The 72,089-nt window shown below is 34.0% G+C and overlaps 6 protein-coding genes across 9 annotated transcripts in view; 1 reads left to right on the top strand and 5 right to left on the bottom strand.

Annotated features, from left to right (window-relative positions):
* LOC106759482 (V-type proton ATPase subunit C) overlaps positions 1-6,291 on the top strand; it is an 8,295-nt gene extending 2,004 nt beyond the window's left edge. Inside the window, exons 5-11 of the mRNA XM_014642668.2 lie at positions 3,275-3,342; positions 3,628-3,769; positions 3,966-4,082; positions 4,286-4,411; positions 4,761-4,844; positions 4,935-5,014; positions 5,821-6,291. Of these exons, the coding sequence (XP_014498154.1) occupies positions 3,275-3,342; positions 3,628-3,769; positions 3,966-4,082; positions 4,286-4,411; positions 4,761-4,844; positions 4,935-5,014; positions 5,821-5,923 (720 nt within the window). The 3' untranslated portion in view covers positions 5,924-6,291. The remainder of the gene's footprint in view (positions 1-3,274; positions 3,343-3,627; positions 3,770-3,965; positions 4,083-4,285; positions 4,412-4,760; positions 4,845-4,934; positions 5,015-5,820) is intronic.
* A 19,731-nt stretch (positions 6,292-26,022) lies between these two features.
* On the bottom strand, positions 26,023-29,074 carry LOC106759472 (mitochondrial phosphate carrier protein 3, mitochondrial). Its single transcript, XM_014642658.2, has 6 exons — positions 28,604-29,074; positions 27,451-27,812; positions 27,281-27,324; positions 26,765-26,979; positions 26,539-26,663; positions 26,023-26,438 (listed from the first exon to the last, which is right to left on the bottom strand). The coding sequence occupies exons 1-6, from the start codon at positions 28,919-28,921 to the stop codon at positions 26,384-26,386; spliced, it is 1,119 nt and encodes a 372-aa protein (XP_014498144.1). The 5' UTR covers positions 28,922-29,074; the 3' UTR covers positions 26,023-26,383.
* A 10,037-nt stretch (positions 29,075-39,111) lies between these two features.
* Positions 39,112-43,200, bottom strand: LOC106758205 (pentatricopeptide repeat-containing protein At3g26782, mitochondrial). Of its 3 annotated transcripts, none has more exons than XR_002667540.1 (3): positions 42,148-43,200; positions 39,586-41,262; positions 39,112-39,243 (listed from the first exon to the last, which is right to left on the bottom strand). XR_002667540.1 is itself a non-coding variant. In XM_022779798.1 (3 exons), exons 1-2 carry the CDS (start codon positions 43,108-43,110, stop codon positions 40,219-40,221), a joined length of 2,007 nt encoding a protein of 668 aa, XP_022635519.1. In that variant the 5' UTR covers positions 43,111-43,200; the 3' UTR covers positions 39,114-39,243; positions 40,202-40,218. The 3 variants fall into 3 exon arrangements, 2 of the variants coding, with proteins under 2 accessions (XP_022635519.1, XP_014496639.1); XM_022779798.1 differs by having other exon boundaries at positions 39,114-39,243; positions 40,202-41,262; XM_014641153.2 differs by lacking the exon at positions 39,112-39,243 and having other exon boundaries at positions 39,257-41,262.
* A 6,257-nt stretch (positions 43,201-49,457) lies between these two features.
* On the bottom strand, positions 49,458-50,051 carry LOC106758980. The gene has a single exon (XM_014641995.2). It carries the CDS (start codon positions 49,823-49,825, stop codon positions 49,490-49,492), a length of 336 nt encoding a protein of 111 aa, XP_014497481.1. The 5' UTR covers positions 49,826-50,051; the 3' UTR covers positions 49,458-49,489.
* Positions 50,052-61,018: 10,967 nt separating this feature from the next.
* LOC106759337 (nuclear cap-binding protein subunit 1-like) lies at positions 61,019-63,063 on the bottom strand. The gene is made up of 5 exons (XM_022779797.1): positions 62,728-63,063; positions 62,149-62,448; positions 61,782-61,954; positions 61,562-61,673; positions 61,019-61,404 (listed from the first exon to the last, which is right to left on the bottom strand). Exons 1-5 carry the CDS (start codon positions 62,893-62,895, stop codon positions 61,294-61,296), a joined length of 864 nt encoding a protein of 287 aa, XP_022635518.1. The 5' UTR covers positions 62,896-63,063; the 3' UTR covers positions 61,019-61,293.
* A 51-nt stretch (positions 63,064-63,114) lies between these two features.
* Positions 63,115-71,519, bottom strand: LOC106759336 (pentatricopeptide repeat-containing protein At2g15630, mitochondrial). Of its 2 annotated transcripts, XM_022779795.1 has the most exons (3): positions 69,478-71,519; positions 67,052-67,190; positions 63,115-63,225 (listed from the first exon to the last, which is right to left on the bottom strand). In XM_022779795.1, the coding sequence occupies exons 1-2, from the start codon at positions 71,230-71,232 to the stop codon at positions 67,056-67,058; spliced, it is 1,890 nt and encodes a 629-aa protein (XP_022635516.1). In that variant the 5' UTR covers positions 71,233-71,519; the 3' UTR covers positions 63,115-63,225; positions 67,052-67,055. The 2 variants fall into 2 exon arrangements, with proteins under 2 accessions (XP_022635516.1, XP_022635517.1); XM_022779796.1 differs by lacking the exon at positions 63,115-63,225 and having other exon boundaries at positions 67,079-67,190; positions 69,279-71,519.
* Positions 71,520-72,089: the final 570 nt, after the last annotated feature.

Here is a 72,089-nt window from a genome sequence, read left to right as displayed (position 1 = left end):
TAGCCTATTAGCACTCTTGTGTGAAACCCATATCCGATGCACAATGATATACTGGAGGTCATGCTTAATTCTTCTCAGACACTATCTTTGTACTAAACCTAGTCTCCTCATTTGAAAATAATTAGTCTATTGCAATTTCAAAAGGTATAGATTCTATTGACAACCTTTTTCTGCACCATATTAACCTTAGTTATAATTGATATTCCACCACACATTATACATTTTTGTCCTTATTATCTTTTTTTCCTATTCTTACATTTCCATTTGGAGCTTTATCTCACCCCTTGTTACAACTATGGCAATCAAAATTGCAATCCAGAGTGTAAGATTGTACAAGTCTACAATCTTCTTCTCCCTCTTTGATCTTGTGTTGCCTCAAAGTCACAATTTTGGTGGATTGCATTGAATCGCCGTTGTAAATTGCAACGCTCGTCGGAGCGGTGATTCTCACGTTGTTGTCCCCCCAATGGTGCCTCTTGTGAGCTTGACACTCCCCATGATGATGCCTCTTGCAGCCTTGATGTTTGGAAGATGGAGACATCATCACTACGTTTGTTAGCTCTAGTGAACAATTCATTGACATATTCACCAAATTACTTAGGGACCAATGATCAATCATATTTGTAGCAAGTTAAGCACATACAAGTTATATGTTCCAACTTGAACAGGAGTTTTATAATAATATAAATAAGGTGTAAATCCTCTATGATTAGGAATATCTAGATTATATTTGTATTATTAGGAACAGTTTTATTCATTGGCGTATCATATTTTTATTATTAAAGAATATCAAATCTTCTCCTTTTATTGTAATGATCCATTTTCTCAATATAGATGAAACACCTGTGTTGTCTAAGAAATGTATGGTTTCACCTAAATGTCTCGTATAGTTTAACAGTGTTCAATTAAGAAGGAAAAGTGACGGACTCAACCATTCATATATCAATATTTAGATTCCTCACATTTCCTCCCAACGTGAACCATATTTTAGATGGTTGAATCCACGAGGAACATGCAATTTAATTAATTGTATGTTTTTGTTTACATCAGTATGCTGTGTGCTTTTGTCTTACCTGGACTTTAATTAAAAGTTCAAACTTGACATCTGAGTGGGCAACCTTTTCTATGATGCTGCTATCAAACTATCAACTATGGTGAGTGTTAGATCCTAGAAATTTCAATAATTAGAAACATATTAAAAAATGGTTAAATATTTTAAGTAAAAAGATGAAACTATTTATTAGTTATAATTTAAAGGATTTATTTTACTTTAAAGATATTTTTCTAAGAGATAGGGCTTGGTGAATAATTATTCAATTAGAAATAAATATTATTAGATATTAGTTTATATTCTTGGATATTGTTATATTCTTACGGTTAGAAAATAATAAGGGAGAATGAAATATAGTATTTTCCTTAGATATATTAGGCTTATAAATATATGGTAGAACAAGGTTTAGGAGAAAAGTTTTAATAGAAAAAGTTTTAAAGATTGGTTTTTGAAGGGGCTGAAGCAAGAAGTGAAGAGTAAGCGATAGGGGGGAGCTTACATTCTTATTTTTCTGTTTTCTTTCTTGTCTTCTTGTTTGTATGTGATGTAGTATTTTATGAGTCTAAATTGTGGAGTAGATGTTATTTAGTATGATTGTGATGATATGTTAATATTTGCTTGTTTGAAAACATAAATGTATGCTTGTGTGTGGTGGCTCAACAAAGGGTAGGTGACTTACCGTAAGACTTATAGGAGAGCGGTGGAAAGTGGAACTTGAGGACTCCGCCTTGGGAGAGAGGGGGAAGTGGATTCCGTCCATAAGCCTCTTAGTGAGCAGGAGGGGTTTTAGATCCACCAGAGCAAATGACTGGTAACTCTCTGTGGTGGTACAACTAGTGAACTTTGTCTTTAAGTCTCTTCGAGAGAGCAGTGAGAAGTGAACTCCATTTGTAAGACTTTGAGAGTATTGAGGTGTTCTAGTTCTTGTGGTGAGTGAATGGCTAGTTCGCTACGTTTGTGAGTTGTAGTTGAGAACTTGATATTTGCTTAGTTCTAAAAGGCTGAAAACTCTGAGAGGGTGTAACAGCTGTGAAAGTAGTTTATTAAGTGACTTTGTATTAGTCGATGGCTTGCGTTGAGACCATTTGTGGGTTGAACTGGTGTGTGAGATCACGAGTGGTTGCATTGTTGTTTTGATAACATGTTTTGAGTCAAGATATGATCATGGGTCAGGTTAGAATGTTGGTTGAGGGATATGATGTGATTTGCTTTATATTGTTTAGTTGTGAATTGTGATTGTAAGGTTGGTTGTTTGTATGTAAGTTCATCTTTTTATATTGGTGGTTGTGGTTTTTATCCACGAAGATCGTATTTTATATAATTGCATATGATAGTCAAGTGTTAATGAAGATGCACGATGCCAGATAGAAGGTGGTTAATATTGGGAGACATTTGGAAAAATCTTTTAGTCTTATATTTTTCCTTTTCAATAGAGTTTGTCTGTAAAACAATATATTAAAAAAAAATTGTTTATTGAGATTTCAAACAAGAGAGGAATAAAGTTGTATTTTAAATTATGTAAGTTGTGTTAATTGTAGATTTTAGTAAGTGAAAAAATGGGGTGTTACAGTGAGTTTCTCAATTGTGTAATTCGATAGGTTGGTTTTGTAGTCATGCAAGGAAAAGGAAAAAGACTTAACCTGTCAATCACACTTGTGATGATGGTTCATCATAATATAAATGACTAAGTATTCACCTATGTCTGTTTTAGCTTGAGTCACAGATGGATAATCATTGTTCTCATGTCTATCACCTTCCTTGTTGACCTCTATCAGAGTTATAGACCCTTCATACTTTATGTGACTTGTATTTTGAGGACCTTAGTTTGTCCAGTATCATACGGTAGGCTCATTGCTAAATTATTGCATGAGGTAAGCAGGATACGCTTTTGTTGTGTCTAATTCTCAAATACCGTCTGGCCACTTTATGTTCTGTATTTTACTTTGATACTGTCCTGGTCATCATTTGTGATATTGATTAGAGCTTGGTCTGTCACTTATAAATAACTTCATTATAGATCCTCAAGTCCCAGGCAATTTATTTTGATCCATGCCCACCTTGGCCATTAATTACAAGAAACACCACTAAAGTTTTTTCTGTCGAACCAACTGTTAGTTTGGTTCTTATCTGAATAATAGTTCATTAAAGAAAAATATCCCTGCTTATGTTGCGTGTTGTAGATTTTATTTTATTTGGCCCTTAAAATTTTGTCTTTCATTCCAGGTTCGTGTTTCTGAGTATAACAATATTCGTAGTCAGCTTAATGCTATCAACCGAAAGCAAACTGGAAGGTATGTGGATGTTGTTACGACTGATGTTGCTTTCAAATGTAGTACTGTCTTTGGTGCTTAATATAAGACACTTTAGACTAAATCACAAATAAAATTTTAGTTGACTTTGTCCATTTCTTAAAATAATGCTTCAAATGCACCACATTTACCCTTGTTTTTAGTGATTTCAAAATCCTCTTCTCACTTTTTATTAATAAAATAACACACTAATGATAAAATGTCTTTTATTAAGGACTGGAGGGGGAGTGTGTTCTATTTCTTTACTGACCTATTTGACTCTTTCAGCTTAGCAGTCCGTGATCTTTCCAACTTGGTTAAGCCAGAGGACATTATTACTTCAGAAAATTTAACTACCCTCCTTGCAATTGTTTCCAAGTATTCACAGAAGGACTGGCTTTCAAGCTACGAAACATTGACAAATTATGTGGTAAGCAGTACTGTATTCTCTCACAAATTTGAATTTCTTTTGCTATTTCCCTTGAATTATTGTTAATGGATCTTAGGTGCAAAATGCCTGTAATTAATCTAAGTACTCCAATTATGTTTTTGACACTGTTAATAATTTTGAGCTTCTTTCTTTTCATTATTCCTTATTCTGATTCTGTTTAGGATAAATATTTTAGGTCCCCAGGTCTTCTAAGAAGTTGTACGAGGACAACGAATATGCTCTGTATACTGTAACACTCTTTAGTCGAGTTGCAGATAATTTTAGAACTAGTGCACGGGAAAAAGGGTTCCAAGTAAGTATTTTTCTTGCCATAGATATACTGTCTTAAATTTGTTAAAATTGACAATATCTGTGTCCTCTCTTGGATTTTAATCCTGCCATTTTCTAATGGAAATTTGTGGTATGAAAGAATGAATGATACCTAATGCCAAGTGTTAGGATCAATTCATGAGTTGATGAAAGGTGCGTAATTTAACTTCATGCCACTGTATTTAGATTCGTGACTTTGAATACAGTCAAGAAACACACGAGAACCGAAAGCAAGAGTTAGATAAATTGGTACAAGATCAGGAAAGACTGAAGGCTTCTCTGTTGCAATGGTGCTTTACCAGTTATGGAGAGGTATTAATTTCTTTTACCTCATTTAATTTGTGGAAACATCTTAGAATATCATACGACAGGATTTACTGGTAGTGTTACAAAATAGAGGATGCTATAGAAACATGCTTAGTTAAAGTACTATTTTCAAGGTGGACTTCTTATACTTTGGTGTATCTTTTTCTGTACTAGACTATCTGGGACTGGCATTTGCAGTATGGTCCTAAGTTTCTCCTGATTTAGTAGAGCATTTGTTGACCTTAATTTTTTTATCTTGTTTTAGCTTTTTTCCACTAAACAGTTATTCTTTCCTTTTAATTCTTAAATTGTCATGGTTCTTTCTCACTACCTTTTACCATATATTTTCCCAAAGGTTTTCAGTTCCTGGATGCACTTTTGTGCTGTGCGTTTATTTGCCGAGAGCATTCTGAGATATGGTCTGCCACCATCTTTCTTGGTAATATATACTCTATTGAAATCAAAGTTCCATCTAATAACCCCTCCTCCCTATTTTCAAATACTGGTCACTAAGCATTGGGTATTCCAGGCATGCGTTTTGGCTCCGTCTGTGAAATCTGAGAAGAAAGTGCGCTCTATCCTTGAAGCGTTATGTGATAGTACAAACAGGCAAGTGGCTTATCAATGGCTATGGTGTATTACCATTTTAGAATTTACAGCCCTTGGTAAATTTACACACTGCCAGAGCTAATTTACAGAGGCACACAGGAGATGGATTCAAGATCTATGCTCTTTTTTTGGTTTTGCTATGGGTCATCTCAATCCTGAAGTAAACAAAACATATTGTTTGTGTTTTGTTCAATATATATTATACTTGTTCAAATAGACAAAAAATATGGTACTGATCTGTTTGCAGTTTCCAATGAACAACAGCTGTTTAAAACATAGGAAGTTGTTGATAGTAGCTTGTTATTTGAAATATTGAAGCTTTTATATTCTCTCTTGAGATTCTCTAAATAAAAATAAGAAAAAAAGTAGATTGAGATGGTAGAAAATGTTAGGAATGCGAATTAAATATCTGATCTTTTATTGTGAGTGGTGACAGTCAATCGTGCGTGTGAAATGAAAGGAGTGGATTTCTATCGTTGTTAGTACGAATGATTAAGATTCAAATGTCGAGTCAAATTAAGCAGATGGTTTCATTAACATGGTATGTGGCATGTCTATAACAGAGTCTCCCAAGTTGAAAACTTTTACACTATTCTTTCGGATCTTACCTTGAAGATTCATTCCTTGTATATGTGCATATTCTGATGTCTCAATTTGAGTGCTTCTGTTCCTGTACTTTGATGAACTTGCCTTCCTCTCATTTTTATACATACAATATTTATTTGTTTAATTTAATGCACACTATTGCCTCTTAATTTGTTTGACAGCTTTAGATGCTGATATTCTATCTTTGAAATTGTGTGCAGTGCATACTGGAAGATTGAGGATGACGTAGGTACTGGGATGGTTGGCCTTGCAGGTGATTCCGATGCTCACCCTTATGTTTCTTTCACTATCAATCTTGCTTGAACACTCAGAAACCTGCCCTGGCTCATAATTTAAAGCTCGCTAAGGTCTCCTTTGGTCAGCAATAATGCCAATGCAGAAAGGATTTGAAGATATTGTACATTACGATCATATTGCATTCTTTGTTATTTATCTATACTATAACTGAAGCAATCAAAATTTGAAGAGGGTCTGATGAATTATAAGGGTGGCGTCTGGTGCCAGAATTGACCATTAGCAATTTGTATTGTTTGGTGTAAGTTTTATTGTATGCGATTATGTGAACTTGGATAGGTGACACTCTTGCTCATCCCTTTAGAGAATAATACAGCCCTTCGGAGTGTAATAATAAACTGTTGTTCCTACGCAATAATGGTGCTGTACTTCTCAAATTTAAACGTCTTTTACTCATCCCTTTAGATTAGCATTTACATTATTTTATTTTTAAAAATGACATTTTATGTTCCGTTTTGACATTTACAAAAAAAAAAAATCCCTATTTATGGCAGCAGAATGCTGCAGTTTTCTTAATTAAGTATAGACGTATATTTTCCAATCAATTATTCTAGCGTGACAGTGGATGTTTAGTACTAGGGAGAGTATGAAATTACGTTTGCTGTAATAATTTATGATATAGGAAATTAACAAAAAGACACGTGGCTTCACGTGGCAGTGAATAGGTTGATATTTTGTTGTGATTGTTAGAAGTTGTAGCAAATGTTATGTTTTTTTGGTTTTGAAATAATAAATATCCTTCTTCGGGGAAGTAGGAAGAATTGATATTTTATCTCAGCAAAACTATTTTCTTCTCAATTTATTTGACATTATTTCGGATTCAGGTTTGAATCCCTAACTCTCTCGAACTTCTTTGAATATTTTATATTCCTAAACTTTCTTGATTAGTGGTATCAGTTTGAACCTTTCATCGACAATCATGGCAGACTCCACTTGTCTTCAAGCAGTAATGCGTAAACAAGAGGAGCGTTTAGAGAATAAAATCATTTCGAAATTCAACAAACGTTTAATGGAGATGACAGCTTCAATTAGGCAAGCAATCGAAGCATCTCTTGATCGGTGCATCTTGGAGACCTTACATCGGACCTCCGAATCCGCGAATGACGCTTTGCAGTTCTAATTCTAGAGGTGCTCACAACTCCAACTCCACCTATTCTTGTGGCACCTGTTTGGCTAGAATCGATTTCCTGCGCTTTGGTAGTTATGTAATCCAACAATGGATTTATCAGTGTGAAACGTATTTTGTGATTAATGACACTTCGGAAGATTTTAGGGTGAAATTAGCAGTAATCCATTTTGAAGGAAAGGTACTGTAGTGGCATGCCTCTTTTGTTAAGACTCTTCCAAGAGGTAACCTTCTAAATTGGACTGAATTTACAAGTATATTGGTCGATTGTTTTGGTGCAATCGATGATGATCCGATGTCGGACCTTATGAAATTGCGGCAAACCGGCTCTGTGGTGGAATATCATGATCAGTTTGATCCTATAATTTCTCGGCTGGATCTCAGTGACACTCATTTGTTAAGTTGTTTCTTAGGGGATTTAAAAAGGATATTCAAATGACAGTCAAAATGTTTCAGCCCCAAGATTTAAGGAAGGCATTCCATTTGACTAAATTGTATGAGTCTGCTTCTTCTTCCAATGCTCCTACCAAATTTTCTCTTAAATCCCCGAGTACATATACAAAGGCCATTTTGCCTACACCTAAACCTCTGAACAAACCAATTGACACACAGATTACCCTAATAAGAAACTCACTCCTGCTTTTATGATTGAGAGGAGATCAAAGGGCCTTTGTTATTTCTGTGATGAACCTTATAGCCCTGCACATGCTTTGACACATAAGAAATTGGAGATTCATGTTCTAGAGGTGAGTGACAATGAGGATGAAATTGTAGATCAGCTTGTTGACACACAGGAAGATGATAATCCTTTTTTGGACCCTCACATATCAGTTAATGCCTTGACTGGTATAGCGATCTTCAGAACTATGAGAGTGACTGGTTACTTTAAGAAGAAACTCCTACATATACTCATTGATAGTGGCAGTACCCATAACTTCTTGGATGAGTCAATAGCAAAAAACTTGGGTTATTCGCTAACTGTTTTTCCTCCTTTAAGTGTAGCAGTGGCTGATGGGGCCCGGGTAAACATCACCGCCACTGCTAAGCAGTTTCCTTGGACAATGCATAACATTGGATTTACCTCAGATATGCTTCTAATTCCATTAAGATATTGTGATATGGTGCTAGGAATTGAGTGGTTGGTTACCCTCGGGGACATTACATGGAATTTTGATAAGTTGACTATGCAATTTTCTGTCCAAGGCAAGAGGATGGTTTTAAGAGGTACTATAGACCCTGGGCTGAAAACTGCTAGGAAAAGACAAATGCATAAAACAATTACTACTGGTGTCCATTTGTCTCTATTGCAACTGTGTGACTAGGATACTAATTTCCTATTGCACTCCTTGACTACACATGTGGATTGCTAACCCATTCTTGACTCTATAGAGGCATTATTGTTGCAGTTTGATGATATTTTGCAAGAACCTACCACTCTGCCTCCTACACGACCTGGTCATGATCATAAAATTCCCTTGGTTGTAGGTGGCAATCCTATCAACAAGCGGCCCTATAGGTATGCTAAACAGTAGAAGGACATTATTGACAAATTGGTGCAATATTCTCTTAAATCTTGTATCATACAGCAAAGTAGCAGTCCCTTTGCTAGCCCTGTTGTTTTGGTTGGGAAAAAAGATGGTTTTTGGAGACTTTGTGTGGATTACCGAGACCTTAATAAACAAACCATTAAGGACAGATTTCATATTCCTTTAGTGGATGATCTGTTAGACGAGTTACATGGTTCTATGGTGTTTTATAAAATTGATTTACGGTCCGGATATAATCAAGTACGAATGGAGGAAGGTGATATCCATAAGATTGCATTTAAGACACACGACAATCACTTTCTGTATTTAGTTATGCTATTTGGCTTAACTAATGCCTCAGCCACCTTCCAAGGTCTTATGAATGAAGTTTTCAAGGATCATCTGTGACGCTTTCTTTTGGTGTTTTTTGATGATATCTTAATATACACCAAGGATCTTCCACATCATCTTTCGCATTTGCACAGGGTATTGTTGACTATGTGCCAAAATTCCTTGTATGCAAAGAAATCTAAATGCTACTTTGTTGTAGAACGAGTTGAGTATTTAAGCCATTTTATCACAAAGGAGGGGGTATCCACTGACCCTGCAAAAATCTTGGCTGTCAAGAATTACCCTATCCCAACGTCCTGAAAGCAGTTGAGGGGAATTTTGGGACCTGTCGGGTACTATAGACGCTTTGTTCGGGGGCATGGTGGTATTGCACGACCTTTGGCTAATATATTGAAGAAAGATAGTTTCGATTGGTCTGAGGAGGCAAAGGCTGCATTTCAGTCCCTCAAGGATTGTTTGACCCAATCTCCAGTATTAGCATTACCTAATTTTTTAAGGTGTTTGTGGTTGGGGTGGATGCTTCAAGTTCTGGAATTGGTGCTATCCTGATGCATGATCATCACCTAATAGCTTTTATTAGTCGGGTTCTCAATATACAAAAACAATTACTTTCCACATATGAAAACCAATTGCTAGCAGTGGTTTTTGCAGTACAAAAATGGAGGCATTATTTGTTGAATACACACTTTGATATACGCACAAACCATAGAAGCTTGCAGTATATATTGAGTCAAAGATTGACTACAACCTTCCAACAGAAACGGTTGGTGAAATTAATGGAATTTGATTTTACAATTGAGTTCAAACAAGGTAGGGAAAATTTAGCATTCGATGCTTTATCTAGACAAGAATCTGTGGACTGCCAAACTCTCACAACTCTCATCCCTGAAAGCAACATGTTGACTAGAATCAGAGATTCTTTGCAGACTGATGTTAGCATTCAAAAATTGCTCCAAGAATTACAAGCAGCTACTTCCTCACACAAACATTATACTTGGAATCAGAATGAACTTAGAAGAAAGGGCATATTAGTTGTGGGAAAGGATGGTGCCTTGAGGAATAAGTTATTACATTGGGTACATGTAGGTTTTACTAGTGGCCACTCTGGTAGGGATGCTACATTAAAAAGGTTGAAATTCGTAGTATATTGGTGGGGTATGACCAAGGATGTTCGCCGGTTTGTACTAACATGTGAGATCTGTCAAAAATGTAAATACGACACATCTACTTCTCTGGGTTTGCTGCAACCCTTTCCAATTCCAAAGAGGATATGGCAACATATCACCATGGATTTTATTGAAGGTTTACCAGCTTCCAAGGGTAAACAAGTTATATATGTCGTGGTGGACAGATTAAGCAAGGTTGCTCACTTCATGTCCTTAATACATCCATATAGTGCTATTGAAGTTGCTAAATCCTTCTTGGACAATGTGTTCAAATTCCATGGTTTTCCAGATTCTATAACTAATGACCGAGACGCCATCTTTGTTAGTCAATTCTGGAAGGACTTGATGTCACTTCAGGGAGTTCAATTGCAACTTTCATCAGCTTATCATCCTCAAACTGATGGCCAATCCGAAGTCGTGAATAAATGTTTGGAGACGTTCTTGCGCTGTATGTGTTGTGATACTCTCCACTAGTTGGCTTAATGGGTTCCTCTAGTCAAATGGTGGTACAATACCAACCATCATATTGCCATAAAGTGTAGTCCTTATGAGGTGATGTTTAGACAACCTCCTCCACTTTACCTTCCTTATTTACCAAGGGAGTCAAAGTGGAAATCATTGACAGAAGTTTGCAAAAAAGAGAGGAGGCCTTAAAGCTAGTCAAATTCCACATGAAAAGGGCTCAAGATAGAATGAAGCAATTGGCTGATAAGAAGAGGAGTGACCGGTCTTATGATATTGGTGATTTTGTGTATGTGAAGCTCCACCCATACCGCCAGATTTCTATGGCGTTCAGATCTAATGCCAAACTAGCACCTAAATATTTTAGACCATTTCAAATAGTGGACCAGATTGGAGTGGTGGCTTATAAGCTCAGGCTTCCGCAGGAGTCAAAAATTCATGATGTTTTTTACATTTGGCAGCTTAAAAGACAAGTGGGTCACACACCCAGTTCCATCTCCCTTCTTGCAGAGTTTGATAGTGTTATAGGGGGCAAAAAACCTGAGAAAATTCTGGATCGAACAACTGTGAGGAGGGACAACAAAGTTGTCACCAAAGTCTTAGTGAAATGGAAGCACCAGTTATTAAAAGGCCACTTGAAAATTATTCTTTGATTTGAAGAAGAAATATCCCGATATTAATCCTTGAGGTCAAGGATTTTTTGAAGACAGAGGAATTGATATAGGAAATTAATAAAAAAACATGTGGCTCCACGTGGCTGTTAATGGCTTAATATTATGTTGTGATTATGTTAGAAGCGGTAGCAATTGTTATTTTTTTTTTATTTTGAAATAATAAATATCCTTCTCAGAAGGAGGGAGATTGATATTTTATCTCAGTAAAACTATTTTCTTCTCCTCAATTTCTCTGCATTATTTCGGATTGAGGTTTGAATCTCTAACTCTCTCAAAATTCTTCAATATTCTTATACTTCTTTTATTAATTTATTTTTCAGTGCCTTGAAATTTAAGAATATACTTTTTGAGAAATTGTTGTTTTATTTTTTTTTTCAAAACTTATCTTTTTTTTTTTTGTATTTTCAATTTTTTTTTGGAAGTGTCACAGGTCGCGAGCGGTTGACAGATATCAATCGGAAAAAAAAACGTTTTTTTATTTTTGAAAATTTTTATTTGATTTTTTATTTTTTATTTTTACAAAAAGAAAGTTAAAAATGGATGTTAAGTGATACGAGCAATAAAATTGACCTAGAAATAAATAAGGAGAAATGTTTTTTTTTATAATTTTTAAAACAAGATATTTATAAATAGTAAAAATAATATCAATAAAAGAAAATAGTTAAATATAAAAGAAAAATGTATATAATATTAAAACATAATATAATGAAAATTAGAAATGCATAAATCAAAAAATGAAAATGGCACGCATCTTTCGAACTTTTGGATTCTCATCTTTATAGATGATGTATAGAAGTGAATGATATGATGATGATGAAGGTAGCGTGGGACGCAGGTGAAGATGGTGAATATGTTTTGTTTGTAGTTCTGTGGGAAGTGATGAATGAATATGAAATTATAGATAATGTCTGAGAGAAAATTGGAAGATGAAAATCTATTGATGGAGAGGAACAAAGGATCCTTTGTGAAGTGTATGTGATTTCAGGGCTCTCCTTCTATTTTCCTTTTTTAAGATGTAAGGTTGTGTATTTATTTATACATTTTTTATTTCAACTGTAATATTAGTGTTAATTATAAATGAATAATATAAAAAAAAGATTGATTTTAACGGCAATACATTACAATCATGATATAATATTTTATATTAATTTTAATTATTATATAGCTTCAAATTATTAGAATCATATCTTTTTCTAATAAAAAAATCAATCTGACGGAATAAATCATAATATAATATAAATATATATATTTTAATTATTATATTTTTTCAAATTATTAGAATATTTTTTTCTCTAATTGAAAAAAAAATCTGATGCAACAAATCAAATATAACATCAAGATATTGATTCTAATTATTATTATTAGAAATGTCAATTTTAATTATCAAAATCATATATTCATCTAGAAGTATAGATTTCAAAATATTTCTATGTGACATGTCTCCCGAGGGATATAAAGAGTGAGGGTAAAGATATGTATAAAATCCTTGTTAGACTCACTAAAGAAATTATAAAAATTAGACTATTTTTTTTTCTTTAATTTTATTTTATTATATATTTTTATTCTTTTTGTGTTAAAATTAAAATTTGAACATGTAAAAAAATTATTTATTTATTTTTGTTTTGAAAACATATTTTTTTATTTTTTATTTTTTGAAAATGATTTTATTTACTATGACGAAATTAGGTATTTTGATAATAAATTATTTTATGTAAAATTTGAAAATAGGTTGATAATCAATTATTTTGTGTAAAATTTAATCGATTAAAACAAACTTAAAACCTTTGTAACGTGTTTTAACCTTTTAAAAAAGTTCTACTGATTAATTTTAAGATCGGCTGCTAAATTAAAATTCTTATGAATACCTTCTAGTAAGACTCTCAAGTATATGTAATCAAAGTTATAACGCTCAATACATCTTTAACATCAAAATCTTCAAATATCATCATTAAAACGAGTTTCCTTGATACTTGGCTTTATTCTTCAAGTCCAACAACATAATTTCTAAATACGAGGAGAAATTTTTTAATTTTTACATGATGTGGAGGTTGCATAGGGTTACTCTTCAAATGTAAAGGGACCTTGTAATCATGAAAGATCTAAAACTCCTTTGGTTAAAGTTTCATGATTATATTTCGATGCAACAACCTCAACATGTGGTTATTTGTGGAATATTGCTTAAGAACATGAGATACGTATTAACAAGATTATGCTTCCTTTTTTAATGTAATATGTAGTAAAGTTATGAACCCAAGGAAGTTGGATCAATCAAAAAATGAAGTTGTAGTTTGTGTCAATTAGAGATGTATTTATTCTATCATTTTCTGACATCATGGTACACTTGATTGTACATTTAGACAAAGAAGTTACACTTTATGATCCATTGTTCTTATGATGGATGTACTAAGTTAAGTAATACATGAAGATATTAAAAGAGTATGTAATGAATCAATATCATCCTAGAACGTCTATTTTGAAAGATATATTGCAAAGGAAGGTATTGAAGGCCAACAGTCCCTTGCTTCCTTTATATAATTTTCCATACGAGGTTGAGCAAGACTAGTGTTCAATAGTTCCTTTAGTCACCATTTTCTTATTCACCATGTTCCACTAGCCAGAAGGAACGTTAAGGTTGACTCAATGCCCAAGATAGAGTCTTGTTGGCTTGTGTTTGATAGGGTTAGCATTTGTGGTTTTTCTTACGATGAAGATATCATCTACAAAGATGTTTTTGTTTGTTTGGTGTGTTAAGACAAGATTGTCTATAAGACTAAATTGTCTAAATGCTCTCATATGTTTTGAACTTTAACAAATAACATTAAACAAAATGATCATATGACAATGTTATCATTATAATAGCAATATGGATAAAATATAAGTGATTTGTGAAAATGCTCTGAAAAACCTAAACACATTAAAGAAAGCCTTAGCAAAAACACCTAGGTATGATCATACGCTCCATTAAACAGTTTCTCTATTTAATGCATTAATGAGAGTCCTACTCAGTGCAAGGAATATTATTCATCGATAGATAATGATAAAACAAACTCTCAATATGTCGTGATAGATAAAAGTGTCAAACGAAATTTTTGTAAAACACGTTAAAAGTCTCAAATGATATTCCAAAAACTTATGTTGAAAGACACTTTGCTAAACGCATTCTTGAATAGAACAGAGAAAAATCTAAAGCAGTGTTTACATAGACGAGATGATACCATGTGCCAAACAATCTATTTCATCCAACGGTGAAGTCTTTATCAACTGCTTGGCATCTTAGTGAAAAACTTAAATGATCAAATCCTACCTGAACGGTAGGAAACATAAAAGTCACTTTGTTGTTCTGAACAAACATTAAATTCAATTAAATGCTTAACGTTTAAAACCAAAAAAGTGAAAAGAGAAAGGACATTTGCTGCATGCATATCTACTATACTTTATGTAAATTTCCTATTACACGTATCCATCTACTTCATCCTATAAAAATCAAAAGATGATGTTAGAAGCAAAGAAGACATTCACGAAATGTTATCATCTATAGTCGTGCTAGAAAAATTATGCTACCTACTTTTGTCAAAGTACTAAAAAAGCAAGTTGCTCTGACAAATTGACTTTAACCAACGGCTGCTACATACAACAAGACTATGTAGACTCAAAGATCAAAGCAAAGCTTTGTCTAACGGATATCTCTTAATAAGCCTTCAAAAATAACATTATTTAAAAATAGAATCAAGAAAGTAGAGAAGAAAAAGAAAAAGCTCAACAAAACAATGTCGAGAAAAAGCTCAAAAGCACACAAACTCAAAAGAGAATATCTAAGAGAAAAAAGCTCAAGAAAAGAAATATTCTTAAGTTTCATTGATATATAAGCTAACTGTTGTAGAAGAGAGAAGAGAGAAAAAATTATGTGAGCCTGTTAGATTGAATTGTATTGCACACATATCCTCTCCAAGAGAGTTATCGTTTAAGGACTTGTAACCAATCTTTCGATTGTAAATGTTGAAGAGAACTAAAACACTTTATGTTTAACTTGGTGAAGTTAAACATTAGCTAGACAGGTATGTCTAATGGAAACCAGAAGTGGGTGAAACTCTGACGTTTAACTTGGTGAAGTTAAACAGTAGCTAGCGAGTTTGTCTAGTGGAAACCAGGAGTTGATCAAACTCAACTAGACAACATATCGGGAAGATATTTGTATTTGGATTATCTAGGGATACCAGTAGTGGTGAAGAATATTGCAAACCGAGAGTGGGTGAAACTCAACTGCATAAGTGTATTTCAAGGATACCAGGAGTGTCTAGGGATACCAAAAGCGATGAAGAATATTGTGCAACCAGGAGTGGGTGAAACTCGATACTAGTCAGAGTAATGGTGGTTACTTGGAGTAACTAGGGATACCAGGAGTGGTGAAAATACTTAGTTGTAATCTTGTTGAAAATTATAGTAAAACCCTCTAAGGTGTTAGAAGAGACTTGACGTAGCTCGATGGAGTAAACCAGTATAAAAGAAAATGTGTGTTTATTGCTTTATTCTTTCTAAATGTTTTTCTTACAAATTCTACAATTGCACTTTACTTTAACCGCTACAAAAGCTCTTGTCACCAAATGCCTTTTATTAAGAACTAGTTTTATAAAAGAACTGAAACAAACATATTTAAATGATTGAAAACTATTTTGTAAAAGAACTTATAGGTTGAACTGAACTTTAAAGTCGAGCATTTAACAACTTGCATAAACTTTTCAATCCTAAACCATGTTTGTCAAACGGATGCTTACGACCTTTGACTAGAAGCCCTAGACGTTCAATTCCTTTAAATGTTATATTTAACACCTTATAAAGGGTGACATTTTCATGTTTGGGGATTTCAATATATTTAGCAACTCTAGCAATGACTGTATTTTCCATTAGCTTTTCATTTTTCAAAGTAAGTTTTTCATTTTCCCTTTTCAAAATTTTTAGCTTCCTTTTGAGATTGGTAACTTCTTGTTATAAACCTTTAACACTATTATTAAACAATGTTAGTTTATTTTTTCAAAATGTCATTTTATTTTGAAAGCTTTTTATTCTTTTTCCTTGTAAGTTGAAAAGCTTCTGACAATTTGAAAGAATTTGACAACAACTCATGGTAAGCTTTAATAATATAGTGTAGGCCAGTAAAATCTACCTCATCGTCAGAGTCATCTGACGAGGATTCGACGATATTTGCCTTGAGGCAAAGATTTGCTTCCTCTTCTTCTTCATCAGACTCTAAGAAGTCGAGATCCTCTTAGGTACTCATTAACACCTTTTTCTTGCCTTGTTTGAGAAAGCCAGGTTTTCTTTGTCTTATCTAGGTTAGGACACTCAAATTTGAAATGGCCTAGTTTCTTGCATTCATAGCAAACAAGAGGACTTTCCTTTTGTTGATAATTTTTTGAGGTTGACCCAAGGCATCTGCCTTTGAACTGTGTGCCCTTCTTTTTTCTCCATAATGAATAACTCTTCCTTAAGATGAAATATAATTTCATTTGCTTTTTCTTCTCCCATGGAGTCTTCTTCACCAGTTGACTCTTTTGAAGGTTCTTATACCTTGAGGTCTTTTGTGGGAGTCCTCCTGGCAGGCTTATGATCTTTTAATTCTATGTTCTTTTCTTTCTTTATGATTTCATCTTGTTAAAGTGTCTGCTCATGAACTTTTAGGATCGCAACAAGCTCCTCTAAGCTCATCCCATCAAGATTCTTTGAGGTCCTTAGGGCGGTGACTTGTGTTTTCCATTACCTGGGGAGACTGCGAAGAATTTTGTCAATATTATCATAGGTCTTACCTAACGATATTAGTTCATTTAAGATCATTTGAAACCGACTGAACATGGCTTGGATGTTCTTGTTGGCCAGCATGGAGAGTAAATTGTACTCCCGAGTTAGGAACCTCAACTTGTTTCTTTTAACTTCGCTTAAGCCTTCATATGTGACAACTAAGGTATCCCACATCTCTTTTTTAATGCCCCAAAATTTAAGGTGTCACGAGTGGTTACATAAACCGATAAAATTTCAAACCCTTATCATAATGTGAAAACGTACTTTTCAAAAACCTTAATAATTAAACTTCAATACTTATTTCAAAACATAATAGTTCCAAAATCCTTTTCCAATTACATTATTCATAAATAATGAAAATAACGAAGGAAATATAGAACTTCAATTACATTATCTCAAAGTTCACATACAATAACTTTAAAAGAAAATCTTAAGTTTCACCTTTGTCATCTCTCGAATCTATTATGCCTCAGTAACATCTATAACATCATCTCCTCACGTATAACACGTTATACAATCATTGTCGATAACATCATTCACAAATCACAGACACAAACATGTATGAGGTAAACTACCATTAAAACAATCATACTACAAGATATAAACACATTAATTATATCAATCATAAACAATCACCCCATACATAGTAGTAATAATAATAGGATTTCTAATCCTCTAACATAAACAATTCAATCATTATGAATTACTCGATACCCGACTTTCGATCCTCGAACATCGGTCCTTGATCACTAAGCATTGATGTCATCACTCACTACAAGAAAAATTGCAGTTATATACAATCAAAATCCATATAATTTCCTAAATCCGTATATAAAGTTGTGTTACATACGGATTACATACGGACAAAAATCTATATATAAAAGGAGCAAAGATAAGTTACATAGAGATATATCCGTATATAATTACATACGGATTTTCCGTATGTAAAATCCATATGTAATTATAATTTAAAATGTATAAATATATAAATTTACAAATAACTTAATTAATTAACTAAAAATTAAAAAAGAATTGAGACCTTCAACGGAAATGGAAAAGTTGACGAATTTCGATATCCGTTGAAGGCCCAATGGATATTCCATTTCTGTTAAAGGCTTGCAACCTTCTCTTCCTTTTTTTCACGGTGCACAACATACACAACACATAACCAATTTAGCATGTTCACAGAGGGTAATAGGGCACCTAAATATACATACAAACCAAACAAACATGCAAACCAACATCAAATGCATTAACCATATAAAAGAGAAGAACAAACCAACATAGATCGAAGTGTGGAGAGACCAAACCAACCGCAAACGAAGCAAGCACATTCCTCCTCAACAAACGAACCAAACACCTCAGTCAATGGAAGCAATGAAAATGGAAGCAACAAGGAAACGAAAATGGAAGAGGAGGAGAGCAAAGCGGGAAGAGAGAAAAAGAGAAATGAGATCTGTGCGGGGTGGGGTGGGGTATAGCACATGGATGAGAAAAAAGGAAAAGAAGATTTAGGATTTTAAATTAAAGTAAAAAAGTAAATGATAAAAGTAAAAAATATTTACTTAAGAGTATTTTTGAAAAAAAAAATTAAAGAGGTGCATGAAGAAATATGTGATGGTGTAAGGAGAAACTCTCTTCAAACATTCTTGAATTTATTCTCTAACATGAATAATATAATAATCAAAATTATTTAACCCAACAACTCAAAACCTCAGTTTCTTTTAGAAAATAAATGTATATTTGAGAAGTGCGTAATTGTAACAATAAGTTCACACAAACCTTTCAATTTAGAATTCAATTAATGATTTTCCTTATGAAGTGTACTAAAGGAATTGAAATGCAAATTATCCATTCATTAAGATGCTGAAAAGAAAAGATTCTTTGTTAACATTTTATTTTCGGTTTTATGCTAATAAGAAGGAATTTATTGAAAACCATATAGTTCTTCTAACTGTCCAAAGACAATTATTTTGTTTTTCCAGTTTTCGTTTTTTCCCATGGAACTCTGTATATAGAGTTCCTTTCCTTTTTCCCCTTTGATGTATGAAAAACCAGAGAGTTGTTCATGTTTACAGAAATAAGAAAAGAATACGTTTTTCTTACCTCTTTTGCTGCGATCTATATTTTTGTCTTCTACGGCACCGGTAACCACCGTGCCTGAGCGTCTCCAACGAGACTCCGATCGTTTCTCTCTCCATCGCCTCTCGCGCCCTTCGCTCTAACCTCTCTCTTCTTTCTTTTCTCATCTAGGTTATGCCATGCAGACAACCCACTCTCGGAAATAACATGTTCACGGGCCACTGCATGCATTGGGCCTTTCTCAGATTAAGTGCACAGTGTTGGGCCATGCTTGATATGGTATCAGAGCAGGTCTAGTGTCTGCTCTACTTCCGTTGTTCTTTTGTTGTTCTTGGTATCTTCTTGGGCCTTCTTGTTGCTTTCTTTCTTCTGCCATGGATCAAGCTGACCAAGCATTCAATCCAGCCAGTCCTTACTATCTACACCCAGGTGAAAACCCAGGCTTCACTCTGATTACTCAAGTTCTAAACGAGAATAACTACTCATCTTGGAGCAGAAGCATGAGGAGAGCTCTGCTTTCCAAGAATAAGGTAAAATTCATTGATGGATCCATAAAAAGACCCCAGAAAGTTGGTGTTGTTTATGACGCCTGGGAAAGATGTAACGTGATGATTTTATCATGGATAACGAAGACATTGTCTCCACACATTGCTGAAAGTGTGATTTACATTGAAGAGGATAAAGAGTTATGGGATGAGCTCAAGGAAAGATTTTCTAAGGGAGATTATTTTAAAATCTCTGACTTGTTACAAGATATACATTCCATTAGACAAGGTGAAAGGAGGGTGAGTCAATTTTTTACAGATTTGAAAATCCTATGGGAGGAGCTGGAATCTTTGAGACCTATACCTACTTGTGTGACACCCGGGCACTGACAAAGGCGGGGAGTGATCGCCGGTGCAAGAGGCATGGTGCAGGGGGCACGGACAAGGAGTGGCTCCTGGAAGGCTTCGAGTGGAAGGGGCACATGGATGAATCGAACATACACCGGAATGAGAGGGATCTGGAGATTGTATAGGTATGGGACTATACAGTTGAAGGATAGCTTAAAGGAATTGATTTGACTACTCATATCAACAAATGCATTTGCTTTTCGGTAGCCTAACTCATAAGAACTCCATGGTGAAGCGTGCTTAGCCTAGAGTAATTATGGGATGGGTGACCTTTCGGGAAGTTTTCTCGGAAAGTGTGTGAGTGAGGACAAAGCACACTGGAAAGCCTCGTGTTGATGTGTGGGGGCAGACAGTAGTCCCTGTAAGTTGCCGGGGCGTTACAAATGGTATCAGAGTGATCGCTGGTGAGCATGTGACACCCGGGCACTAACGAAGGCGGGGAGTGATCGCTTATCATCCAGCAAGAAAGACAAGAAAAACAAACCCCCACAGAGGCCAAAATTTTGGCAACCTGATCAGAATTGGAGAAATCAAGGAAGGGGTACTGGACTCCGTGGTCAAGGCAGAGGAAGGGGAAGAAATCCCAATTATGGGAAACAATGTTCATATTGCAACAAAATGAACCATACTGTAGATGAGTGTTATTCTAAACACGGACCCACCTTCGTATAAGAAAGAAGACAAAAGAAATGACTGGACGACTGTCAATGCTTGCCAAAACAATATTGAATCAGAGGGCACTCAGAAAACCCAACAGGTCAACAATGGTAACAATTTTAATTCCTTTACACCAGAGCAGATGCATAAACTACTCAAAATGATAGACAAAATTGATGAACCACTCACACACAAGGTCAATCAAGTTCAGAGAAATGAAACTGAGAATGAACAAGGTAATTTTTCTTGGATTATTGATACTGGTGCTACAGATCACGTTACTCATGACAGAACCAACTTTATTACCTTCTACAAGATTAAACCAATTTCTATAAAACTGCCAAATAACACTATACTTATTGCTGAGCATGCAGGAACAATGCAGTTTACCAAAGATTTTATCATTTTCAATGTTCTTTATATACCAGATTTTTGTTTTAATTTGATATCTGTACAAAGTCTTATCAGAGATATGAATTGCAGCCTAACTTTTTCATCTAAGAATTGTCAGATAAGGGAGAATTGTACATTGAAGATGATTGGATGTGCTAAGTCTTGGAACAGGCTCTATTATCTACAAGTTTTCCCTAAACCTGATCAAAGATACACTTCAAAAATTGTTTTCTCTTATAAGAATGTTGATGTTAACCTGTGGCATCTTAGACTAGGCCACCTAGGACATAGAGTTGTAAGACATATATGTGAAAAGTTTCCTTATGTTAAGATAGATGCTAATTCTGTTTGTGACACTTGTCATTATGCCAAGCAACACAAGTTATCTTTTCCAAAGAGTATTTCTACTACTACTGAATGCTTTGAAATCATTCACTGTGATATATGGGGTCCTCTAAACACAATTTCTGTACATGGCCATAGATACTTCCTCACCATAGTAGATGATTATAGTAGGCATATGTGGGTTTTTCTAATGAACAATAAAGGACAGACAAGAGACTTACTGCAGAATTTTATCATTAAAATCAAGAATCAGTTCAACAAAATGGTTAAAAACATTAGATCTAACAATGGACCTGAATTTAAATGTGAAAATTTTTATGACATGCATGGAATTAATCATCAAAAAAGCTATGTTGAGACACCTGAACAAAACTCTGTTGTTGAAAGGAAACATCAACACATACTTAATGTAACACGCAGTCTCCTTTTTCAATCAAATATACCTAATGCTTATTGGTCATATGTTGTTGGGCATGCTGTCTATTTGATAAACAGAATGCCTTCACCCATTCTTGATGATAAAACTCCTTATGACATGCTTTATAATGAATCGCCTACTTATTTGGATCTCAAGGTTTTTGGATGTTTATGTTTTGCTTCTACTCTAGAAAACAACAGAAATAAACTTGATCCTAGAGCTAGAAAAGGAATTTTTCTAGGATATAAGAGTGGTGTTAAAGGGTACATTGTATTAGATTTAAGTACCAAAGAACTTTTCACAAGCAGGAATGTCATATTTCATGAAGATGTTTTTCCTTACAATAGTCTGCAAGGAAACAGACAGGATACTATCACTGAAGAAGAGAAAGCTGACTCTCTCAATGATCTTTTAAGGGATCATTAGACAGACACGATGAATTAAATGTTTTTAATCAAGAAGGACGGCAACAGACCTCTACTGACAGAGACAACAACAACAACACCATTGATAATCAAGAAAATCATGGAAACAGAAAATCAGACACGCTCAGAAAGACTCCAGAATACCTAAAAGACTATGTTCATCAGGTTCATCAATCCTTATTTGTGAGAAATGGTTTTAAAACTCCTTACCCGATTTATAATTTGTTATGTTGCAGTAATTTGTCAGAAAAACACTCAAAATACATCATGGCAGTTACTAACAATAAAGAACCACAGTCTTATAATGAAGCTAAGGTCAAGAATGAATGGGTGGAAGCTATGCAAAAGGAGATTAAAGCTTTACAAGACAATAATACTTGGATTCTAACTCAGCTACCTCCTGGAAAAACTTCCATAGGGTAAAAATGGGTATATAAAACTAAGTATAGAGCAGATGGCAGTATTGAAAGGCACAAAGCCCGATTAGTGGCAAAGGGATATACTCAACAGGAAGGAATAAACTACCTCGACACATTTTCCCCTATTGCCAAACTTACCACTGTTAGGCTTCTCATTGCCCTTGCAGTCTCAAACAATTGGTTTCTACATCAACTTGATGTAGACAATGCTTTTCTACATGGAGATTTAAATGAAGAGGTTTATATGCAATTACCCCCAGGTCTGAACACCCATAAAGAGGGACAGGTTTGCAAGCTGACTAAATCTCTATATGGCTTAAAACAAGCCAGTAGGCAGTGGTTTGAAAAATTATCCTCCTATCTAATTTATGTTAACTACAATTAATCTAAATCCAACCACTCATTGTTTACCAAAAGAACTGCTACAGGTTTTACTACTTTGCTTGTATATGTGGATGACATTGTACTGGCAGGAAATTCTATGGAGGAAATCAACTACATAAAAGAACTTTTGCACAAAAGGTTTCATATTAAGAACCTTGGAGAGCTTAAATACTTCATTGGACTTGAAGTAGCTAGATCCAAGAAGGGAATTCATTTATGTCAGAGGAAGTATGCTTTGGACATACTTGAGGAAACAGGGATGCAGGGGTGCAAGCCTTCTTCTACTCCTTTCCTAAAAGACACCAGCTCACTATACAAAGAAGACAACTATCTGGATAATCCTAAACCTTATAGAAGATTGATAAGGAAGTTACTCTACCTTACTAATACCAGACCTAACTTATGATTTACTGTTAATCTACTCAGTCAATTTATGCAATCACCCACCTACTATCATTATCAGGTTATTCAACATGTTCTCAGATATATAAAATCCTCACCTTCTGAAGGGTTATTTTTGCAGCCGATTCTCCTAAGCATTTAAAGGCTTTTAGCGACTCAGACTGGGCAACATGTCCCAACACAAGGAGATCCACTACGGGGTTCTGTATTTTCCTTGGGTCATCTCTCATTTCCTGGAAATCTAAAAAGCAGAAGACTGTGTCCAGATCCTCCACTGAAGTTGAATACAGGGCTCTTGCAGCCACTGTATGTGAAATACAATGGCTCCATTATCTCCTACAAGACCTTCAAACTGAAGAATCTGGGGTACCTATTTTGTATTGTGACAACAAATTTGCACGCCACATAGCTCATAATCAGAGCTTCCACAAACAAACCAAGCACATAGAGCTTGATTGCCACGTGGTTCGTGAAAAATTACAAGAGTGCCTTCTGCATCTTCTTCCCGTTCAATCCGACGAACAACTCACCGACATCTTCACAAAATTCTCGCACAGCGTCAGATTTGGAGCTATTGTACCCAAGCTTGGACTGGTAAATATACATTGTCCAGCTTGAGGGGAGGCTATTGAGAACCATATAGTTCTCCTAACTGTCCAAAGACAGTTATTCTGTTTTTTCGGTTTTCGTTTTTCCCCATGGAACTCTATATATAGAGTTCCTTCCATTTTTCCCCTTTGATGTATGAAAAACCAGAGAGTTGTTCATGTTTACAGAATTAAGAAAAGAATACGTTTTTCTTACCTCTTTTGCTGCGATCTATATTTTTGTCTTCTACGGCACCGGTAACCACCGTGCCTGAGCGTGTCCGACGAGCCTCCGATCGTTTTTCTCTCCATCGTCTCTCGCGCCCTTCACTCTGACCTCTCTCTTCTTTCTTTTCTTATCTGGGTTATGCCACACAGACAACCCACTCTCGGAAATAACATGTTCACGGGCCACTGCATGCATTGGGCCTTTCTCAGATGAAGTGCACAGTGTTGGACCATACTTAATAGAATTCAACCCGATTATCGCACACCAAAAGGAATGGTCTAACTTTCCATAAATACCGATTTAGTCTCTAATTTATGGTCGTGGAGTTACAATGATGGTTACAAGTGATTAAGACAAGTCCACATAGTTTTGAAGGAATGATTTCTTTAATGCTTAATGTTCAAAGGCATAACACAGTGGTGGATGTTCATCAATTTTAAACTAACTTTCATAAGATTAACTTAGTTTTGCAATATATTAACTTTGACGTGTAATTTTGTTTTTGAGGTCATATCATCACTTCTTTAAGACAATAATGTTGCAGACACAGTAAATTGGTTAAGTACTAAATGTTGACAAGTCTTCCAGTAAGATTTACACCTTCAGTTACCATGTTATGAAAAACTAGCTTCTTTACTTAGAATATCTATTTAAATTCATAATAAATGTAGAAATCGACCACTACTTGTGAAATATACGAACACTGAACATTGTTGAAATATACGGGAGCATTTCCTTGGTGATTCTAATATAATTTTAGGTTTAATACCTATTTTGGTCCCTCCTTTGGGAGGGTTTGTTCAAAGTGGTCCCTCCTTTTTTCAAAAGTTCACTTAAGTCCTACCTTTTGCAAAAACTGTTCAAAGTGGTCCCTCCTTTTTTCAAAAGTTCAAGTCCTACCTTTTGCAAAAACTGTTCAAAGTGGTCCTTTTTGCTAATGGCATTAACTTTCTTAACGGCACACTTTGAACAGTTTCCTACCTTTTTGCTAACAGCCAAAACGTTACACCTCAGCAAACTGTTCAAAGTGTGCCGTTAAGAAAGTTAAGGCCGTTAGCAAAAAGGACCACTTTGAACAGTTTTTGCAAAAGGTAGGACTTAAGTGAACTTTTGAAAAAAGGAGGGACCNCTTTGAACAGTTTTTGCAAAAGGTAGGACTTAAGTGAACTTTTGAAAAAAGGAGGGACCACTTTGAACAGTTTTTGCAAAATGTAGGACTTAAGTGAACTTTTGAAAAAAGGAGGGACCACTTTGAACAGTTTTTGCAAAATGTAGGACTTAAGTGAACTTTTGAAAAAAAGGAGGGATCACTTTGAACAAACCCTCCCAAAGAAGGGACCAAAATAGGTATTAAACCTATAATTTTATGAATGCATTGTAATTAAACCTTTTTGTTATAGGAAAAAAAGAATTATTGATTATTTAGATTTGAAAAATAAATAACAAAATGTTTCACATCTAAAATTAAAATGTATTTTAAAGTTGTTGCAATAAAAAGTTAACAAAACATGAAAACTACTATAATAGTAAAAACATAAAAAATAATAATGCAAATCCAACAATCCCAACGAATTTCTTTTGTTCAACCATCTTCCCAACCAGACAAATTTGACCAATTACTTTTCCATGTTTTTACCAAAAAACTAGGCTTGACAACCCTAGAACTAATCAATCTAGCACTAGCCAACAGAACCAGTGAAAAAAGTACTGTTTCAGGATCTAGCTTGGAAACGATCATTGCAATATAAAACGTAATTTGACAATTTCCAGGCAACAAACAATAAAAATGATCTCAATCTCGGCATTGCATAGGCGTCTGTGCTTATTGCACTGACAACAAAACAAATGTGTATTCCCGGTTGGCAATGGCATGTGGCGAACCAAACATGCTATAAATTATATCATTCCTAGCTACAAAGTTCTCAAAAAAGGGGAAGGATGCGAGCAAAACCATCCTCCCAAAAACTTGACATACTCATACAATAAAAATGGAAACAATGTCTGAACTTGAAAAGAATATTATCCAACGAAGCTTGAGTTCCACCCAAGCAACTTCAGTCCTCTGTTTATTTATGGTCCCTATTCACTGCCTTCTAACTTTCGTAAACAAACTATTGAGTGCCATCACTGGACATTTTTACGCCTTTGCTGGAGCTGGAGCAGCGGCAGGAGCAGGACCACCAGTTGTTGGCCTGGGAAGGTGGGGAAATGTTCATCAGCACATCATATAAATAACGAAACATATAACAAAGTGTAGAACCCTATCATGTAATAGCAATTGTGTAAACTTACAGCCCAACAAAGACTTTGAAAGCATCATATATTCCCCATTGGGCACCAGTAAGAGTTCCAATCATCACAATACGGAGGGGAAGACCACGGGTGAAGAGACCCCACAAACCAAGCTTACTCACCGCCTGCATTACATGGTACGTAGCATTAAAGAAACTTGCATAAACAGATGAACAGATATTGTTAGAAACAACTACACAACAATGGCTCCAAGTCTGACACTCACATCACCAACTGTTGCTCCTTTAGCATTGTTCAGGAAAGAGACAAGATTATCAGCAGGATGAGACACGATTGCACAAAGCACACCAGCAATATATCCACCGGCAAAACTGACACCGAGTTGCAGGTTTTTGCTGCACTCATTCTTGGGAGTAGGAATGGCATGCTTATAGATCAGCTCCACTATGGTCTCAAATGAAGCAAATTTCATCATTGTGTCTGCAGGAAAGAACTTTTTATGTCATACAAGTCATGATATCAGGTACCGGGACCTTTTATATACCACCAAGTTGTATATAAAACAAAGGTCAAACAATATAGCACAAAATTTCTAACTTCAACACCAATATTCAAATTGGTGTTGAAAACCAAAAACTTGCAACCACCCAGAATAGGGCATAACTCTTGATTACAAACAAAAACCACTAGTCCAGCATCTCAAGAAATACTGAACAATGCACAAACAGCAAATTTAGGGGCACTAAAAACTATAATGCAAATTATATAATGGCCAACTTACATGGAATCTGTCGTCCCCACAGAGGCACTATTCCCTTGTACAGCCTGAAATCACAAGACATTCAATAGATGACATCCTAATCTTAAATCCAATCATAGACCACCATACTATGATTTCAAACACATCCTCTACCAAAATATTATAGGAGTTAACAGTATTTGTAATCATACCCCAAAGTTCCTTCAGATTTCACAAATTTTGGGAGCCCATCAGCCAAACCCCTGGCAAAACCAGGCTGTGTTTGGACACGGACCTTCACAGCCTCGAAGGGGCAAAGAGCAACATCAGCAATAACCTCAGCAGAAGCGGAACCAGCAAGGTAAATCAAGGTCTTGTACTTGCTAGCATACTCTGGACCAGCAATATCGGAGTAATACTTCTTAAAGAACTCGTAGAATCCGAATTTGCAAGCACCCTGTGCACTGTAACCAAGCAAGGTAGGCACCCAACCACGGAAAAAGCCCCTGATGCCCTGCTCCTTAAGCAAAACCCCAAATCCAGATGTGATGTTCTTGTACTTAGCAGGGTCGATCTGAAATCAACAAGTAAACATTAAAACACAAACCCTAGGTAAAACAAGTAAACAATTCCAAATTCAATTGCACTGGTATGCACATAATCAAGCTATTGACTTTAAGCCCGGTCTCCTCTAAAGTAAACAAAGACAATAAACATGAATAGTTTATGAGAAAACTAACTCCTGATATTCCAACAAATCCATAATATGCTATTCATGTGCAGTGCAAGCGATGTCAGCAATTAAATTTTATTATCAACCACCGAGATTATCTAGAACCTGGATCCTTAACGTCACAACACAAAATCACAACACTAATGACAGATTCCGCACTTCATAATGTACCAAACTTCAATGTCCTTCACCTAATTATTCGCCTAACGAAGAATATGGTTCTCCCGCGGAATCATTCTCAGCTCCTAAACGTAATAAAAGACTACTACAACTACAAAATCCAAAAATACATAGTAGACTCGCTAAACTAGAAATACATGAATAGCACATATCATAAAGTAGAAAAAAGACGAAATGGACTAGAAATTACACGACATACGAGGCTAACGATTGTTCAACTAAACAAAACAGCCAGACCTAGCAGATCTAATTAACTAAGACACAACAATCACGACCTAATACCGGAAAATACTTCAAAGAAAATCGCAGATCTAACAAGAAGGAAGACAAGTGGGGAAAACACCACACAATCGAGCGAAAATAGTTAAATCTAAGGACAACAAGTCAGATCGAGATAAACAAACATATGGAGATAGAGAGAAATAGAGAGACAGGAAGAAAGATAGAGAGACCTGCATATTACACTTGACAAGGTCAAGAGGAGTGACGGCCATGTGAGTGAGGCCACAGCTGAGGATTCCACCGGCAGTACAGGCGGCGTAGAAGGCAGGCGAATAAAGCTCGATCTTGCGTGACTCGCTGGGAGAGGGAATCATGAAGCCGCGCGATCCGGCATCGATGTTTGCCGGCGGTGACGAGGGTGAGGCGGCGGCGGCGGCGGCGGCGGTGGAGTGGAGCATACGGTGGAGAGGAAGCGTCTTGGAGGAAGAGGAGTATAGGAAGGAGGGGATGAGAGAGTTGCGACCAGAAGAAGAGTCGGAGAAAGCCATTAGGTCAGAGAAGAGAACAGAAAGGCGTTTTGGAAGGTAAAAGGGTCAGAAGCGTCAAAGGAAAGCAAGAGAGAAGGAAAGGATCTCTCTATTTTTCCAATGCCTCTGCTGCTTTTGGTTCCAAGTATTCGGCTTCTCTTACTTTATATTGTTGGTGCCGTTTTTGTTGAGAGGATGCCCCCACCAACCTATGTGAATTACCGTCTTGACACTCTGGGAAATGGAACAGTAATAATAGTTTAGAAATGAGAGAATATAGGGGAATGAAATCAAGAGAAAAAGGAGTGCGCTAAGATTTTAAGCCACATATATAGTATTTTTAATTTTTATAAAAGAAGAAGTAAAGGTGTCCAGCACAAGGACATGCGCTAGACCCTTCAAACATATTTTTTAGTATTTTTAATTTTTATAAAAGAAGAAGTAAAGGTGTCCAGCACAAGGACATGCGCTAGACCCTTCAAACATATTTTTTAGTATTTTTAATTTTTATAATTATTACTTTTAATAAATTGATATTATAAAAGCGTTTTTTATTAACAATAGAAAAGTTCAAGCTTTAATAATTAGATTTATGATTAGATAATGATATCAAATTGTTTTTAATCTAATTTTTCTTTGGAAAGATAAATTGAATTCTAAACTTTAAAAATATTATTGTAAAAAAAACAAATTATTAAAAATTAGTTCAAAATTCATTTATTACATGTAGGGTAGGGTGATAAAAACGACTCAATTCGGTTTGTTTAAGCTTAGTCTCATTTTGGTTTATAAAAAATAGGTTAGCGTCACTTCTAAACGAGTTGATTTTTACAATTTGGTTCGTCGAGTTGTCGGGTTGTCGAGTTAACTCGTTGAGTTGTCTTGTCATCGAGCTGTTATGAATGGTTCAAGTGATGTAATGTATGCATTAGGGTCTGTTCATAAGGGTATATAAGGCTTGAATGCATGCATGATGTATTGGGTATGTGTTCCCTCGTGATCTAGGGTTGATGTATGTGTGTTTTGAGCACTTAAATTATATCTGGGATGTAGTTTGATTCAACAATAAACGACTATTTATGCATTGGTTTTTAGTTTTGTCTCGAGAATAATCGATTATCTGGTATGATAATAAATTTTCCTTTCATGTGTGATGAATATGGAAATATGATGTATTAAAGCCACTGAAATAATCGATTATCATCAATGACAATTGATTATCACAGTATATTTTGTGTAAATGTGAACTTCTCGGGAATAATCGATTATCACTTATGATAATCGATTATCCTAGTGCATTTTTGTTAAAAATAGCGAATTTGATGAAGAGGAAACGTGGACCAAGCTCGAGGAGCTGTAGAACGTGATGATAATCAGAGAATGAGATTAATGGCTATGTTTAGACTCAATTTTGACTTGTGTTTGAGATTGGAGCATGAGTGAGTGTTGAGGGTAAACTTGAGTGTATGGTTGATGAGCATAAAAGTGGGGGGTAGGTCTACATGTTGTACCTAATAAATCTTGATATTGTCTACATATAGGCGCTCCCTTTAGCCTTGTGTGCGAAAAGGGAGGATTGTTCAGGTATTGAACCTTCCTTGTGTGGGGTGATGGTGTTTTCCTTGTCCTTGTGTGGTAGAAAGACATGTTCCTTAGCTGAATTATGGGACTACTCGAGCAGATCTAGGGAGGAGGCTACAGATAGGTTGTTGGGAGGCCACAAGTGGGTGAGGTAGGGCATAGGAGTGTGACTGATTTTTTTCACCATGGTGTTTAAGGTATTGTGGATGCTCATGGTGATGTTCATGATGGAGATATTCATGATGGAGGTACATGTGATGATGATCGTAATGACGATGATGCTCCAAAGGATACTAAGTTGTTAGTGATTGGTTTATATGGTGTAGTTAACATAAATGTTGATGAATGGATAGACTGTTAGTCTATGTTTGTGATGTACGCGATGACATCAAGGATCGAGGATCTATGATCGAAGATTGAGGCTTAAGGAGTGATGATCATAATGATTTATGTGTTATGTTTAGAGGATTAAGGATCCTATTGTTATTACTTTTGTGTATGAGATGTTTGATTATGATTGATATAATCAATAAGTGTGTCTCTTGTTTTTGTGATCATTTTATCGGTAGATTACACTATACGTGTTTGTGCTTATGCGTTTGTGAATAATATTATCGACGATGATCAATAATGTGTTATACGTGAGCAGATGATGTTACAGATGTTATTGAGACATGATAGATTCGAGAAATGATAAGGGATAGACTTGGAATTTTCTTTTAAAGTTATTGTGTTTAAAGTAATTTAAGTTCTTTATTTCCTTCGTTACTTTCATTTTTGTTGAATAATGTAATTAGATAAGTATTTTGGAACTATTATGTTTTGAATAAATTATGCACGTTTAACTATTGAGGTTTTTTAAAAATACGTTTCCACACTATGATAAAAGTTTGAAATTTATCGATTTTTTGTGACAATTCATGACACCCTAAAATTTGGAGCGTTACACGAAGCACAAACACAAAGTGTCTCATTCATCATCTCTTTTGGTCTCGCAACAACAGATTCACATAACGATCACAACCACCTCATACATGACTATTAAGTTTGATGAGAATGTAATAATATAGTTTTAACCACTTCATTTTTCTAAAATTGTTGAACCATGTATAAAAATTGTGAAAATTGTTCAGTCACTGCGTACAAGTGAAAAAAAAAATTCGTAAAGTATAAAATTTGTCATTAATTGAGAAAAAAAAATTCTTAATAGGTTTGCAAGTCTACGAACCAATTTCAATTTACAACGGACCAGTAACCAGTAACTTAAACCTATATATTTTATGTGAGACGAGCTAACCTAACCCGCATATTACAAGCCAAGTGCGAGCTGAGCTTAAACAAATTGAACTGGTCACAGTATTATCCCTAGGTAATTTTATAAGACATACCAAATTGATTTGTTTGTTTATTATCATAATATAGGTGTCGATGAAAAGAAAAATAGTTTCTAACTCTAAATGAAAACTTTGGTCTTATTATAATTAAACGTGTATTTTGCCTTGTTAAAAAATGTCATGCATTTATTTGTTTCTATAAATTAGAATTATTTAAAATGAGTCAAATGTTATTGACAAGATATATTTAATACAAGTTTTTTGAAAAATATATTTTTTATATGGTATTTGTTTGAAGGTGGTCTCCATTGTAAATCAACAATACTTTAAAATGAATAAGATGAGTCAATATTATTATTTTGACGTATCTGAATCATAATTAATTTACATATTGTATTTTCGTCATAATTCGTGATAATTTATTTTTTTAATACTTATCATGTGAAAATTTGTATTTTGATTATACTTGAAACATGAGTTAATGATATTGGAGGTACCGGACTCTTGTCAATAGACCCAAACATCTTTTTTTTTTTTTTTTTTTAATATGCATTCATTTTATACTTGTCTTTTAGGTATTTTTCTTTTCAAATACTTTGGTGATGTCAACCTTTTGTTGGAATTTATAAAATAAAGTTTATTAATTGTGTGTTGTTGTATGGGTTTAATTGAGTTAGCATTGGTTTTACAAAAATTATTAACCCTAATACTCGTTATATTTTACCGTAGAAAATTATACAGTTGTTATTTTTTTTTCTATCTTTCACTTTTTTAATTTGTTAATTGTAAAATTTTGGTTCATATTTAATTATTTTTAAACATGACAAGTTTTTCATTTTTTTTTTCAAAATACAATGTTTTCTCTAAAATGTTCTATCAAATAAGAAAATTTCTGACGTTTGAAGATACGGAGGGATATGTATAAATAAACATAAGAGTAAGATGATTTCACGGAATTAATAAAGTAATAAATAATTTCATTATAAAGTAATAAATAATTTCATTATAATTTTGAACAATTGTTTTTATTATTAATAATGAGAATCATACTTATTTAGAATCTTATTAAATTTTTATGTTCCATAATCTTGAAAAAATCTAAAGATTTTGCTAACGTAATTATGAAAAATCATTTGGTGTGATATAAAAGGTTTTACCGAGGTATCATTTGAGAGAGAAAAATAGAAGATAAAGATTTTCATTTTCTTATAAATAAAAATGTATTACAGCATATACGGAACTATTTTTCTAAAAATCATTATTTAAATAATAAAATTATGAATATTTAGCAAAAAATTAACTGGGTCTTAATACATTATTTCTATTTTTTTCTCTCTTGTCTTTCTTTACTACGTTTATTAATTTTTTATTTTATAGATATTTCCCTTTATTTATATATAATTTAACAAAGATGTTGTTTAGAAAAATTATATTTATTTATTAATTAAAGCTAAGAATTAAAAAGAACGAAGATTGTTATATGTAAAAAATAAATTTAAAACTGAAAAAAATAACAAAATTTATAAATTATAATATGGTAAAGACTTCATTAATCAAAATAATGTGAAAATATTAAACAGTATATTTTTAATTTTTATTCTAACATTCAGATCATACATAACAAGTCTTAATTTTTTAGCAATGAATCTAAATTTTAATATTTTAGTAATTTTTATTATAGGGTTGTATTAATAATATTCCAATATATAAGAGATGTATATATTTTCTTCTATTTTCCTCTTACTACATTCACTTATTTTTTTTTTTTCGAAAAATTGAATTTGAAGAAAACCAACTAAGTCTAATGGTTTAAAAACAGTTCTTATGACACTAAATGAAAATCTTCAAAAAAAAATTAAGTTTGTCATTTTTGTTTTTTCTTTATTTATCTATATGATTGGTCTTTATTCATTTTGATAATTTATTTATATTTTTTTATTATTATTGGAATAATTATTACTGTGCATATCATGAGTGAGACCCTATACCTAAATATGAGGATAACATAAAATTAGTTAGAAAGGTTGCATAGCGGTGTCATGTCTAGGCTACTTCCAGTTTGACTATGGTAAAAGCCCCAGTCAGTGTCTGTTCTCTTCACATGCAATTTCACACCTAGTTACGTCTCAACTAGGGATAGCATAAAAATCCACGGGTATCCGCGGGTAAAATCCACCGCGGGTAGTTATTACCCGTGGATATTTACTACCCGCGGGTAACGGGTAGTGGGTATTTTAATACCCACTTCTAAACGGGTCAAGTACCGGTAGTATACTACCCGACCCGCAGGTACCCGTTACCCGCAAAAAATATAAAAAAAAAGTAAATTATATATTTTTTAATTAAATTTAATTAAAAATAAAATATAATTATATTTTATTAGGTTAAATTTAATTAAAATTAAATTTTAATTTATATTTACTTTAATTTATATTATATATTATATATTTTTTTTAATTTTATTTAAATTTTATTTTAAAATGTATAATTTTTTTTTTTTGCGAGTATTCGCAGGTACCCGCGGGTACTTTAAAACCCACGGGTATTTTCTAAACGGGTACCCCGACGAGTAGCGGGTCGGGTGACGGGTACGTTTTTATCCGGTGGGTCGGGTTGCGGGTAGGTACTATCCGTGTCTGACCCGACCCGTTGTCATTCCTAGTCTTAACTGTTGTGGAAAATGTTGTGAAAGGGACCATAGCTTTGGTGACCTTGATTTTAGGTTTAAGAAGTCATTCTTGTGAAATTGCATATACAAAGCTTAGACCACACATTAGAGTCTTCAGTATGAATCTGACAGGGTTGAAAAAATTAGGGAAGCAAATGAAGACCCTAAGGAGAGGAGCATTCAAGAAGAAGTACAAAAATTTACTCAATCTGATGGAGATGGACGTACAATTACCCGTTATCACTACCCTTTCCCAATATTATGATTTTCCACTCAAATGCTTTACATTTCAAGACTTCCACTTGGACCAAACTATAGAAAAGTTTGAGCATATCCTGGGCTTATCACTAGAAGGTACAACTTTGTACCAATACTTAGAGCATCATACTTCTATTAATACCATCGCTGCTATTATGAAATTACACCCTAGAGAGCTGAAAGACATGTTGGTAACAAGAAACCATGTGCAAGGACTTACTCAAGGGTATTTGGAGCAATACCTTAGGAAACAACATAATGCCATATCATAATGCCATATGAGGTAAGGGCCAACACATCCATGAAGTAAGTCCTTAGATATTGCTCCAAATATCCTTGAGTAAGTCCTTGCACATGGTTTCTTGTTACCAACCCGTCTTTCAACTCTCTAGAGTGTAATTTCATAATGGCAGCGATGGTATTAATAGAAGTATGATGCTATAAGTATTGGTACGAAGTTATACCTTATAGTGGTAAGCCTAGGGTATGCTCAAACTCTTCTATAGTTAGTGTTAACTGGAAGTCTTGAAATGTAAAGCATCTGAGTGGAGAATCATAATATTGAGAAATGACAGTGATAGCGGGTAATTGTACGTCCACCTCCATCAGATTGAGCAAATTTTCGTACTTCTTCTTGAACGTTTCTCTCCTTAGGATCTTCGTTTGTTTCCCTAATTTTATCAACCCTGTCAGATTCATACTAGAGACTCTAATGTGTGGTCTAAGCATTGTATATGCAATCCCACAAGAATGGCTTCCTAAACCTAAAATCAAGGTCATCAAAGCTATGGTCCTTTTCACAACATTTTCCACAATAGTTGAGACGTAACTAGGTGTGAAATTGAATGTGAAGAGAACAGACACTGGCTAGGGTTTTCACGATAGCCAAACTAGAAGTAGCCCAAACGTAACACCATTACGCAACCCCTCTAATTCTATGTTACACTCAGACTCGGTTATAGGATCCCACTCATGATATGCATAGTAATAATTATTCCAGTAATAATAAAAAAGAATATAAATAAATTATCAAAATGAATAAAGACCAATCATATAGAGAAACAAAGGAGGAAAATAAAATAAAATAAAGAGAAACCACATCAATTTTCACATTTAATTAACAAGGTCTGATTCTCTAACTTCCCAAGTGGAGTCGCCATCTGTCGATATCGGGATCGCAACAAGATGATGAACCGAAAACAAACAGGTTTAAGAAAAAGATTTTGGGAGTCGCCACCATAATTTATTCTTGGAAAACTATGAAAAACCATAAAATAAAAATGTGGTCTACGAAAACTATATTTTAGATTTGGGAATCGATTACGAGTAAAGAAGGTATTAGCACCCTACTACTCCTTCCCAAAAGCAGTACATTTAATTAAATGTATAAAGTTAACGTGGTTTTTCAAAATATTTAATTTTTTCTAAAAATAATTATATAAAGAAACTAATAAGAAACAAAAAATATTTTTTGTTTTGAGTCGGATAAGGATTGACCTTGGAGAATTAAGGATCACATATTTCTTTATCTACAAAAAGGTTTGTAAATTTGTTGGAAAATTATTACTGATTTGATTTTTGAAAAGTGAACCTGACATGGATTGATATTGCTCCTATGTAGTTGTGGTAAAAAAAAGATTTGTTTAACAATGTTGTCATTTTTTGGTTTAAAGATTTTTTTATTTATTTTAAGAATGGTAGGAAAAAGAAAAGAAACCGACCATAGGCCGACGCGTACTTATACTCTTTATTTTATGATTTGTTATTTTTTTAAAAGAAAATATGTGATAAGAAAATACTTTTTATTTTTGGAATTGTTTATTTATTATTAGTTTTTAAAAATAAAATTTAAAATAAATATCACATTATGCGAGGGGTGTAACCAATATCAAAAGAAACAAGTGAATATATTCTTTTTATGATTTAAAAAAAGGAACGTTATTTGTGTGTAGTAAAAAAATATACCTTTAGAAAAAACTTCAAAGTACAATCAAAAGAGAAAAAGAATGGTGTAGAAGTGACATACCTTCTCAACTTCTAGTAGTTCCCTAGTTCTTCCTTGGTAGTTTTTGTTGACAGAGCCCCTATAAATTATTTTCTTCTATATTCTCTTCTTCTCTTTCTATCTCTATTATTTTTGGGTATCTATCCCTCTTTTTTCTGTCCTTTTTCTATGAGAGGGTGCGTAATTATATAGACACGATATAATATTACGGTAATCTTATCTTAATTCTGAATTAATTGACAATAATGAATAAAATAGAGAAAGAAATGGTCTTAGTTGCAAGAAAATCAATTCTTGCAACAATTCTAATTGACAATTTTCAGAAAATTTTGTCCATTTTTAAAATCATATTTTTCTCTTTAAAAAGAAATTGATGCAACAAATTATATCAATATATTATTTTTAATTATTGCTTATAATTATTGGCATAATATTGATTCAAATTATTACCATATTAAATATTCCTTTATCTAAAAACTAATATTTCAAAAATATTTTCTAGTGTTGTGTAATGTATTACATATACAATTTTTTTTAGGAAATTTATTTTATTTTTTTTCTTCCTTTATTTCTTTACCCACCATTAATTATTATTCTCTTATTTTTTATTTTTATTTATTTACTTACCCAAAATTGGGTGTTGAGATGTTAAGTTATATATTATTTGTACTATATTTCCTTTAATTTATTCAAATCATTAAAAATTATTGAAAGATACACTTATCTTTTGAAATCTAATGTTTATTCCCGCCTTTGATTTATTTTTCTTTTAAGAAAATATCATTATAAAGAAAAAATGTTTTACAAAAAAAAAAATTGTAGCTATATTTCGTGCTGAATAATCTCCATGAAATAACAAATATGCTTTGTTCTGAGTTTAGAAAAACATTAATATAGTAAAAATATCACACTAATTTTATTAAACAATTTAACATGATAAATGATTAAAGCTTTTATTAAATATACAACGTAATTTTGAATAAATATTTTATAAATATTTCCAAAATTATTTATGACAAATCAAAAATAATTTTTAATCAAGTCTAAAGCTTATGGTTTAGAGCATGTGTGATCTCATGTATCTTAAATAGCCCACCAAATAAAAATCACTATTCATACGATATGATTTTTAAAATGATTATTTTGGATGGCATGTTAGTGTATTTCACAGTTATTACGTTGTCTATTATTTTATTAAAAGAACTTGAAATAGATTACTACCGCTTTTTTTTTTAAATATTAGGTACGATTAATTAAGACCAAAGATTACTCCATTGTTTATTATGCTGCAAACTAACACAGCTGAACTGTCAATATTATAGTCATTACAAAATAACGTGTGCTTTAAATAAATGAATATTATTGGAATGGTTTATAAAAGGTCAACCAAATTTTTTGAGTTAAAATAAGAAATTGGAAACTGTAGAACACTGCCACAGGATGCTTTCTAATTTGTTAAAGAATCTGCTTAACGTTGGTCTGCTGCAATATACAAAGTCCATCATGGCATAAATCTTCCTTTTCAAATTCTATACTTTACTTGTTTCCTTTCACTTTACCCTGTTGTCACCGTTTCTCCTCTAATAAATTATCTTGCTCTGAGTTGAAGAAGACACATTTGACCATGGAGAATAAAGATCCTGAATCATGGAGTTCTGCTCCTATCTACCAGTCTCAATGGCTTCAAACAACCATATCAGGTTCTCTCTATCTTAGTCACTCATACTCATACAGATACACATACACATGCATGCTTGCTGAGGTGTAAAAGTTCTATTTTGCAGACTAAATATATGTGCAACTAGTATTTCCATAATTTAACAACTTGTTAGCTTTCTTTGACTCAACTCTGTGCATTAAAAGCATATTATAAAGTTGTAGAAAATGAAGTTGACCACTGAAAGAGGGAGGGTGTGACATGAACTGAGGCTAGAAAAAGGCATGTTTGAAGTCGATTTCATATACTAGATTAGAAACTGTCCTCTCATAAAAGGTCATAAAAGGTTCAATAGGATCACCTGGAATATATATTGCACACTAATTATCAAGTAGTAATATTTTTAGTCCTCAAAATCCCTTATCCTTCTTCACAGGGACATCCCTCTTAACCAAAATTCCAGGTTTAAAATCTGGGATGTCTGGCTTATTTATTGCCTGTAGGAGTTGCTCAAAGTCAAACAAACATTATTGGAATGTTCATAAGGTCTTAACCTAGTTATGCTGCAGTTTATACTCACAAACACTTGAATTTTAATAAATTTTTAGACTTGGATGAGAAATTGGATGCTATGAAGACCATTTTAGATGGTGACAATTCTCCCAAAGAACTCATGGATTGCAAATGGAGAGAAGATCTCATAGAGATGCTTGAAGATTTTGGCCAATCTTACCGTGTGTTAGCCATAGCATATAACCAACTGAAGTTAAAAACCTCTCAGGGTACCTTCCAATCTGGATCTTTATCATCTTCTGGTACATCAAGAACCATTTGTTCTATCTGCAATAAAAGAGCAATAGGTAAATCGAAAGATAAAAATAACCAAGGAGATGAATGTTCCTTGGAGCACTCCAATATCAAATTTGACCGTAGTATCCTTGGTTTTGATCTTTCAAACGAGCAAGGAGATGAGTGCCATGAACTGTTATCAGCAGGCACATGCAGCACGAAATTAAAACCAGAACGCAGAAATATTCAAATGGAGGACAGAATGACAAAACTTTCAACCGCTGAAGAGAAGATTGACGATTCAGAATTAAATCAGAGAACTGAAGATCCTCCAATGATCATTTTCAAATGTGACAATTTGTGGTCGACACTAAAGTATCAAACAAAACTTACTCAGGACAATCTGCACCAGTTGCTAGAGCTGGTCCAAAGAAATGATGAAAAGAGAGAAACCATCAGAAGGCTTAGACTAAAGGTGGAAACTTTGAAGACTGAGAACAGGGCCCTCCAGATTTCTTTAACCCACTCCAATGCTGATTCAGAATGTGATCAACCACATACTTCAAGAGCAGGAGGAAGATCTACAGGCAAGCTCTTTAAAATCTAGTATTCTATGCAAACAATCGACACTCAAATAATTCTTGCACAACGTTGTTATGATATACTTTGTCCTTTAGTAACTAAGTGAGCACTTGTACCGACGCTACTATAGGTGCGACTTTACATGTCTTGAGGCATGTAGTAAAAAACAGTTGTCATATGTTATTTGCAGTTGGTTCTACGGTGATCTCATGTGTACTATAACATTGTACATTCAAACTGAGTATTAGTCACTAAAAGATCAGTGCCTTTTTTTCCATTATCCTAATAACTGGATCTAATTGATCCACTGTTCACTCCAAAATCAAATTAAACAGTGTATTTAAGATAGATATGCACTTTCTTAGCTCCATGTCTGGCTAGTAAGATGACTAAATAATGCACAACCTACACCGTAGATTTTGGCTACCTTTATTTCAGTTGCTGTCACCAGTAGTCCCCACATGAACACATACCATCCTTAAAATGATGAAACCGCTTAGAATCTCTGACAACAATTTCTCGATTTACTGCTTTGGAAATAAATTTAATTGCAATGTGGCAGTCACCACAAATTCTAAGATTTTTTATGATATGGATCACTGACCCAGGAACTGAATTCATGATTCCAAAGCAAACTGCTAGTTTCTCACTATGAACTCTTAGAACCATTCCTTTCTCTTCCTCATCAACATCATGAAGAACTGAGGTCAAATTTGGCATATAACCAAGTGCTTGCAGCTTGACATTTAATTTGTCTAGGTACTCATAAATCTTCTCATGTTGAGGATGTTCTTTGTCTCCAACTAAGAATACATGTACCCTACCCTTGAGCTCTACTATACTATATCCAGGGGTTTTAAGCAACCCGCGACTCTTCATCAATATCCTCATCCTCTCAACTTCATCCCACCTTCCAGCATCAGCATAAATATTAGAGAGTAGAACATAGTACCCACAACTACTTGGATCTAACTGAAATAGTTTTCTAGCAGAGATCTCCCCAAGTTCCACATTCTTATGAATCCTGCAAGCCCCAAGAAGGGAACCCCAGATTATAAAATCAGGTTTCACCTTCATTTCCAGGATCAAACGATAAGCCTCATTAAGGTAGCCAGCACGCCCGAGGAGATCAACCATGCAAGAATAATGCTCAATCCCAGGTTCAACATTAAATTCACTTTTCATTCTATTAAACCAATGCCGGCCTTCTTTTAACAAACCAGCATGGCTGCATGCAGCTAAAACTGACACAAAAGTAATGTAATTCGGCTTGTCTCCAGACCTTATCATCTCGTAGAAAACTTCCATAGCCTCTTTTGCACGACCATGCATTCCGTAACCAGCAACCATAGCAGTCCATGACTTAACATTCTTCATGTTCATTCGGTCAAATGCCTTCCTAGCCATCTCAACTCTCCCACATTTGCAGTACATATCCACTATAGATGTACCAACAACCACACTATCCTCCAAATCCATCTTTATAACCTATAGTAAAAGTAAACGAGCCAGTGAGACCAACAAAAATCTAGGCACTCGCTAATTATTCCATACATAAATACAATTTTAGGACCAAAAATTGGAACAAAGTTAAATTAAAATTTGGAACCTAAACTTGGACAGTTTACACCATGTTTCCATTTTGGTCCTTATTAAATGAAGAAAAACTCATAATTTTGGTTTATAAAAAGAGGCATAAATCCTCTCTTACTCATAGTTTCAAGGATGTGTACAATTTTAGTTTCTATATAAATTTAATTGCTCATTTGATCTTTCAAATTTTCAAAATAAACCATTCTAGTAGTTCACTACTAATATGTTATCTAATTGTTAAAAAAAAAAATCTGACGCATGGTTGGTGAAAAAGCGTAGTTAGTTATCCGCATGGGATATCGACGGTAAGGTTTAAAACCTGTTATCGCTAGCAGACACATCACTATTTTTTGTTAGAATTAGATGACATTAACTTTAGACAAAAAATGTTCAATTTAAAAACTGAAAGATCGAACGTGCAATTAAACTTTTATAAGAACTAAAATTTCACATTCATAAAATAAAACTATGGAGACCAAGAGTGAATTTAAGCCAAAAAAAATATTACAACAAATTTGCCGCCCCCATCCTTTGCCACAGTTACAATGCTATTAAATGTTTGCAGTGTTTGACAAACACTTGTCAATCAAATATTTAATTTCGTCATAAAATGTTTACAAACTCAGAAAACATCGAACATCATGATAACTTCAACAAGCAGTTGGGACCAATGCATAAACAATTTCATCAGGTAAGAACCAAAATATAAAATTTTCAAGTAACCACCAAATGTAAATCGGTGTCTAAAGACCAAATGAACCTATGCATTAAGTAACACACCTGGTCATGTATGCACTTTCCCAGCTGCAAAGCTCCTGAATTCGCGCAGGCCAACAACACCGCAGACAATGTCACCTCGTTATATTTAACCTTGCCACTCTTCACCATGTCAGCAAAAATACAGAAAGCCTCAGCTGACAACCCATTCTGCGCATACTGAGAAATTATAGAGTTCCAAGAGCAGACATCACTCTCATGCATTCCATCAAACACTTTCCTCGCCACCCCCATTTCTCCAGACTTGGCATAAGCATCCATCAAAGTATTCCCAACACTCACACACCCCTCAAACCCCCTCTTGACCACCAACCCATGAACCCCTTCAGTCGCACTCCTCCACCCCACCCGCGAACACGCCGAAAGAACACACCCCACAAGCATGGAATCCACGAAAGCCTCATACTCAGATTCCGCACTCCCACTGTCCTCAGCCAACAACTCCTTAAAGAGGCAAACGGCTTCCTGGGCGCGGTCGTTTCGGATGTAGCCTGCAATCATGGACGTCCACGAAACGACGTTTCGGCTGGGAATTTCGTCGAAAAGGTGGCGCGCGAGGTCAGGGAAGCCGCATTTGGAGTACATGTCAACGAGCGCGGCGGAGACGAAGAGGTCGTGGCCGAACCCAAATGCGAACGCCTGCTGGTGGGTCTGCGCGCCGGCGCGGAGGTCGGAGAGTGCGGCACAGGCCTTGATGGTGCATGGGAAGGATGAGCGGTTGGGATGTAGAGAGAGCTTGCGCATGGAGGAAAATGCGCCGAGAGCTTCGATGAAATCGCCGCTTCGAGCGAGGTCAGCGATGACGGTGTTCCAGCTAGAGACGCTGGTTTTGTCCACGTATTTGCCGAACATGCTCGTAAGGTTCGCGGTATTGGTCTGCCATGTGGAATAAGCACGTTTGTGACGTGCGGTTGATGGTGTTGTTCTGAACACTAACCGAGTCATCGTCAGTGTTGTTGTTTCCATGCAATGTGATTTGAACTTCCTTCATGTCCCAGGCATTGATAATCGAAGGTGATTTACTTACACTTCAGAATGCGGGTTCTGCGTATTGCATTTGAATCTCCAAATGATTAAGTGGGAAAATATACAAATATTTTTGGTGTTTTTATGTAATTATTATAAAGGGTTAAATATGTTTTTCTTCCCTAAAGTATTAGGGATTTTAGGTTTTAGTTCCTACTCAAAACATTGATGGCATTTAATCCTTTTAGTATTAAAACATGTAAAATTAGTCCCTAAAAATGGACGGCGTTAACTTTTTATTGACCTGGCAAACGATGATGACATGTCTTCTTCCACAGTCACCTTAACTATCTGCCACTGTTCTATATTTTGGAACGAGATTAAGTGATTTGGAAGTGTATTGGTGAATGAAATCAGATTCTAAATCAGGGCAAAGTGTGTTTTTTTGAATTGGGGAAAGTAGTTTCTTAACCCAGGATCAACCATCGAAGAGGCAAAGAAGGAAATCACCCGCATAAAGGAGAAAAGAGGCGTTGTTTTAGTGCTGATGACGTTTCAAGCATCTTCAAGCGCCACGATTTGAGGGTTCTTCGTTGCGATTAGGGTTCATGAATTTGGGGTTTTTTGTGCTATGATTTTGGGGTCTCTCCCTTTAAGAAGCTGCACCCACGGGATTCAAGATTTGCCACAAAGAATAAGACCACAACAAGTGAGAGAATTACGTTTAGGCCGCCATTAGTTATGATATTTTTTGGTCCATTCAGATGTTTAGAAAGCTTCAATAGAGCGAAGATTGCGTTCTCTTGAGTGGGTTTATCGTTAGACGCAGATGCTAAAAGTTCTAGTAGAGGAGGCACTACTCCCACTTCAATCAAATAAGACCTATAGAAAATGTCGGTTCTGGCAAGCACGCGAATCTCGTAAGCGGACTTCTGCTACTGTTCACGAGTTCCGAACGCCAACCTCCGCGTCAGGAACCACGCTAGGAATTGCACGGCGAGCTTTGCGGCGGGACTACCTGCGACGATGTTGCGGTTACGGTTAGATGGGCTGTTGACTGAAATGTCGTTGTCGACGCAGAACTGTTGGATGAGCCTCTTGAGAGTTGTATTGGGAACCAATTCTGTGTTGGTTAGCTTCTCCCCTATTTTGGAACACGTGGTGTTTCCAGCTTTGAGCCATTTCTTTAGGGCAAGGAACCTTTGCAAAGGTAATTGATAAGGAAATTCTTTTTAAAATTGGATTGGTTGATCAGATTAAGCGTGAAGTTTCAGTGATAAGATTAATAAAAAAAAAAAACATTAAGTTCCAGAATGATGAAACTGAAAAGAAGAAAAAGGGTGAGAAAATGAAGGAGAGAAGAACGGGAGATGAACAGATAAGAGGATGTGACGTGGTAGACAGAGAACATTACTGAAAGAAAGACGTGGCAAGTCCGTTAGTGAAAGTTAACGGGCATCCATTTTTAAGGACTAATTTTACATGTTTTAATACTAAAAGGATTAAATGCCATCAATGTTTTGAGTAGGGACTAAAACCAAAAATCCCTAATACTTTAAGGACGAAAAGCATATTTAACCCTATTATAAACTGTCATGATTTTATAGTCTAAACTGCGTTTGGAATTTATGAGATGTCAGCTTAGGAGTAGGGATGGCAAAAAAAACCTGTACCCGTGAGTATCCGTGGGTAAAATCCATTTTGGGTATAATATCTGTGGGTAACGGGTAGCGGGTATTTTAATACCCGCTTATTAACGGATTGAGTTCGGGTATCACATTATCCGTACCCGCGGATACCCGTTACCCGTTTAAAAAATAAAATTTTAATTTCAATTAATAGGTTTTCTATTTAAATTATAAAAGTATAATTTTAACTATTCTTAAATTAGGTTTCCATCTACTCATCTACTGTGATAATGGGCCAAAGCCCAAATTTTTTTAGGGTTTTCATCCTCAGAATAAGAAAAAAAGAGGTGCCCCCATCTTGTTAGTTGCAGCTGCCGTTTTAGGGTTTTCTTCCTCAGAATAAGGAAAAAAGAGGTTTAGACGTTGCCCGGCCTCAATGGCCGCCGAAAAGCGGAGGCGTCCGGCGTCTGGCAGCCGAAACGCGGAGGCGTCGAGGAGGATCGGAAGCGGAGAGGTTTAGACGAGGACGAAGAAGAGGAAGACGAGGTCGATGGCGGAGGTGCGATGGCGAAAGTGCGATGGCAGAGGCGCGATGGCGGAGCAGGTGCTGATAGGATGAAGTTGCGGTGTTGATGGAGGTTGCGGCTTGAGTGAAGGCTCGTGCTGGCAGCGGTCGTGGTAGTTGACAGCGTCCGACGTCGATGCGGAGCTAAGGTTCAGTGAAGGAGATGATGGCGAGCTTCGTTGTCGTGGGGAGGTTAACGCATCCAGAGAGGCGGCATTCATGGCGATGGAGAAGAGGGCAGAGGGAAAGAACTGGAGAAGAAAAGAAGAAACCCTAAAAGAAAAGAAGGGTTTGGGCTTATTATGAAAAATTTGAATTTTTGGCCCGTTTGTATAAAATAATTAATTTAAACATTGACTCTGAGAAAATAATATGTTTTTTTTAATTTAATTTAAACATTTTTTAATTTTCTAAAAAAATTGCAGGTTGAAACGGGTATCCGCGGGTTAAAAAAACTCGCAGATTTTTTTTATGCGAGTATCCGGCGGGTAACAGGGCGGGTACGGGTATACTTGTTTACATACGGGTTGGGTTCGGGTATCACACTATCCGACCCGAACCCGACCCGTTGCCATCCCTACTTAGGAGTGGTGACCTCGCAAATTAATGTGTAGAATCTAACTTGAAGTTTTAGGAAAATCAAAAGTAATTTACTTGCAAATTATGAGATTATTGACCTCTTGAAGGATCAATATATTTTACTATGGCAATATGAAATCAACATACAAACACATTGACACCTTTTAATCTCCTATTTTTTTAATAGAGCATAATATTGTTTTTATTATCTCAATTCACACACTTCAAGTTTAGTTTGGTTTGACATATTGGTCTTGTAAATGTATTAGTTTATAATAGGGAATCAATTAATAATATGTTGCATATGTTCTTTTGTATCGAGGAACTAATCAATAAAGTATTATGTGGGGAAGTCAAAGAATTGTTATGGTGAGTTTTACACTATGTTTGTTTTGAGTGATGTATTATTTTGTCCATGGATGTTTGAAATGGTGACAGTTTTTATCATCTTTATCATTTACACTTTGAGTTAGGATGTAGTCTTGTATTTTCGTAGAAGATCTTTTGTTGAAAGATCAATAATTGCATGTTTTTAAGTATCATTGGTGAATTGATTGAAATTCCACTTTATTAAGATTTTACGTGAAGATCAATAAGAAAATAGGTGCAGGACACTATATGATATTGTCTAAAAATTTGTTATCATGAATAAGTTTAAATTTAAATTTATTAAGACAAGATCGTCTAAAAAGACTAGACGGTCTAATAACTCATGTTTTGATGTTTAATATACAATACATAATGAAATATCATTTATTGATTGAGGCTTCTAAAGGATATGTTTACTAAAAACAACATTGAAAATATGTAAGCAAATTATTCATGACGTATCCATAAAAGAAAGTTGAAAATAATGTTTGATAAATATGGTTTGATCAAACTCAGGTCTACGTTGTAGGCCAGTAGTGCTTTTTCACAAAGATAGCTTGTACGATTCTTCTATGTTAGTAGCTTTGAATAGGTATTCTTGTTTTTTAATGTCTCTTTGTTCAGAGTTCTTGGATAAAACTTGGTATTGTTATTTCCTGCACATAATGAAAACACGACATGCAAGCACAAAGACACTTTTTTGTATAGCATTAAATATTTTGTCTCTTGATGATTGTAAAATGTTTAGAGCATTCTCATATGTCAACATCATTTAGTTAATTCATGTTTAACGATCATTTTAATATAAATGGTGTATATGACATATTTATTAGATGCTTGTCTTATAAAGTTTTTCATATGATATCAAGTAGAATTAGCTTTTAGACGTTTTATCTTTTGAATACGCAAATGTCATTTTAGTACAGACAGAAAAATGTTTGAATACCTTTATTTAGGAATTTTCTATCGTTTAGCGCTGGTATGAGTTTAGTTTATTGATTAGACACTTATATATGTTTTTTAGTATCATTTACGACTTTCGTTTCATAAAACATTTGCTTGATAAAACGTTAGTTTTAAAGAAACGCTTCACTTTGTAAGGCGCTTTTTATAACATGTTAACTTTTTAGATGTTTAGACATTGTTTGTTACACATATCATCTATTAGATTATTCTTTAAAGAAAAAGGTTTTCTTTCATTAGACGTTATTTTACAAAGGCAATATTTCATTGAATATTTTTTGATAAACTTTAAAACTTGAATTGGTAGACATTATGATATTGTTTCAACAACCCTTTATAAAGTCAACCCTGGAGTATATAGTTACCTATAAGAAGGCTTGACTCATAAAATTATTAGCCAGGTTTATGACAATTGGGAAGAGTCATAGCAAAATTTGCCATCCCTTCTAAAGGTAAAGCAAGTTTACATTATTGAGTTTATTTGAAAAATGGATACCCAACCAGTATATCAAGGTAACCCGTAGATGAGGACCACATCATCTTTAAGAGGGTGTTTTGGACATTTAAACCATGCATTTATGGCTTTAATGAAATATTTCCAACGCTTTAATGAAATATTAGCTTATTCAGTAAGTCTAGTAACAAGTTTGACATAATCATATTTTATGTATTAAATATTGCGAAAACATCGGTGGAGTCCTATGCTACACAATATCCTAAAGATAATGGTTGGAATTCTTATATCGATTAGAGATAAGATAATTTCATAGTATGTAAGTCAGTGCAAATTTTACCGTACAAACTAGTTTTATGGAGTTGAGTTAGACTTTCTTAACATGATATCAAAGTCATGCATTAAAACCTATCCTAGCGAGATTTTTTGTTTGTTCAGTCTATTGTACCACATACTATCATAATAATATTTATTTTTTGTTGAGCATATTATTCCACATAATATTAGGCCGCTATCGGACTACTCATTAATGTCTAGTCCCACACTCGAAATGTATATATCTCATCGTGAGGGAGGTTTGTTGGAACTCTCTTGCCGCCTATAGAAATAAGACGATTTCATATTATATAAGTGAAAGTGCAAACTTCATTTATACAAACCGGTTTTATAGAGTTGAATTAGGATTAAAGTCCACTTCTTAATAACATTTTTCGTAAAATTCTTGTATAATAACTCTACTAAAAGACCTAACCAAATCACATATTTCATGATAATAATGTGTAAGCTTGTTAGCTTATCAACTACAAAAGAACTATCAAATTAGTCATTTTGTATTTTTTTTTATAGTCTAATGGAAGCCTATGAATGTAGATCTTCAATAACTCCTAAAAAAATATTCAATTAACTTTTATGTGTCTTTCACTATTATAGAGTAAGTTTTACAATATTACTGGCTTTGATGCACCATAATCACTATATTATTCACCAATTGATGTCATCAATTTCTTAAAAATAATGTAAAATTTTGGTACTTTTTACTTTGTGAACTCACCAATAAACTTAAATCAATCTTTGTCTTTGAGAGTTTTATTTTTTTTTTAATTATCTTTGAGATTTTAATCTCAAGAGAAGATTGAAACAAAATAACCGGTTTGTGCACTTCTTGTCATTAGAAGTGATTTGTTTATTCATTTATAATCAGTATTTTAATTAGTGAAACATCTTGTCTTAAGAAAAAAAACTAAATGTAACACGAGTTGAGATAAATCAATATAAAACTAAGGCGTTGTGTTGTTTAATATTTAAATAACTTCTTATTCGTGATAAATAGTCTAAAACTTTATTCTACTATCTTACAAAGATCTTGATAAGACAAAACATTACCGATTTCATAAAAATATTAAACATATTACCAAATAATGAGTCACACACCAACATTTAATGAACTGAAGATCTCATAGAATACGAGAATCTCGAGTTTAATTTTCTAGACAGAAAAAATAAAAATAGCTGCTAATATTTTACTACAAACATTAGTCGCTTAACAGTCCATAAATACTCTGCATTGACTTTTAAAAAGAAAAAAAAAAACTAAAACCAGAAAGACAAAAAAAAAGTTATAAAAATTCTCACTAATGTTTCCTGTAGCAAGATCTCACCAGGAAATTGGAACAAAGTTCATTAGAATCAACGAACTGGGCAGAAGTGAATGTATAAAGTATATTAATAAGGTAGCAAGAAAGCAATGGCAGAAGATGGAGTAATGGAAAAGAAGAAGGGTGAAAAAGCGTTGAAGAGAAGACAAAATTATATAGTAAATACTCAAACAATAACCATGCTACTACTCATGACTGCAAAAGATAGCAGAACAGAAACAATGAGAGCTGCAGAATGGAAGCTAGCTGAAGCAGAAGAGATTTTGCCCTGAAATTCCCCTGAAGAGGGTGCTGGAGCTGGTGCCTCAGAAGAAGTATCATAACTGAGTGGTTGATAGCCACTTGGAGTGGGAAAAAATGATGAAATATCTGGAGCAGACACATAAGGCAAAACTCCTGGAGAAGCTGAAATTGTAGGCTCAGTTGTAGTTGAACTCACACCCTTTGAAAGCAAGATAACCGAAATGGCAAATGAAAAGAACAGCTTCATCAGAGTGGCCATGAGGGTGCAGAAATTTGTGTCTTGTTGGTAACTGTTAGTGTGTTTTTGAAGGGATAAGATAGAGATGTAATAATATAAGAAGCAAGAATAGAATGTGAGAGTTAAATTTGAGGTGCATTTGGTGAGAATCACGGGGTAAGCAAGGAAGAGGGTGAGGTATACAATTATGTTTTTTCGTCCATATTTATGAAACTCCTTTGTTTGTGTTTATTTGTCGGTTGTGGAGAGTGCAAAAGAGATTAAAGAGATTCTATTTTCGAATTTGGAACAATTCAGCCACAGTAAGATTCATTTAACACAGTTCACATGGTGAAGCCTTTAGATTTTTATAATGAAAAGGGACCCAGTTTCTTTTGGCCTACCATGTGAGTACTAGAACATGCTAAATGATGCTAACATGCATCTCTAGTTTAAAATATAACACAATTCTTCTACCCTCTTGCAGGCACCAAATGAAGTTTTAATAAGTGTTCTTGTTTGGATAATTTTTTTTACAGTAAAAAAAAAGCTTTTTCTTTCGGTAGATATTTTGTAACATCAAGAGACATACCTTATTTTATGTGATCTTCCTGTCTTTCGACGCTCGATTCGCCTACTCTACACACTTTTACTCGTGATCGGACAATATTAGTAAGTAACCGAGCGGTTTAATGTCCACTTCCAATGCCTGAGTCGCCTGCTTCTCTCAGTTGTACTCTTGACCGCTTGGTTGTATTCTTGATTAGGGGATACCTGCAAAAGACACTCTGACGCTCAAGTTAAGACCGGTTTTGGGAATTGTTTATCACAATTGAATATTTGAGTTCTGATCAAACGTAAGTAGAATGTACTTGGCCTTTGGCTTCGACCTTATATTTATAAATCATCTCATTGATCTAATCTTGCACAGATCCAATAAAATAAAAACAGACATACCATTAGATTCGGTCAATTGCTCATAAACAACTTATCAAATATAGTTGATTATTTTATTATCTGTTGGACTATTGGTCCAATAATAACTTAAACACTGGCGCAATTATTGCCCAACATCAATAAAACGATTTTGACCTGGTTGACCATTATTGCTTTAGTGGATTGATCAGACGGTCCTAAATGTTAACCGTTCGGTCTCTACTATATACCATAACACTTTCTTGTTTATATTTTCAGTAATAATAGTATAAAAGTAAAAGTTTATGACATTGACTTAATGGAAAAGGTTTAATTTATTTTAATTGGTACTCTGCTAAATATTATCCAAACAAACTATAGTAGAATTTTATATATGAATAAAAATGCTTTTTTTTAGAAGCAGAATGAAAAAACAAAAAATGATTATTCAGTAGAGATTTATTTTATAATTTGTCAAGGTTTTCATCCTCTAGAAATTACTTTTGAGAGTTTTTCATACCTCCACACTTAAGATCATAATTATTAATTTGTGGAGGTTTTTGATGAATTTTGATATTAAATTTATATTGCGGGAATTTTTTTTTTAGGATTAACTTCTTTTATTAGTATCTATTATTTTATAAATGTTTGAAACTTATTTTATTTGTAATTATCCACTTGCATTTATAGTTTCTTAATTTGATGAAAAAAATACATAAGGTTGAAAAAAAAAATATTTAAGAGGCAAATCTTATCATCATTATCATAACCTTTGAACTCTCTAAAATGTACTGATCGAGTTCATATTCGAATCAAATTAATATGCAATTAAAGTGCAATATATATTAGGAAGTGACTCTTACGTCGTCTCTCAAGGACTGATGTTTGGTTTAATAATTAGGTCGAACACGTAGTGGGGAGCTTTTGGACAGTTTTACGAATTGAAATTAATAACTAAATGACTTGGATTAAAACCGTGATTAAAACAGGTTGGTTACAAATCATATTGTTATGCTCCCAATCACTAATCACAAATAAATCATACCCCATTCCAACTCGAATCAATCAACTATGCAGAGACTAAAACGAGTTTTCATGACTGCGAATTAAGCAAACACACACAACAGATTTAATCACTTCTGTGCATCACAGATTAGACCATTAAGCCTGAACAAATAAGCTGTTAGCATAAAGTTAAAGAGAAGAAATTTTGATGATGTCTCAAAGAGAAGAAATTTTCATGAAGACTTGTTTTTATATTAAAGATTTTTTAATTTAGTAAATTGGTGTATAGGATGTGGTTTATCGTTGATTTTATGTATTGCTTGCTTCAGGTTGCGTTAAAATTAATTTTTAAATTAGAAAACCTTATTTTATACTCAAGATAATTGATTATCAAATTATAATAATCGATTATCAGTAATTAATTATGACATACCATAATTGATTATTATGAGTAATTATGAGAATTTTTAAGCAAGTTTTTTACCATTATGCATTCATTAAATGCATAATCAATTACCATAAGTGGATAATTGACTATCACAATTAATTAGTTGACAACGAATTTTTGGAGGTATCCTTGAGTGAGATCTCTATAAATTATATTGGGATTCTCATTCTAACATACTACGAAATATACAAAGTGTATTTTCTAAATTCTTATCTGAAGTGTGTGGCGATAAGTGTTCTGGGGTTTGCTGAACCCTTGTGCTGTGGCTTTGAGAACTTGACGTGTTGGCATAGAGCGAGAACTTTCACAGGGAGTGTGATTGAGTGTTGTTGTTGTTGGCATAGAGCGAGCTCTTTCACAGGGAATGTGATTGAGTGTTGTTGATATTGCTGAGTTGAAAGTCTATCATCCTTCGTGAAACATTCAGAGGAGGTGTTCATCCTTTGTGAAGATTCAGAGGAGGTGTTCATTCATTATGGGTCACAGGGGAAGTGAGTTTCTTCTCTTGGGGTAACAAGAGAGGTGTTCTAACCTTAAACTGTTTTATTTTCTTTGTGATTGTAATAGTTTGTTGGTTTGTGCTAGTGAAGCGTTAATTCTCGATTGAGATTGACAACTGGATGTAGGATCTCTATGATCCGAACTAGTATGAAAATTACCTGTGTAATTTTCTTTCTTCCTTACTCTTTTAATTTGTTTAAATTATTTTAAGGAATTTAATTTTACGTGAGAAAATTATTAAAAGAACGATTTGCGATAAGAAACAATTTCACCCCCTCTTGGTTTGTTGAACGCGTTAACCATTCCGCTGCACCGCTCTGACAATTGGCATTAGAGATTGCTTTGATAGTAATTCAAAATGATGGGACAACATCAAACCTTTGCTGAGGGTGTCTCTATCAATAGACCTCCATTGTTTACTGGAGAAAATTATGCCTTTTGGAAAGTGAGAATGCAAATTTTCATGGAATCTATTGATAGTGAGATTTAGGAAACTGTCAGAAATGGTCCTTTGCTTCCTATTGTGTTTATTAACAATTTGCAGGCATTCAAACCGCGAGAGCAATGGAATGTTGATGATAGAAGAAGATCCCAACAGGATGTAAGGGCTCGTAACATAATATCATCTACTTTAACTGTTGATGAATTTTACAGGATCTCAACCTGTAAGATTTCTCAAGAGATGTGGGAGACGCTGAGAGTCACCTATGAAGGAACTGATGATGTTAGGAGAGTTAGAAGAAATACTCTAATCCAAGAGTATGAGATGTTCCGCATGAAGTAAGGGGAAACAATTATAGATGTCCAGAAACGCTTCATGAATATTGTGAATCATCTCATTGGGTTAGGTAAGTCCTTTGAAAATGATGAATTAAATATAAAAATTCTTAAATCATTGGATAGGTCTTGGCAACCAAAGGTGACTGCCATCAGTGAGTCACAAAATCTCAACACCATGTTAATGGCTGCATTGTTTGGTAAGTTGAGAGAACGTGAACTAAATCTCGGGAGATTGAATGAGGATGAAGAGAAAGGAAAGAAAAAGACTTTGGCGTTCAAATCTGAGATTAATAAAAGCATACATCTTAATGAAGAAGAAGACTCTAAAGAAGATGAAGAAAACATGGATCTTTTCATTAAGAAATTTAACAAGTTCATGAAGTCTAAGGGCAAAAGAATATTTAAAAATAAGAAGAAGGAAAGTCAAGTAAGTATCTCTAGCAATTCTAAAAATTCATATTATAGTGAAAGTGAATTACTTGATACGTATAAAAAATTATTATGTGAATCAGAGAAATTAAATAATGCTCATAGAAAATTAAAGAAGGATTTTAAAGAATTAAAATCATATCATGAAAGAATTCTTGAAGAAAATAAGGATTTGAAAAATAAAATTTTATATTATGAAAAAGGTAAATATACCAAAATTGAAAAAAGTGTTTCTTGTTTAAAGAAAAAGATGCCTCTTGATAAGACAACCAACGCTGAATGTAGTAATAATTTAAAAATGAAAAAGGTTGTTAATGATGTTCCTAAAAATAATTATAATTGCTACGATTATAATTATGATAATAAAATTGAAAATGTTCCTAAATATAATTATAATTATAAAAAAATGATAATTTTTAAAAACTACTTCTCTTTCTTCCTTATTGGATCAAATTTATGGGGAATTTAAATTTTTTTAAGTTACTCAATAAGGAGAAGTACTCCTTTATATTTTTTTTATTTATTATAACTTATAAATTTATTGTATTTACTATGTTTTGAATTATGCCTCATGTTTCCCTTTAATAAAAATTATGATAACTATTAGTTATTTGTTTTGCCTTATTTTTTTTTTTGGCTTATTTTCACAGGGAGTTTTATATTATGGGGGAGAAATTATTTAATCATACATAGCAACTTTTTAATAATGATAAAAAAGGGAGAGAAATATGTTTAAAGGCTCAATTATATTTATCTCTTGTCTACTAATCTCTCTTCTTTTAGTTATATATGAGTTACATATAATTACAAGCTACAAAAAGCTTTAAATCAAAATATTTTTTATCATCATCAAAAAGTGGGAGATTGTTAGCATAAAGCTAAAGAGAAGAAATTTTGATGATGTCTCAAAGTCAAGTCTCAAGTGCTCTTATTGCAGGAAGATCTTCATGAAGACTTGTTTTTATATTAAAGCTTTTTTAATTTAGTAAACTGGTGTATAGGGTGTGGTTTATCTTTGATTCTATGTATTGCTTGCCACAGGTTGCGTTAAAATTAATTTCTAAATTAGAAAACCTCATTTTATACTCAAGATAATTGATTATCAAATTATAATAATCTATTATCAGTAATTAATTATGACTTGTCATAATTGATTATTACGAGCAATTATGAGAAATTTTAAGCAATTTTTTTACCGTTCATTAAATGCATAATCAATTACCATAAGTGGATAATTGATTATCACAATTAATTAGTTGACAATGGATTTTTGGAGGTATCCTTGAGTGAGATCTCTATAAATTATATTGGGACTCATTCTAACATACTACGAAATATACAAAGTGTATTTTTCTAAATTTTTATCTGTAATGTGAGGTGATAAGTGCTTTGGGGTTTGCTGAACCCTTGTGTTGTGGCTTTGAGAACTTGGCGTGTTGGCATAGAGCGAGAACTTTCACAGGGAGTGTGATTGAGTGTTGTTGCTGAGTTGAAAGCCTGTCATCCTTTGTGAAGCATTCAGAGGAGGTGTTCATCCTTTGTGAAGATTCAGAGGAGGTGTTCATCCCTTGTAGGTCACAGGGGAAGTGAGTTTCATCTCTTGGGGTAACAAGAGATGTCTTCTAACCTTAAACTATTTTATTTTCTTTGTGATTGTAACATTTTGTTGGTTTGTGCTAGTGAAGTGTTAATTCTCGGTTGAGATTGACAACTGGATGTAGGATGTCTGTGATCCGAACCAGTATAAAAATTATCTGTGTAATTTTCTCTCTTCCTTACTCTTTTAATTTGTTTAAATTATTTTAAGGAATTTATTTTTATGTGAGAAAATTATTAAAAGAATGATTTGCGATAAGAAACCAATTCACCCCCTCTTGGTTTGTTGAACGCGTTAACCATTCAGCTACACCGCTCTAACATAAGCAATATACACAATAGATTAAACACAATGCAGATTGGCAATAAGAGAATCATAATAAAGCTCTAATAACCTCAAGAAAACCTAGCAACCTCACTAATAACCAACCCAAAAAATTAAGCTTCTAATACAACCAAATTCAACAAAAAAAAAGTATTATAAACATCAACAGAGGTAATGAAAACGCAGATGCACAATTAAAACGCAGAGAACAAAATGAATTCAGTGTAGCAGTTGGAAAACTAAATGGAACCAGAAAACAGAAATCAATTCAGAAACAAAATGGGGAAAACAAATATTGAAACTGGAAACCAAATTGCAAATGGAATTTGAAACTACAATGTAAAACGAAAGTACAAGACGAACCCAAAACGAAAATGCAACAACAAGCAAGGAAAGAAAAACGAAAATGGAGAAACCCAAGGGCAAAAGTGAAATCAACTCTTGAATTGCAATAAAAATGAGTTCAATACATTAAACGAAAATGAAACCTCATAAGAGCTCTGCCTAGAACCTAAAAAACGAAAAATAAGAGAATGAAGGAGAGAGACCTAAGGGTGGTGGCTGTTGGACACAAAAACCTAGGTCAGTCCCCCTTAGCGGGCCTTTTGTAAATTGACCAAAATAGGCCCAAATGTGTAAGTCTGGTCCAACATACACTAAGAACCAAATAAAAAACGAAAATGAAATTTAAAGCTGATGTGGATGAACGAAAATGACGTGACAGGCCACTCGGAGTCCCAAAATATTATCCTAAAATTGTTCCTAAAAATAATAACAGAAATAATTAACCCCAGATAACTCGCATTAATTAAAAAAAGAATTATTGGTCAAATTAAGCACAAATAGCAAAATTGAGGAAATATTGGACATTTAAGCACATTTCCTTAATTAAATATGGTACAAAAAGCTAATTGAATAGGAGAAAATATCGATTCATCATGTACTATTATGCCCAAATCTTCTTTTATTCTCTTTTCTCTTGAGTAGAATGGTTTGACTTTAGTAGCTTAGAGAGACTTCCTGGCTCTTCCTTGATGCTAATTTTTCTTTACACTCTATTTTTTTCATCATCTGTCTTTCTTCTTTTCCGATCCTCTATTCATACACCTTTGATGATACAGTCTTTAGGTGATGCTTGTCTTGAAACTTGTTGATAATATGACTATTGGATGAATCTTGTCCTTGTGCTTTGACTCTTCGTAGCATAGATGACAGTCATAGATTGATGTCTTGTTGTCAGAGGAAACTTGTTTTTCATAACTTTATCAAAAGCATATTAGATTGTTCATGTGGCATGACTTTTGATGAACGAAACATTCCACTTATATCTTTTTCTTCTTTCTAACGTTCATTTCTGACCTGTAGGCGAATGCTTGTAGTAGATAACCTGCATAGCGTAGAATAGATGTTTTCATAGTATATATATATCTTTTTTCTTATCTATCTTCTTGCTTTTAAGCATTGAGCATTTAATACCATTTAATGCTTGTCTAGAATAGTCAAGGATTTTATGTTTTGGTTAAGATTTTACTGTTTGAGTTATCTAATGAGAATACTAGATGTTTCACGAGAGTTTTATCATTGAATGAAAGTGTGTTTGGCATGTCGTATCGTTTATCCTATAAGAGACTTTTTCTTTAGTTAGTTTTTGTTTGGTAGGTACTCATTATTTTTAAGATTGTGTTTAGTTGAATGTCTTTTATTATGTGTTTTGGAACAAGTTTTGTTCTTTTGATGTGTTTTCCAAACTCATCATTTTATCGTGGGAGTTCGTCCAGCTTAGTTAAACCATGTAGGTTTCTCTAGCCGATACGTTTGGCACGATGCTTTCTATTACATTGTAAGACTTTCTAGTCATGCCTTCATCGTTGGACACTTTTTGTCAAGCTACGACATACTAAGAGGATATTATCGACTAATCTATTGTAAACACTTTTAGGATTCTGCTTTCTTTAGAAGAAGCATTTAACGAGTTGTCCTTTACAAGTTTTTGGACTATTGATTATGACTTTCAAATAGCTTACCAAAAACGTTGTCTTGACACTTTTGTCTATTTGAGAGTTTTGATTAATTATCGTTTGGTACAATAAGGTTTCTGCGTTTAGCAGGACTTCTCTGATAGATGCTTTAACCTTTTTAGAATCGTTTAATGTTGTGTCTAGGCTGAGCCTAAGTGTTTTTATATGAGTTTCCTAGGTCATTAGATTTTTAACTTTGGAAGTCGTTTAGTGTTGCATAGAATTCTTATATCTTTTTCAATTCTTTTGATTTCCAACTATGCTTGGAATTAGTTTGACCATTTTTTGGTGAGGCTCATCTAATGTTTGTATTCCCTACGAAATTCGTTTATAGATGCTTCTTACTGGACCTTTAATTCCTAGTCATTTGTATTTCCTATTTATTGTGTTAGACTTGTTGTGTGGACACCTTTTATTTATACTTAGTATTCCTTTATAATGTTTAGTATTTAGACTATTTTACAATCTAAGACTATATCCAAGACTACTTCATTTAATGTTGTTTGTTTAAACTTCAAAAGCAAAGATATTGTAGACGAGATTGTCTTGTCTCAACATGAAGGAAAAGGAAAAAGAAGCCTTTAAAAGAGACTATTGCAATGAGAACTTAGGAAGAGAGGCTTGCAATTTTGGTAAAGTTTCTCTAATATCATTCAAGTTATAAGGATTACAGGAGGAGTGCTTTTCCTTTTATAGTTGAAGGAGAGAGCTAAAGTGGATGCACTTAAGAAAGAGCCTAGAAACTTCTTTGGTAAGGGGGATGAGTGAGAGCCTTCCCTTCCAAGTAACTCCTAACTTTCGTCCAAATACAATGCATAGGAGCCTACCCTTGATGTGACCGGCCAAGGCTTCTTTCTTCCAAGTCCAAAGCTTCTTCAAGGCCTATTGAAGCCCATTTAGGCGTTGATTAAGGCTTAAGACCTTAAATGAGGCATTAATCCACTTTTGATTGCGCCAAGGTCCTAATCACTACTAAACAAGGTTCTTGGCCAAATACAAGATATAAAATGAAGCTATATTACATATTTACAAAAGTGTTTAAGAGAAAATAAGAGGCCAATAAATGATCTCCACAAAAGTAGACTCCTTGGAGCTTCATCTCCCTCTTCCATCCTCTTTGTCATAGCTTATGTGAGTGGTCCAATATGTCCTCAAGATGATCCTCCATCATTGATATTATTAAAATTATTTCTTGATTTATGTTTTTTATATATACCATTGAAATTTCTTACTCAACCTTAATTAGGATTTTCTCTCACTTCAAGGAAACTATCTTAAAAGTATAAACTAGATTTTTTTTACTAATACCTATTATTATTATTATTATTATTATTATTATTATTATTATTATTATTATTATTATTATTATTATTTGTCGATTAATTTTATATCAATTACACAAATTATTCTTCATCAATAATTTCTTAAGACATTTTTTGTTATTAATTGAAAAAAAAATTACCAACAATTACTAATTTTTTTTTATCCATGTGAGTTCGGGACACTTTAATAACATTGATTGAAATTTTGACACAAGAAACTCCAATAAGCAATGTTAATGTTAATATTTTTGAATTAATGAAATTTGTTAACATGTCATGAATGTCTTTTCATCTAAACCAAATATTAAAAAAATAAAATAATTTAAAGAATGAATCATGCTATTCAATATATTTATATTTAGACTTAATTATTTGGTCCCATTTTTAAAACAAATTTCCATTGCATATTAACTTTTAAAAAAATGTCTAAATTATGTTATTTTTAAAATAAATTACTAATAACGTTAACATATCATGAATCAATATGTGATTTTTTTTATAAGGCTTTTATTGTCACATGTCAAATCCTATTGGAACACGTGACACTGATCATAGTATTACATGCCAAATTTCAATTTAACTCTTATTAATTGTTATTTTTCAGTTTTTTAATTTCTTAATATTTTTAATTTTTTAATAAAAAATTGTCACGTGTTAAATTCACGGTATGATACGTGACATTGACAATATAATATAATATGCTAAAAATTATTTTTAATAAAAATGTTAATATAATATTTATATAAATAATAATTTATTTAAATTTAAAAATAGATAATGTTGTTTTATTTTGATAAAAATTCAGAATAAATTATGTCTGTTAATTATTTTTAAAAAAAAAAATTAAGACATAATTAAAACTTTTTTAAAATGAAGAACCAACTTACACACTTTCACCAAAATGAAATCTATCAGAAGAATTAATTCTTATATTTTTTATTGGACCGGAAGAGATGGAGTGCCGTTTGGAAATTAGGGTCCATGGGGCATGGTACGGAGATGTCAAATTAAAAGTTAAAGACATATAAGAGTATGGGTTCAGTTTCACGGGAAGATATAATTTTTGTAACCATCTTAAATTTGGGAATAAAATAAGGATCCCTGTGTTTTTATTATAACACTCTTAAATATTATTATTTATTTATATTTATTAAATATAATACTTTATAAATAAAAAGCAGTCAAATGATGGTCAGAGAAAAAGTGGATGTCAAAATACATTTTTTTTATAAAATAATTACATTGTAAAACTTGTTAATTCCAAAGACCTTCTTAAGTACGTCAAATACATGGAACAAAATTTTCTACGGGCTACGAATAATTCTGTGACCCAGTGCATCATCTACTTTTGGTGTTGACCCAGTGTTCATACCACATAATATTTCAATTCACATGAATAGATGGTAGATACAAATTTCTTCTTTAAATCTGGTTCCTGTAAGTAAGCTTCTGTATTTAGAGAAAAATCATCTAAAATCTTTTTATAACTGAGCCATCTTGCATTTGTACAAGTGAAGGTGCGGACTCTAGGTGGTTTAAACCAAACTCAACTTTAGAAAACGAACTCATCCTTAAATTACATACACTATTTTCATCATATCACTACTCAATGCGGTGTTTCTAATCACCAATCTGAAAAAATTGATGTTTTGTCAAATTATACATTTATATCAAACTCAACTTATGAAGCAGTCAAATAATGTATATAATTTAATCAAATTACTTTTGGCTAACATCAAGTCTAGTATTTTGAATCTACTTATTCTCTTTAAGCTTCTTTTTTTTCCTGAGGGTATATAAGATTTTACTTCTCCTCCAAACGAGGCATCATAGGCCTATTAAAAAAGCACATTTTAATGCAAATAATCACAATTCAATTTTCATTTTACTACCAAGTACAACACAAGTATGGTGCAAACTCCATTTTTTTTTTGGGTATTTGAGGTCCAATTAAAAGCTATAATCGAAATCTAATGTACAGCAGCGGTGATAAAGTCCCTGTTAGAATCTAAGATGTAGAGACTCGTCATACCAACCTTGTCATTTTTAAATTACAATTGCATACAGTTTTAGGCTTTTAGCAGACTAAGAAAATGCTTAACTAGCAGACTAAAGAATGGAATTACATTATATTCTAAATAACATAGCTCAGAGGTGAAGTAACAAATTGATCATGCCTCGTGAATTGGTCTTCGAAGACCAGTATAAACAGCTGACCTAAAAAGATAAGGTGTTTCTTCTGTCAATACCTCTGCATCCAACTTTTCAACATGGGGCCATATCTGCAACCAACAATTTAATACAAGTTTTTAGAGGTAAACAAATATAGAGCAATCTAACCCTGGAGGAACAGGTAAAAGATTTTGTATATGCTAAGTTTTGTTTACAAGGCATTCCCTTAAAAGCCAAGATAAATGCAAACAGGGAATGGAACAATACCTCAGCAGCATACTGCCTAGAAAAAGCCTTCACATAGCCCAAAGTGGTGATACACCACTGCTCCTTTTCACCTACAACATAAGCACCACCTTTCTTCTCTCCATTTGACTGACTGTAGAAGACATTAAAAAGCAATAGTAATATGCACATGCGTACAAAGCCAGAGAAACATTAACTTTTCTTAATTATTAATCTAGCTCAGAAGGACAGGCACGAGAACCTGTTTTGAGATCTCTGGTTTTCGTCATCTAATTCCATTGTTGGTGGCTCTTCAGCGTCCACTGCCATCACATCTACTTGCACAGACTTCAACTCATGCAGTGTTCTAGTTCCTTCAGGAAGCCGCTCTGTCAACACATTTGAGAAGCTTTTGTACAACAAGAGAAATAATGCCTGTATATGCCAATAACCAACAATGCAATGAAAATTTTCTTAGAAACTCACTATTGGCAAATCTATTTTTTTTCAAATACATGGAAAAGTTATCTCTGGCTGTAACAAAAATGTAACCATTCCCAGACATTGTAAACATGTTTGATACAAAACTTTATGCAAACAATTAACTTCACAAATTTTCCATCAATTACCTCATTTTCCTCAATTGCTCGGACAAGAAGAGCTTCCTTAGATTCTAAGGATTCTTTAACAGTCACCACGTCCTCCGTTGTCTTTTCAGCATGTGATTTCAATCTATTCAATCTAACAGGATTGTCACCAAGAACTGGTTCACCATCCACAAGTGTAAGTTTTGACTCTGCAGCATCTANCTCAGCTTTTGCCTCCTTGGCAGCTTCTTCGGCAGATGAAATGTTCTTTTTAATAGTTAATATTTCTTTCCGTAAATCAGAAATACGATTATGTGTCTTGCTTACTGCATTTCTCAGAATCTGTTCAATAGAAATCAGGGTCAAATTACTATATGAAAGCAAAAGTAATTATCATGATGATCAACTGAAAATTCCATACATGCTAAAATTCATAATCCATGGCAATCAAACAAAAAACAAAAAGGATGTAAATTTTGAGCACTTAAATTTAAAAATTAAAAAGCAGATCGCATCAAATACAATAAAAAGCAAAAGGCAGATGGTTTCTGACCCCTTAGACCTATAGCCGAGGAGGAAAGAGTTAACAACAATCTATCCGTAAAAACCTCAATTATGTACCTCCCATGGCCGATCCGATGTATGAAATTGCTCAATATTTTCTGCTGAGAAGACCCATCTCACAATAGCCAGATTTGATACAAGTCGATAACCCATCATCCTGTCAATAGCTATTGCTGTCATTTGGGTGTTACTCTTCCAGAAAGAACTCACTTCAGCTATCAGCATGACTTGTCAATCCTCGTCCGGACATACTTTCACAAAGACTTGTGCATATCTCTCCAAGACAGTTATCAAATGAGTGAAACTCTTGGATCCAATATTGAGAAGTGTTTGTACAATCACTCTGAGGGTAACTTCTAGACCATTATTTGGAAGCACACTTTCATCAATCCAAGAGATTATTTCACGTACAGGTGACTTCCCTTTAACCATACTGTTGAGCTTTCCAGACAGTCCATGCTCATTGCTTTCTTTACCATCTTCTGAACCAAAACTAAAATTTGGCCCGCTTTTAGGAGGAAGCAATTCTCCCAAACGAGGTGCATTTTCAATACTCTACAAAATATCATGAAAATATACCATAAAAACATCAATATGCCAACTATATAAAAAAAATACCTTTCAATTAATTCTGCTGCTAATAGAAAAGCATCCAATGTAGTCAATATCAAAACTTTAGACAAGATTAGTAGGACGGGAATAAAATATCATAAACCATAGTTTCACAACACGAAGCATAAGATCCTACAAAAAAATGCAAAATCATAACAGATAATGAAAATAAACTCTCAATCACTTAATAAATTAAGTTAGAACTGAATTCTTAAGCATGTCATTCAATAAAATGTAGGAGTGATAAATAGCCACATAACACAAGTTTTTCACTAAATAAAGGTTGATTAAAAAAAATAATCTGTTTTAGTCAATTAAAGTTGTTTCTTTCGGATAAAATATAAATACAAAGCCAAAAAACAGAGATGAGAGATTAGGATAGGGAAACAAGCTATGAGAGAACAGAAGCTTCTCTCCTCTGCTGCCAGCTCTTTGACCTATCTACTTCCCCTCAGTTGTAAGCTCCACTGCCCTGGCAGACCAAAGCATGGGTGTAGAGAAAGCAGGTTGAGAGAAGGCAATTATCAGCATCTCTGTTAGGAACCCAGAATTGAAAAGAGAAAGAAGAGTAATATTTCTTTATTGAAACATCTGCTGCATAAATCTTCTCTTCCACCAAAATTTTAGGATTATGCCTTCACTACAACTGTTTATCTCATTAACAAACTTCCTACAGGTTCTCTGAATTCTGTTGTTCCTTACTATGTTCTTTTTAATAAAGATCCTGATTTTGCTTTTCTAAAAATATTTGGATGTACATGTTTTCCTCTTTTAAAACCTTATCACTCTCGTAAGATTGATTTTAGATAAGAGGAATGTATTTTCTTGGATTATTCTTAAACACATAAAGGCTATAAGTGTCTGTCCTCTTACTGAAAAAATTTACATTTCTAAGGATGTTCAATTTAATGGACAAGAATTTCCTTATTCTTGGCTTTTTCCTCGTAGTCCTAACATTGCTAAAGATCTCAATCGGTATTTTACTTTAAATGCTACTCTTACACCACACCGATTGTCCACTACCACTTCCTCTACTGGTAAGTCTATCAATTCCTCAAAAGAGTCCTCTTGTTCTGAGTCTGTGTCTATTACTGCACCTACTGATGATTAATATGGTGTCAATACATTATGTTGTAACTCCTGTCAATACTCTTTCGATGAAGACAAGATCCAAATCTGAAATTGTTACTCACAGAGTGCATCCGTCACACTTCTTTCTAATTCAAAACCTACAAATGTTAAGCAAGCTATTAAAGATGCTAATTGGTTAGCTGCAATGCAGCAAGAATATGACGCTCTCATGAAGAAAAAATACTAGAGATTTAGTTCCATTACCTTTGATAGACAATATGTTGGGTGTAAATGTGTCTTACATGTCAAACAAAATGACGATAGCTCAGTTAATAAATATAAAGCATGACTAGTGGCAAAAGGATTTCATCAAAATACATAGGTTTGATTTTCATGAGACTTTTTCTCTGGTGCTGAAACCTATAACAATTCAAATTATTGTCACTCTGGTTATATCCTATGGTTGGAAAAGGAAATTATTTCAGTCAGATGTTAACAATGGCATTTTAAATGGCTTTCTTGAATGAACAATTTATGACTCAACCGCCTGGCTATAATGCAAGTGACAAATTCTTGTTCGCAAGTTGAATAAAGCCTCCTATGGGCTAAAACAAGCAAGTTGTCAATTGTTTCACAGGTTGTAAACTACTCTTCAAAAAATTGGATTCGTCAATAACATTTGTAATTCATCTCTGTTTACAGAAAACATTTGCAAATTATTTATTTTCTGGTTTATGTGGACGATATTATAATAATTGGTGTTCTGCTGAACTGATTCTAGACATTACATCCAAACATAATGTCTCTTTAAAACAATTGGGATATCTTGATTATTTTCTCAGTCCTGAAGTTAAATACTTACTTGACAAATCTATTCTAATGACTCAAACCAAGTACATCCAAGATTTGCTTTGTAAGTCACTCATCACAAATGCTCATACTATTTCTTCCCCTATGGTAACAAGCTGCAAGTTATCCAAACATATGGAGCTGATTTGTTCTCTGATCCTACTTTGTATCTATTGGAAATCTCATATTGACTGGAAGATAAGGTCAATTTTTATTATATAAGTAGGTGCAAACCTCATCTTACAAGCTGATTTTGTGGAGTTGAATTAGGCTTAAAGTTCACTTCTTAACATGGTATCATAGTCGTAGGTTAGAGTCTATCCTGACAAAATTTGATATTTGTTGGGTCTATTGTTTCACCAACTATCGCCACTATTTAACAACCTATTAATGTCTAGTTTCACATATGATATGTATATACCTCAATGTGAGAGAGTGTGTTGAAAGTCTCACATCAACTAGAGATAAGATCAATTTACTGTATATAAGTGGATACAAATCTTATCTTATAAGTTGATTTTGTGAGGTTAAATTAGGTTTAAAATACACTACCCTTCTTAACAATATCGTTAAGTTATGGGTACTCTTTAGTATGCCACTCTTACTAGACCAAAGACTAGTTATGTATACTGAGGTATCTTAAGGATACAATATTTAATGGCTTGCATTTTCAACCTGTATCACTTAAGTACTCTTTAGTATGCCACTCTTACTAGACCAAAGACTAGTTATGTATTGATAGGATATAGGGTGATAGGTTATTTGACAGTTAGTTAGTTAGTGGGAAGGAGAAGAGAAACTTTATAAATAGGCAGGGTTTCAGTACAGGGGATTATTGAGTAAATTCATTGTAAAGTTAGGCCATTAGCCTGTAGAGAGAGAGGTTATGCTCTCAGTCAGGGAGGTTATGCTCCCAACCCATTCTTCGTGAAGAGAGTTCTTTTATTGTGAATAATAGAAAATCTCATTCTCCCATTACTGTTTCTACCTACTGTTAGTGTTCTTGTTAGGTTCCAAACCTAGGAACCTAACAAATTGGTCCGACTTACCGGATTAAAGTGGGGGTGAAGGATCAAGAAGCTACTGGATCATCAAGAGAGGACTGTCGAATCTCCTTAGGAGAGGGCTGTCAGATCAAGAAGTGATCACGAAGTGATCAAGACAGGGTGGAGGCATCGAAGGAAGAGATAATACCTTGGAGAAGAGGACCAGCAGACAAAAAATGAGCATGGCAAAATTGAAAATGAGCATGGTAGAATCGAAAATGAACATGGCAGAATACAGAAGAAATATGCAAGAAATTAGAGAAATGCTACAAGAAATCAAGATTCACATAAAGGGCTTAGGAAGAAGTAAGGAATCTGTCATGAAAGGGCAAAAAAAAGGTTCAGATGAAGAGGAGATGGAGGAAGACAAGGGTGAACAGAATTGGAGGCAGCAGGTAGAATTGGCGAGGTTTGAGGGGATGGACCTATTGGGATGGATCTCCCAGGCAAAGAAGTTTTTTGACACCCAAAATGTCACAGAGAAGGAGAGACTCAGGTTGGCTTACCGCTGCAGTGAGTTTTTTACAAGTTATCTAAGAAGATTCCACCACAATTCCCCTGACATGATCCTGGAGTGAGTTACCTCACAAGGAAACTGAAAAATAAAAAATCCTTCTATTTAACAAAGCATCCATTCCTCTACATAACAAAAACAGAAACAAAATATCTAACCCTTTTATGATTTACCTATATGATCCATAACCATGAAAAGATCATGAGTGGAAATGCAGTCTAATTGTCTCATCATAAGGCAATGTGCAACAAATGTAAAATTTACTGTGGTTCTAGCTTTGATAAATTACCTGCTTAACTTTGTCCCAGTATGACAAGCGAACTTCCCTCTCCAAAACCTCTTGGACAAAGACACGTTGTGGAGCCCACTTTGGGAGGTCTAGGACATAAGCCCACTCTTCCCATGGCCAGATAAACTGGAAGTTTGATCTGCATAATATAGACCATAAACCAAATTGAATATGAAAACACTTAATACACAACTTAGGACACAGACATAGAATGTGCTTTCAACTACTAACATTCATCTGAAAGTGATGATTGAAACAAATTATCAGTTTATCATCACAATGCACCAAATTGTGAGAGCTATAAATGAGCATCTAATTGTTTAATACATTCATCCAACAACTTTACGCATAATTATCAAACATCACACCACTGTTTCCAGTAACAAATTAGACCACAATCGGGGAACCAGTTAAAACCACAATTTAAGGCTAACACTAACTTCATCATAAACATCAACTGCCTCATCAATATCACCAAGTCACTTTCTCAAATTCTTTAATCCTTATTAGTTGGAATCATTCACTACTATGCTTAGAGAGACAAGAATCCGTTTCCTTTTGACCAAAATAACTCCCACATTGCAGAGTCATAAATGACACTGCAATCTTTATTTGAAGTCATTATAACCTTCTATTAGATCAATCCTTTAACATGCCAATTCCAGCATTCCATTAAAAGGAAATTCAGGGAAATATTGTAGCCAGGATCAGAGGCTACAGATGTCAGAAATGCAGCTTGAGTTTCCACCTTTTCTGTTAGTTGAACTTTGAACTTTGGCAGGACAGGGGATTAAACAATGAACCAGTTTATGACTTTTAAAAAGTGGTTAAGAAGTAACAACATATTCACTTCAGCCAATTGAGTAGCTGATCATTCCTAAACTAGATATACGTCAACCAATACTTCACTTTTTTACAGTTACCTCTTCGAAAATATTCACTAGGAGTAAAAGACCAGACCAGACCAGGAACAGAGGCAACACAGATGTTATCAAACTAAAATAGAAAATATAATTGCATGATAAAAATAATATATTCTGTTATTAATTATGTTTGGTCACCCATTAGCAATCAATTAATGGTAATTGGCAATTAAATTTTATCCATTTATTTGGGCCATGTAGTTGAATGGTAGTATCAATGGCTAACATTTAAGAAAGGTTGGTAGGGCTTGGGTGTGCACAAAATATCTAACACTTAACTGATAATTTGCAGTTGATAAAGTGAGTATTGCACAGTTGTCCTATATAAATTAGTAACTTAGTCATGATCAGAAGGATAGTAAATACATCCATTAAATCGTTTATAATTTGGGAAATATAAACTTTGCTTTAAAGTGTTAAGAAATGTGACCCAAAAGCAACAGTTTCACTTCAATGATTTTCTCACCATTGAATATAACCACACCAGAGAAATTTCGTGTCTAATTCATGAATAATATATCTTTCAACTCTAGTGTCTAGACGCCACACAAGGTTACCCGTGGTTTTTTATTTTTCTATCTACAAAGTGAAATAAATGAAAAAAAAGGGGCACCGTTTAGAAAATTGTCCCTAAAAGAATTGCAAGGTAAGATAAAAAAGGATTTATTCTTAAGGTGTGATGAGAAGTTTGAGCCTAATCATACTTGCAAAAATAAACAGCCCTATATGTTGCTTATTTCAGAAAAGGAAATTCAGGAGTTAGAAGAATCTGCTGCCTGTATTCATAAAGAATTTTTAGACTTTCACGTTGAGGATAAGGTGAATCTTCGTGGAGGGGTAAAAGTATATGTTAGAAGGAATAAGGGTAATTGTTATAACTTTATGTGAGGTGGGTTGTTGTAAACAGACAATTATATATCTGTATAGGGGTAGTTTTCAGTAGAGTTTTGGAGAAAATTGTAAGTAAAAGGAAGGGAGAGACAAGTTCTCTTGAAAGACTTGGGATTTGTGTGTACCCGTCACTAGATACAGACCAGTTGTTTGGTTTTTCATAGGAAGATCATCGAAGAACCTGTCTTGGAATTCTTTAGGTATCTATCAATAACTTTGTACCAAAGACCGACAAACTCAATCATTAGCTATTATTTTCATTTTTCAAACAAAATCATCAATAAACATTTTGTAAACCATATGGTACAAAACTAATATAACTAATGAAGTAAAAAGTAATACTCTCCCTACAAAAGATGTAGACTGAGGAAAACTACAGTTTTTCAAGAACTTCTTTAACTTGTTACTCATACATATTTGATTCAGCTTGTAGAACAAGGAATGCTGATATGCTTGTGTCCAAACTCCAATGCTAGAAGTTCACACAAACTCATGAAATACTATTTTCTTCTCAGTTCATTTATCAACATTTTCCTCCAGGTCATCAACTTTCTCCATCGCCTCAATTATAGATAGGTAGGTGCTGTCGTCAGGAGTAATGCCTTTACTTACCATTTCTTTGAGGAGCTCTTCAGCATGCTCACCTTCCCGATTTTTGCACAATCCTTGNATAAGAGCATTGTAAGTGAGAATTGTAGGATCAAATCCTGTAGTCATCATTTCATCCCGAACTCTAAAAGCATCCTTCATATCACCTCTTTTGCTGTAACCACTAATGAGTGTGTTGTAACTAATGTGATCAGGTTTGATCCCCCTTCTCTTCATCTCATCAAGAAGTTTCCTAGCTTCTTCCACTTTCCCCTCTCTGCAATATCCTTGCATCAAGGTGTTATAAGTAATTTCATCAGGATGAACCTTCATGTTATCCATCTGTTTCAAGAGTTGAAATGCACTATCAATATTACCATTTGCACAGCGACCATCGATCAACGCGTTAAACATTACAGTATCTACCAACAGACCTTCTTGTTGAACCTTATTAAACAAGGCATCTGCTTCTTTCATTCTATTCCTTTTTCCCAGAACAGATATAAGTGATGTATACGTGACCAAAGTTGGCCGAATCCCTTTTCCCACCATTTCATCAAGAAGACTGAAGGCTCTCTTTGCATCCCCGCATCTACAATACCCATTAATCAATATGTTATATGTAACAGCATCAGGCTTCATGCCTTTTTCTCGCATTTCTTTTATCATATTATCAGCTTCCCCCATCCTTCCTTCCATAAATAGTGCATGGATAAACAAATTGTATGTAAACAAAGTTGTCGTTACACCTTTACTTATCATCTCATCCCTATATGTGAAAGCCTTATCCAGATCCCCTTTGTTACAATAACCATCAATCAACGCATTATATGTTACNGCATTTGGAACCAAACCAAATTGTAACATTTTACAAAGTAAACCAGATGCCTCCTCGAGTCTTCCTTCTTTACACAACCCAGATATGAAAGAATTATACGTATAGCAATCAGGCTCAAGACCTTTATCTTTCATTGTTTGAAAGATCACACGGGCCATTTGGAACTTCCCTCTCAAACAGTGTCCATGTATAACAGTATTATATGTGACAACATTAGGCTTTACCCCAAGAGCCTCCATGTACGGAATAAACTCCTTTGCCTTCTTCAACTTTCCTTCTTTGCATAACACATTAACCATGATGTTGAAAGTGTATATACTACATTTTATCTTCATCCTAAACATCTCAGCATACAAAACCCAAGCCATCTGAGTCCTGTTCAGTCTCAAAAACAGACTCAACATTTGATTACAAGTCTCAATGTTGGGCTCAACGCCCTTTTCCTTCATCAAGTAGAAACACTCCAAGGCCTCATTGGGCTTTTTGAGTTCACAATAGGTCCTTACCAGAAGGTCGAAGATGAGATTAGTCTTGGCATCCAAGCGGTCGAGGGAAAGTTCCAACTCATGGAAAATTGTTCTGTTGGTGGCAGTGGAAGATATAATGAGGCTCTGTAAGAGGCTGATAGAGGATTTGGGAGATGGGAGGCGACAGAGGATGCAAGCAGCAAGAGAAGAGGTGGTTAAGTCGAGGGAATGGCCTTTGAGATGGGATAGAAGCTGAAGGACGAGTTGGGGTTTGTGGTGGAGGGAGGTTAGAGTTGAGGAGAGAAGAGAGGGAGTGTAGTGTGGCGCAACCTGTTTGATGAAATGCCAGTGAGAAGATTCTATGGAATTTAGAAGTTCGGATTCTGTGATTGGTGAAACGGTTGTGGGAAGGGGAAGGGAATTGAAAGTTCGAAGATTGAAGGGTTTGGATTTGAAGATTTTAAGGAATTTCATAATGGGTGATGAAATCTCAGCGGAAACTCATAATTGAGATGAAGGGTTTGAAATTAAAGTAGGTGCAAAATCAAATTCAAGGCATATCTGTGATATGGAAATTGAACTGCACAAGATTAATTGGTAAAGGATGAGATACACTGAATCGATGAACAGTAGAATCCTTTGCCACGCCAACCAAACTTCGCAGCAGTATTACAGAAACAGAGGAGAAAACGAGAACAAACCCTCACTTGCATTGCACTGCGTCTGTGTCTTTGCAAATAAAAAAAAAAATAGGGAAATGTGAACATGGCTGGTATCCATACTAAGTTAAGTTTAAAGAATTAATCAAACTTAACAAATGTCTATCAAATCCACTGGTAGAAACTTTTCTGGTCACTGTTTAAATTAAAAGTTAAATTGAAATGATAATATTTTAAAACATTAAATATTATTTAAATATATAATATCAATAAATTTTAAATATTAATATAAATATATTGTATATAACTAAGGATGATAACAGTACAGAGAGTACTTACTCGTTAATAAAAAAAATTAATTCCAATATTATGTGATACAAAATATACATAAATATTATAATAATAATAATAATAGATGATTAAAAATAATAATAAAATTGATAAATATTATTAAATTAATTATGACAACTAATTTTATAATATAAATGCAAATTTTGCATTAAAATATTTATAATATAGTTAAATACGTTAATTTTTTCTTTATTNTGTTCACTTTTTCTCCATTTCTTTTGGTTTTTATGCCTTCATTTTCTTTCTTAATTTTTCGTACATAATTGGAATGATTTTTTATGATAGTTTTTAGCATAAAAATATTTTTTAAAATTAACTGAT

This window comes from Vigna radiata, chromosome 4 (assembly GCF_000741045.1).
Source record: "Vigna radiata var. radiata cultivar VC1973A chromosome 4, Vradiata_ver6, whole genome shotgun sequence".
Classification (NCBI taxonomy): Eukaryota; Viridiplantae; Streptophyta; class Magnoliopsida; order Fabales; family Fabaceae; genus Vigna; species Vigna radiata.
The sequence above is the reverse complement of the archived record's forward strand: the minus strand, read 5'-3'. Positions and strand labels throughout refer to the sequence as shown.

Coding starts and splice junctions, on each gene's coding strand:
- LOC106759472 (XM_014642658.2), bottom strand. CDS start 28,921: ATGGCTTTCTCCGACTCTTCTTCTGGTCGCAACTCTCTCATCCCCTCC. Junction 26,980..27,280: donor GTGGGGACGACAGATTCCAT/GTAAGTTGGCCA, acceptor TCTTTCCTGCAG/ACACAATGATGAAATTTGCT. Junction 26,439..26,538: donor TTCAAAGTCTTTGTTGGGCT/GTAAGTTTACAC, acceptor CCACCTTCCCAG/GCCAACAACTGGTGGTCCTG.
- LOC106758205 (XM_022779798.1), bottom strand. CDS start 43,110: ATGGAAACAACAACACTGACGATGACTCGGTTAGTGTTCAGAACAACA. Junction 41,263..42,147: donor GAAAGTGCATACATGACCAG/GTGTGTTACTTA, acceptor CTTTTACTATAG/GTTATAAAGATGGATTTGGA.
- LOC106758980 (XM_014641995.2), bottom strand. CDS start 49,825: ATGGCCACTCTGATGAAGCTGTTCTTTTCATTTGCCATTTCGGTTATC.